The sequence below is a fragment of the Rhinolophus hipposideros genome, assembly GCF_964194185.1.
Source record: "Rhinolophus hipposideros genome assembly, chromosome: 2".
Taxonomy (NCBI): domain Eukaryota; kingdom Metazoa; phylum Chordata; class Mammalia; order Chiroptera; family Rhinolophidae; genus Rhinolophus; species Rhinolophus hipposideros.
The window spans coordinates 97,520,904-97,592,992 of NC_138048.1; the positions used below are offsets into that span (position 1 = coordinate 97,520,904).

A 72,089-nucleotide genomic window follows, 5' to 3' on the forward strand; every position below is an offset into this window, starting at 1 on the left:
ATATAATGTGTATTATGTGCTGTTCTTAATGCTCTCTACATAGTAACTCATTTAATATTTATAACAACTATGCTAGCAAGGAATACTAGTGTAACCCCCATTATGGTTGAAGAAACAAGTGGTTCAGTTAGTAGAGTTGGGATTCAAACAGTTTGGTTCTAGGGTCCATCCATTTTCTCATCAATGACTCCCTGTCAACCTGAATTGGACTAAGTACTTAAGACTAATAAATACTTAGTCCCTGAACTCGGTGCTTCAGATAGCAGGAGGCTTCTATCCTCCAGGTTCTTCCTCCAGTTTCTATTCGAGATCATCCCTGGCTGGCTCCATAGTCCCTCCCAACAGGACTGAACAGAGGCCGGAATTTTGCCATTTTGACCATCGGAGGTAATTTGAATATAAGAATATCTCCTACAAATCCTACTATAATTGGGTTGATAGATACTTTTTATAGAAATGATCACAAGTCATACTTTCAAAAGGATATAACTGTACATTGTACAATTGTACATTGTACATTGTACAATATGAAGCTTTTAAAACATACATATAAATCAGTGTAAGAAGACAATATTGAAGTCCATGGATTGAAGTTCATTTCCCTGTATTTACTTACGGAATCTTCAGGGAAACTTGCAGGTAGAGGAAAGGGTTCTTGGTCACGGGCTCCAAAGAGCTGCATGGCAACCTTTGCCGGCTTTTGGCCTGAAAAGTCAGCTTCCTCATTTTAAAAATGGGATTATTTCTATTTCATCTAACTTAGAGGGGTGGTATATCAAATGAAACCAAATCTATGAAATTCGTTTGTAAATTATTAAAGTGTTAAATGTACACACTGAGTATACTGAAGGATAGATGTTTCTGAATTGTTCCTGCTTTTTATAGTTTTATCACGTTTGCTGCCCTTTAATTTTGTACGAATCATGATGAATTTATAAATTCTTAAGATATTTTCAGTATCACACTTAAAGATGAATTTTTAATAAAATCTTACTGAATAGGTAGCACTTGTTTTCAAAAGTTGTTCCAGCTCTCGGCAATAATTCTGCATTAGATTCTGTTAGCACCCTTTTTATCATTCAATGCCCTTTTACTGCCCTTCCAGCCCCATCATGCTTCTCTAATGCCGTCATAGTGTGCACACTACCAGGCATGGCTTTCTGGTTTCTATACTTCTTTCCACTTTCTTGTTAAAGTGCATTTGAATCCCATTAGCCATGAGTATTTTTATAAGCTTATTCTCGCTAGAGTGATTGTGATTGTCCTTGAATGCAGTGTGATGTGTTTGGCCTTGGAAACTATTTTTATTTTAACAGAACTTCAGAATAAGCAAAACCTTCATTCCCCAAAATTAATCTCTAAGTGATTGCAGACACCAAATAGATAAGTGAAAAAGGCAAAACCTGATCTATCTAGATATGTTAGCTGTCGCATCCAGCACGACAGGAGCTGTGGGAATCGAGAAGGGCGGCGCAGGGATAAGAAAAGACAGTAGCCAAGAATAGAGTGCAGCGGGGCCAAGGGTCACAAGCCTCAAGGACTGAGCCCCAAATCGGACCAATGCGTAGCTTTTGTTGGTTAACTTCTAAGGAGGTAAAAGATTGTTAATCTCAAGATCTGTGTGTTAACGTAGCCTGCTGGCTATCTTTCCGAAAGTTCCCATTGTGTTCCAGCTTGTACGTTGCCTTCACACACACACACACACACAACTCCAAGGAATCCATTGCAGGGGAGGGACCGATATAATTCCATCGGTCTCAGTTTGCTGAGACTTTCCCTCAAAGGAGCTTTTCTTATATCTCTCCATCGGGCCTCAGTTGGCTGAGGCACTCCCTTGTGAAATCCTGGGAAGAGCACCGGGAACAAACGGTTTAGCAGCTGTAAGACAACAGGTAGCAAACTTTTTTTTAAATGGATTTTTGTCAATTAAAATGATAGAAGTGTCTATGATTACTTATTGTTCCTTTTTATGCTACATAATGTGGTGCTTGCAAATGGTTTTATGCTTGACTTCTCATTACTAAGGATAAAGAATCAAACTATGTTAGAGCTTGTTTTTGGAAACCCCAGAGGCACGTGTCAGTAATTAGAGATATGCCGTCAGTGTCCTTCCCTTGTTTATCCTAAAGGATGTAAAAATATTTCCAACAGTATTTTTTCTGGGAATCCTTTTAGCCAGGAGACAGTTTTCTAGTGTTCTAATCAATTTAAATGGATGGTTTTAGAACTTTAATCTTAATGATTAATTCTAAAGCCTTTCACTTAGATAAAATTCACAAATTATTAGTATAAAAAGATACTTTGTTTTACTAAATGGGATTCAACACAGCCTCATTCCTATAGCTGCATGGCATAGGTGTAGATGTCTTTAAGTGGATGTGCCTTTATTTTGGCAGCTTTAAGTGGATCTACCTCTTTCAATTCATGTAATCTATTATTTATGATGCAGCTTTTTTACTATTCATTATAAAATGCATATTAAAATAGGAAGAGTTTATATTATTGGAGTAATTACATATAATTTCTCGTATTCTCTGAATGTTTTTGCAGAGCTTAGACCCATGAAATTGTTTTTAAAGATTTAAACTTCCTTTTTCCCCCTCTCTGGCAAGTGTTCCATGTTTCAAAAGAACCATTTCCTGGAATTTTATCAGAGTACTTTTACTAGCTTATCTACATCTCTGTTTTCTTATTTGTGTTCTAGTTATATCTGAGAGGAGATGGCAGTTCTGAAGTCAATTATAATACTCTTCATCATTTCATAATAAGATCCTTTTTTTTTTTGCTGGTACTACTCTCAACAGTATTATACTGCTATTCACTAGTATTCGTTTGTCAGCTTCTGGGACATATGTACAGGTTGCATTTTTTCATAACAACCCTTTTATTCCCACATAACCTGGGGTGCATGATTTCAGTGTTCTCAGTGCATGTGTTTAAACAAAATGAAATAGGGGGCCTGTCAAAGCCTGAGATGAAGAAGAGCTTTCAGTTAAGGCTGCATCTGGCTTCATGTAACAGAAACTCAACTCTAGCAGCTTAACGGAATAGGTTTTTCTTTCTCTAGTATAAAGAAGAGTGAACCCCCACAATCAGGGCTGGTCAGCTGCTCAAGGAAGCCATCAAGGACCTGAGTTTCTTTCTAGCTTCCTGGGCTGCTCTCCTTAGCCTTCGCTTTGCATCCTCGTGGTTGAAAGAAAAGAGCTCCGCCTCCAGTCATGTGAGGCAAGGAGGGCAGAGGGCAAAAGTGCTTAGCAGCTGATTTGGTCTTTTGTTATCAGGAAAGTAAGAGCTTTCCTGGAAGTTCCATCGAGTGCATATTTGCTTACAGCTGGTTCACCAGCACTAGGTCACATGGCTAAGGGAGTCTGTGGAGGTGATTTAAAGCACATTCAATCAGACTTACGTGAAAAAGGAAGAAAGGGGAATAGATATTGGGTAGGCAACTAGCAGCGTCTGCCAGAAAGGGATTTAGGGAAAGGGAAATAAAGTGTTCCTGATCTGAAGGTCAGTCCTGAAGCCACTAATGATGAATACAAAGAGTGTTTCTGTGAGGTAGGTACCACCTGGAACAAGTCACCTTCGGCTTTACCTTGTCAAACTCACTGTGATTCTGAACTTGCAGATGCAGAAGCTGAACTGCCCACGCCTCAGGGATGACCCATTTTTCGGATGTACACTCACCCAAAGCTGCAGAGGCAGGAAAACGTGGCAAGATAATTTATCAGCTTACAGTGAGAACATTGCCGGCAAGTGTGCCAAATGTTTGTGTTCATTAACCAAACAATCTCTCCCCGGAGGCACAGGCACACACAAAGCTAAAATTCACAATGGGATAAGAATGGGGTGACTCTGATGGCTAATCTAGTGGGACCAAGCCACGGTAGCCTGCAGCTCCCGTCCTTCACACATTCTGCAGGTAACAGTACCGGGAATAAAATACCATGTCCTTGCCCAATGCATGCTCACCCCTAGGCAGTGCACGGGATGTGTTGCCTGTGTTTGCACCTCTGGGTCTATTTTTCTAGGCTTTAGATTTTGATGAATTCCTCTTTTTGACAGTCCCATTCCTTCCTTATATGTGTTAATATATTAATTCTGGTTACCCCCCAAGTCTTGACCTGGTTAAGTTAGGGAACTGACAGGAAACACATGGGACACTTACAAGGGTGAGGGCAGCTAACCTGTCAAGGGACAGTGGCACAACCTGGGGCTGACCGAGGTGGGGGAATGTCACCATCCCTAGTATGATGTTGCTTTGGCTATAGTGCTGGTGAAGGTTGCCAGACAGGAGCTGGCTCTTTGGTAGAGGAATACAGCCATGGCCAACCAATGACCTGTCAGAGGCAACTGTGCTCCTGCTGACACCTCCCATTATTCAAATACAACCAGAAGAGAGGGATCAGGGGAACCCCTAGAGGCCTTGCTGAGAGGCCTGCCTCCTGAGGCACAGAGCAGGTTAGGGGAGGCTGGCAAGGGAATCCGGAGGGGTCAGTGTTAAAAATGCAGCACCCCAAAGGACGGTTCTGTCTCTTCATGGTAGTACTCGGATCTCTCCTCTGATACATTAGGTCTTATTTTATAGTTTTTAAATCTCAGAGGTCAGTCATTCTAGTCCATTTCCAAAGTACTTCCTACATTTGGCAGCCTAGTCCGGGGAGTGGGGTGTTGTGCTGGGGGTCACAGCCTGTACCCTTTTTCTCTTCTCTAGGATTTCAGTCCTTCTTTCTCTCATTGTGGTCACTCCAGTACTACCCCCCAGTTAGCTTATTATTGACTTGTCAGGGTTCCCTTTTGACCTGGCTGCTAGGAAGCTACAGATAATTCTGTAGCTCCTCTTAGTGAAGGATGTATGTTTTATGAGATGTGGTTTTAGCTTCCTCCCTGGTTTCATTATATTTTATTTCCATTTATTTCTGGTTTTTCCTTTATTCCTTCTTTTACTTTATATACACATTTCTCATATTGGAACATGAGTACCTTTAGGTCTGAGTTTCTCAACCTAGGCATTGACCCTTTGGGTCAGATAATTTTTTGTTGTGAATGGAGAAGAAGGTGTCTTTATTCACAAAGTATTTTATCTATGAGGGCATTTTGTGCATTGTAGGATGTTGAGCACCATCTCTGGCCTCTACCTATTAGATACCCATAAACCCCACCCCCCATATCCACAATAATATCTCCTGGGAGGGCAAAATCAACCTCTGTTGAGAACTATCATTTCAGATGAAATGGGGGAAGGGAGAGGGAGAGAGAGAGAGAGAGAACTTTTATTAAAACAAATATGTTATGGAGTAGACTTTAATACTTGCATGAAATTTAAAGACAATAGAACAAGAGCTGCAGGCTATAATCCTTGATGTAAACATCAACAGATACATGTAACAGAGTTATCAGGGGCTGGAGTTTTCTGTAATTTGCATACATGTGACTGTGGCTGAAGGCTCTGTATGTACTGTTTCTATTCAGCACCAAGCACAACCATCACTGGCTCGACAGGAAGGCACTTGCACAAAACATTCCGTAACTTTACTGTGGCCTTGAAGGATTGCTTACATCAAGCGTTGAGCAGCTTTCCGTCATATTTCTGGCTCCAACTGTACACCCTTCTCTCTCACCTCCTCAATTGGGTGCAGAGTAGTCAGGCTACCCCCAGAACCTCATTTTGAGATATATATTTATATATAGATATATCTATTTATAGATATATCTATAGATATATATCTATATCTATATATAGATATGTATATATACCGGGGGTGACAAAAAAATGTATACACATGACATGTATTCTCTTGTTATCGGTATATATTCAGTATTACAGTTTTAATACAATTTTTTTTCTTAAAATGTGTATACATTTTTTGACACTTTCTGTATATATAGATGATAGATATGTATATCTCTATAAAGTATAATTTCCAGCATTAGCTTCTGAGAGAACAATTTCTCTACTTCATTATACAAATATATACAGCAGAGTGGGGGAAATTTGGGGTATAATTATTCCGTAATTGAAGAAAGTCTTAAGTGTTATCTCAGATCAAGGAGCTTGACACACGTTTAAAATTAGTCTCTTCTACATATTTTCTGAATTTCCCTCTAAGCCCTAATCATTGGAGTTGTGGTTCTTCTTACAAGTTAAAATACATTTCCATCCTTTGTTCCATTATCAGATATTTTCTTTACCTAGGAGGCTCTTTTGGCTGGGGCAGGAGTCATGTATAAACTTGACTAGACTGGAACATCTAAGATGGCTCACTCCCATGACACATTTGATGCTGACTGTTGGTTGGTTGTTCTGCCAGGGCTGTGGACCAGATCAGTACACAGGTTCGGGTGCTGGGCTTTTCACAGCATGGTGCCCTTTTCTGAGAGGGAGTGTCCCAGGAGAGATTGTTATAAGAAAGAGGGAGTGAAAGATGCCAACCTTCTTAAAAATTAGATGCAGGGTAGGTAGCACAGCGTCACTTCTTCAGTGTTCTCTTAGCTATGCAGTTACTGGGCCAGCCACGATTCAAGGGGATGGAAAATAAACTCCCCTTCTTGATGGGGAGAGTGACAAAATTTTGAGGCCATCTTTAGTCCACTAAAGCTATCAATTGGTTTTTGGAGGCACATGAATATTTCCCTACTTGGGCCCTAAATTGAGCCATGTTTGTTGTCGTTAAATCTGGTGTCTGAGCAGCACCTCTTTCACATTTGGCCCCTGTCCCATTGAAATCTTCGGCTTCAATATTGAATTCTTCTTTTTCCTTTGTCTCCTTCCCTTCCCTTCCCTTCCGCTTCCCCTTCCTTCCTTCCTCCCTCCCTCCCTCCCTCCCTCCCTCCCTCCCTCCCTCCCTCCCTTCCTTCCATCTTAGACTTTGTGGGCATCATTCCCTTCACCTTACCTTATATTTCTGATATCAGGTAAACATGAGGGCATGTTGGCCCATCTGCTACAAGAAGTCCTCTTTGTGTTCTAATACGTTCATTTTCCATAAAAAACTTGCAATCTGGGATAGGGTTGATATGGTTTCAAACCATAATCACTTTTTAAGGGAAGAAGTGTCAATTGGAACTATTTTAAGTTGGTGAGACCTATGCTTATTTTATCTTGGTAATGCCCCAGGGCTTCAAGTCCTTTTTTTTTTTTTTTTTTTTACCCTCCCCACACAATTTTTTAAAAATTGATTTAGGGAATGAATATTTAAAGACAGAAGGATCTAAGGCAATGGAATTGGAGTGAAGTTCTTTAGAATTAGCTTCTAAAACCAATCACATGACTTAAAAAGACCTCCAATGGGGTAAAGTCCAAACTAGGCAAAGCACAAGAGGCCCTTCCCATTCTGACTTGGTCTGATTTCATTCTCTAGTTTCATTTTTCACCCTGGCCCTACCACATACCCTAAGTTATAACGCAGTACTTAAGTGTGTTTTGAAGACAGTCTGTATTACTATTAAAAATGCAGATCCTTGGGTCCCACTCAGATCTATGAAATCAGATCTTTTGGGGTAGCGCCCACGAATCTGCATTTTAACAAGCACCCCAGTCTTATGCAGAATAGTTTGAGTCACTCCTAACTGCCCTCATGTGCTCAACCCCTTGGTATACCTTTCTAAGCCTTTTCAAATAATGAAACATACCAGAGAATATGCCACAATTTTCAGGCTAGAAAATATTACCACTATCATCTAGAGTAAAGAAGGATGAGTTCCTTCCAAACAGAAGGGTCTGTTCTTCTAGAAGAAACAGCAAAGGTGTGGGAGGAAGGGAGGATATAATTTCATTGGCCCAGGGTGGAAGGATAGGGAAGCCTCAAAAACTCTCATGTGTACAAGAACCCCAGTTCTTTCATGGTCTATGCCAAACTGTCCTTTCCTCCTTTCTCACTAAATGTCTGTACCCCTGGTGAACTCAGGCGACAAGGAATGCCATCTGCCTTTTACCTCTTGCCTTTTGTATATGCTCTCCCTCCCTGGACTGCTGGACCCCAGTCTTTCCATTTAAGACCTAATGCAAAGATTACCCCCTGCCCTGATTCTAGGTCATAGTGAGTCACCACTCCTTGCACTCCCATACAATTTCACTTACGTCACTTTCTCACTTATTTTTATTCAAATGGCCCTAAGTCCCATACCCTGTGAGTACAAATGCAATCACCTTTGTGATAATACCTGACTGATTGTATCATCTTGGTAGCCTTTTCTTTCTTTTTTTTTTTGCCCTGGGAGCTCCAGGGCTATCTTCCTGTGTTCAAGAATGGGTCTACACACCCTGGTGCTACTGCTGTTCAGCCACCAATATCTCCTGGTTTCAGGTCTCTCTCCCCCAGAACTCAAAAGCCAAAGGCAAAAATTCCTTTATACAAATCATCCTGACTCCAGTCGGATTGTCTGGCATGGTGGTCCCAGTGTGTCCGCATCTCCATTCAGATGGATAAGCACAGGCTTTGCCACGACGTGCTCAGTGCTCATCTCTCTTCGCAGAGGCAGTGCTTTGAACTCCAGAGGTGCTAAATGGCTTGGGAACATAATTTTAAAACTGACAACTGGATAAATACCAGGATAAGCACCAAAGGACGAAAGCCCGACTAGGCTTGAGTTGACCCGAGCCGGCTGACAACCACCCCGCGCTGAACCTGGCTCCGAGATTCCTGGCAGCCACAGTATAAAGGGAACACCTGTTAGCCGATGCGTTGTTTTCTTTTGTCAGGCGGAAGTAGCGCTGCCAGATGCTTTCTGCAAAATCCTGGACGCACTTGATACATTCCTATCAGCAAGCTCAAATACCTTGCAAACCTGGGCTCCCGGCCACCCCCAAGGATAGGCAGGGGAGGAGCTCTGCCCAGGGGGCTTCCAGAAGCAACCCCGAAGAGGGTCTGGGGAGAGACGTGGGACCGGCCCTCGTCCTCCCTCTGCTTGTCCGCTGGCACTCGGGGTTCTCGGTGACTTGCTCGATTCCGCGTGTCCTGGCACCACTTGCGGGGAGGAAGCAGTCAGCCAGCCTTTTCCTTTACGCCCTCAGTAGGGAAGGAGGTGGTCCTCGGGTGGCTTGAACGTTCCGGCAGCGGGCTGCGCTCCCGAAGGGGCGCCGTGCGCGGACCCGGTCGCGGCCTCCCGGAGGCCTGCCGCGCCTACCCTTGCCCGCGCGCTGCCTCCCGGTGACCCACCGCGTGGGCTTCAGATCGCGCGTCTACAGCCCGCACGACTCTCGCGGAAACCCGTGCGCCGCCGACTGGGTCTTCGCGGGCTCCGGGGCGGGGCCTCTAGTGAGGGCGGGGTTTAGGCTCTCCGGGGAGGGCGGGGCGGGGCCTCCAGAGGCGGGCTTACGGGGCGGGGCCTCTCGTGGGGGCGGGGCTTCGGGAGGCGGGTGGGGTTTCGGCGCCCGGAGGCGGCGGCGGAGGCTGAGGGGAGGGGAGAGGGCAGCCGGCCGCTGGGAAGCAGTGAGTCACCTGATCGTCGCTCGCGCCGCCCGCCGGGTTCGCTGGCTGCCGGCAGTCGGGTCGCGCCGCGCCTCGACTCTGGTGAGTGGCTCGGCCGTCCTTCCTCGGGAGGGTCCGGGCGGCGGCGCGCGGTCGGGGCTGCGGGCCTGAGAGGGGCGGCCCGTGGGCAGGTCTGGGGTAGGCGGTGAGGGGGGCCCGGGGGGCAGCCTTCTAGGCGGGGGCGGCTTAGCGGGCCGCGGGGGGCGGCTGCGGCCGCCGTTCCTGGAAGTGGCCGCGTCCGCCGGAAGGGGCGACCCGTCGGCGCCCCGTGGCCCGGAGCGCCCGGCCAGCGCCGTTGTTTACCCGCCCGCGCTGTACTTTACCTCCGGGCGGGGCGGGGGGCGGGAGGTGCCGGGGGGCGCGCGGTCCCGGCCGCCGGCCCCTCCAGCCTCCACCTCTGGGTCCCCCGCGTCCGAGCCCCGGCTCCGCAGCCCGCGGCCCGCCGGGCGGTGACACATCAGCGCCGCCCGCGCGTCCGGGCCCGGGCTCCGTATTGTCCGCCTGCGCCCTCCCACCACCCTCTGCAGCCGCGGCGTCCGGCGAGCTGTTTGCCTCCGGGTCTCCTAGCCTGGATGTGTGTCGCGCGTGGAATCGCGTAAGAACCACCGAGTTGGTGGCTGGAGCAGAAATACCACCTTGTGGGGGCTGCGTTTAGCCAAGAATGGTTTGGAGGACCAGAGATCCCAGGGCTCCCTTTGTGGGAGTTTTGCCCACGCGTTGTAATTAAGACTCCCACAATATGGTGAAAGACACCAGCTTTGTGCTGTTGCACGAGTGCCGTGGCTTTCTCATTCGTGGACCGCAGTTTCATGTCATTGAGTAGAATTGGGGAGAAGCCTTTTGTGCCCTGAGCCCTCTGCGTTAAACTCGGGCTGATTCAAGGTATAGTGTAATAGTAATTGTGAAAGAACGTGTGTGGGCAAAACAGGCTACGGTGCCATGCTTGAAGTAACAAAGGCTGTTCTGTAGGGATGCTTATCTTTTTGGAGAATTGTGTCAGTGTTGGGACTGCTACCCACGGAGGATGCCATCCCTAGGTGCTTGTTCGTGTATTTTAACACTCCTTAGTACATCCCAGAGGGTTTGCATTGAAGGCAGTTCAGAAAGATAAAGGGTGGAAACGGCAGATGAGTTGGAGAGGGAGCACTTGAGCGCTTCACTTGGTCAAGGAGAGAAATGGGAAGAGGTCGGCTTCTTCCTGGTCTTGGGTGGTGGTGCAAGGGCTGGGTTGGGCTTGAAGGCACTTGCCACTTCTGCCTTTAGATTAAAGGGGGGGGTGCGCGTGTGTGTATACACACACACACACACGGTGAGTCAGCTTGGAGTAGGATGGTCTTGGTTTAGTGATTGCATTGCGTTGTGTGTTGTTTAGCCTATTGCTGTGTCAAGTGGTTTACCATTGTTCAATGTGTTGGTTGGATAAGAAGGTGGGATGACTCCTTGAAAAAGTTGGGTTGCTGAGTCATTTGTCCCAGCCTGAGAGGTAATTAGGAACAGCTGGTATGGATACTCTCATCACATGCCTCCACTATAAGAAGCCAAGGAGCATTGAAGAGGGCTTGCTGCAGAGGGCTGAAGGGGACCCAGCTAAGATTGTCTGTTTCGGTACAGGTAATCAGTGGGTGAAGTGCAAGATCATTCACTCTTAGGAAGTGGCCAAGTAGTGCTCAGGTGGTATTTAAACACAGAACAGCCTCCGGACGGACTGCCTGAGAGTAAATTTGCGCTGGAGGGAGCTGAAACTGAGGAAGAAATTCACAGCTAACAGTAACCTAGTATTTTAACAAAAATATTTTCTCCTCTTATATATTTAGTTTTTTGTTTCCCTTTTGTGGTTTTGTTGTTGTGTGGTTTATACATTTCACAAAGTGAACTTAATTTGTTCTTCATAAAGATTTCTCTATGAGAACACAGAAGGAGACTTCCTCTTGGTTTTCATGGCCCTCGGCTTTTCATGCACACCCTAGTAGTTTCTGCTGGCAGAGACAATGGTTTGGATAGTATGGGTGGAATTAACAGGTCTAGTTGGGTCAGGTATAGAAAGAGCTGTGTAATGAAAAGTAAACTTTTGTCTGTCTCATTGTCTTAGTTATGGTGTTAGTGCCTTTACAGCTTGGATTACTTCTTGCTTTAAAAATGACCCACACTTACCAGCCCCCCGTGCTAACAAAGTTTAGGAATGGGAAATGGAGTGGGGATCTGGCCCGCACCTTTGGTCAAAAGAATGACTAATTCTTATTGAGGGTAGTTTATTTAAAACATTTATATTTGAAAAAATGGTTAATTTGGCGCTCTAAGTTTTGGACTAGAGGATATTAGAAATCATGATTTTTTTTTTTTTTTTTTTTTGAGGTATTAGGGTCTCAAAAAGGCGGGATGCAAAATAATTCATTTGGAAGAAAATGCGAAAACTGATTTTTAAAATTTTACTCTTATGTAAAAGAAGACGTTAACTTCAAGATACAAATTAATAGTCATGTATTCATGTTATATAATATAGATACATTCCCCCCATTTTCTGTTGGGGTACATAAAAAGTTTCTTAACCACTGGCAAAAACATTCTTTCAACAACTGGAATACTTAAAAAAAAAAAAAAAGAAACCCTCCTGATTTCCTCTTAAGACCTATCATTCTTTCAAAATGTTCTTAAGTCATTTTTATTTCATATTTAGTTCTATTTTTATACTGTACTTTAAAGTTTAGAAGTATAAATTTCGAAGTATAAATTTCTTATACTGTTGCTGTTGGGAAAGGAAATAAAAAAATATAGAGTTGCCCATTACATTTGATTCCATGAATTTTGAATTTGGAGACAAGCCAGGTCGGTGGTTGGTTTGTTTAAATAAATGATCTGAATTGTAGTAATATGTGAAAGGGTCCAGTGGGAACACCTGATGATAATGTATACACTGGGGCATGATTTTAGTGTAATAGATTCTTTTAAAATTATTCTGTACTGTTGTTACTCCTTGAAGTCTTTGTTTTTTGGGGACCAAGTATATACCCTCTTTAACAAGGATTAATAAAACTACATATTCTTTCAGTCTGACTTATTTCACTTAGCATTGTATCTCCTTGGTCCATCCATGTTGTTGCAAATGGTAAGATTTCATTCTTTTTTTATGACAGAGTACTAATCCATTGTATATATGTGCCACAATTTCTTTATCCAGTCATCTGTTGATGTGTGTTTCAGTTGTTTCCATATCTTGGCTATTGTGAATAGTGCTGTAGTAAACATAGGGGTGCATAGATTTTTTCGATTTAGTGTTTTGGATTTCTTTAGATAAATACCCAGGAGTGGAATTGCTGGGTCATAAGGTAGTTCTATTTTTAATTTTTTGAGGAACCTCCATACTGTTTTCCACAGTGGCTGCGGGTTGTGTGTGTGTGTGTGGGGGGGGGCAGGAGGGGGGTTGTCGGTTGGGGGATGGGTGAGAAAGGTGAAAGGATAAGGCAGTGTAAATGGGTAGTCACAAAATAGTCACGGGATATAAAACACAGTATGGGGAATATAATCAATAATGTTGTAAAAACTATGTATGCCATCAGCCGGGCACCAGACTGATAGAGAGGTCATTTCATAAATTATGTAAATGCCTAACCACTGTGCTGTGAAACTAATATTAAATAATATTGAATGCCAACTATAACAAATATCTATATAGATATGAGACATAGATTTATATATATAGTACATATATATACACACATATATATATATATATATATATATATATATATATATATATATGGCCATGGGATGTAAAATACAGCACAGGGAGTGTAGTCAGTGGTACTGTAATACCTACGTATGGTGTCAGATGAGTGGTAGACTTGTTGGGGTTATCACTTTGTGAGATGTGTAAATGTCTAATCATTATCTTGTTTTATACACCTGAAACTAATAATAAAAAAGACTACATATTCAGCAAATCACTTGAGAAGTGGTGCATTCTCCTTGCCCCTGCCCCCAGGAAAATGTGCTTTATTCAGAAAATCAACTTCGTCGATATGCTAGGGGATTTACCATTGAGTTCAGTCTCCTAGGCCATGTAAGAAATGATGCTCACAATAAAGATCGTGAAGCCTTTTAAAAGGATCTCTTGAGAGATTCTCTTCGCAAGGCTGATGCTGATCTTGCCAACAAGAGTTGTGTTTTAGGAATTACCTCCTCCTCCCAATTTTCTGACTAATGTTCTGTTGTTAATGGGAGAATTGCTTTAACCCTAAAACTTGCCTTTATTTCCTGAGGGTTCTACTAAATTAAGGGTGTATTTTATGTGGTGGGACGGATGATTTATGAAACTATTTTGTCTTACAAACATATGCCAAATAAGGAGCCCAAGACACGGGTAATTTGAGCACTGTTTGCCAAAATCCAGGACCCTTGGAGAGAGTAATTATTTTAGGACTGCAGATAAAATATACTCGACTTACACCACCATGAAACCTGGGCTTCTGGCTTGCTCAGTGCATAGCACTAACAGAACTGAAGTTGTGGATTTGACTGCACAGCTGACAGAGATGCAGTAAGCGAAGCGGTTAAAAATGGGAGATGAGGAGCCAGACTCCCAAGGTCAAGTTCTGGCTCTGTTACTTACCTGCTTTGAAGCCTTGGACATACTTCACTTGGTTGTGCCTCCATTTCTCATCTGTAAAATGGGGGTGACACTAGACTGCATCATGGAGACTGTCTGCAAATTAAATGTGTTAATAAGTGTTAAGTGGTTAGAACATCGACACATGCTAGATGTTGTCTGTTGTTTAAAATCAGAGAAGTGCTTGGTTGCACAGCCACATTTTGCAGCCTCCTTGAGCTGAATTGCAGTCATTGATCGGAAGGAGCATGTGGGTGTGAGCAGGTGGCTGCTATTGGAAAGACAATTCAGGTGAACATTCTGAAAGTAAGTTAGTAGCGGCATATCCGACACCCAATTTCTGAGGGCTGGGAGGAATTAACAGCCGTGCAGAATGCTCTAGAAGCAGACATTACTAGTTAATTGGAATTGGCTTTTGAAGAAATAAAAACACTTGCCATCTGCATCCAGTCTATTCTCCGTGTAATAATTGAGGACATTGTGGTCTGGTAGTTTTAGTAACCTGTAACATCAGGACATAACTCATTTCTTGATTCTCATTCCTGGGTAGCTTGTTGGCAACATTTGGAATGTAAATTTACTTTCCACTTACTTCTGAGTACTGTATTTCTTTTTAGTGACATGCCTGTGCTAATATAGAAAAATCATCCATAGCAAACAGTGGATATGTTTGTCATATGGCTTCTTGCACCTGTCAGTAATTCAGAAAGGTTGCATCAGTTTGACTATTCTTTCGATTAGTATAAATTTCTTTTTGTTTTTTTTTTTTTTTTAGATTTTTTTTTATTGGGGAAGGGGAAAGGACTTTATAGGGGAACAGTGTGTACTTCCAGGACTTTTTTTCCAAGTCAAGTTGTTGTCCTTTCAGTGTGAGTTGTGGAGGGCACAGCTCAGCTCCAGGTCTAGTTGCTGTTGCTAGTTGCAGGGGGCGCTGCCCACCATCCCTTGTGGGATTCAAGGAATCAAACTGGCAACCTTGTGGTTGAGATCCCAGCTCAAGGTACCCTGTTCAATCTTAGTTGCAGGGGGCGGAGCCTACCATCCCTTGTGGGACTGGAGGAATTGAACTGGCAACCTTGTGGTTGAGAGCCCACTGGCCCATGTAGGAATCGAACCTGCAGCCTTTGGAGTTAGGAGCATGGAGCTCTAACCGCCTGAGCCACCGGGCTGGCCCTCAACTAGTATAAGTTTCTTGATGATGAAGATATATGTCTTCTGTTTATCTCCCCTGGAACATTTAATGTGCCTTGGCTGTGTTTGTTCAGTAAAATTGTTTGTTGCTGCATTGGTGGTATAATATGGAATCATTTTAGTTTGGTGGTTTTGAAACTTGGGAATTTTTAAAAGTGAAGGAAAGAACATTATGTGTTGTATCTATTAAGCTGCATTAAATGTACTGAGTTGAGACTCTTCATCATTTAGAATTCTGTTTTCTGTTTTCATCATTGGTGTCAGTATTGAGGAAACAGCTGGATTTAAATCGTTCTTTTAGTTCATCTCCTGAAATAGAAAGATAATTTAACTTGTGGCTTTTATTTTATTTATTTATTTATTTTTTACTTGTAACTGACTTAGAATTGAATTGAGGAAAAAATAATTTGGGTTGTCTAGGTGTTAAGCCTCGTACGCATCTAATGCTTTTCCTTTAATATCATCACTTTAGAACAGATCCTTTGTTTTGTATCGGTTCAGGGACAGTTTAGAGAATATTAATAGGATAATAAAAATTGCCCGTTAGCAAACATGAGGAACAAAGAAATAGTGGTTGCCAGTATCTTTGTTGTATGGTGACTGTTGGGCATGCAGTGAAGTTGGCAGGCTGCTGGTTTCTTTCTCAGAACCGGCACAGTTTAGAAAATGTTACCTCGATGCAGCTGAAGCTGTGTGCAAATAATGTTCTTTTAAAAATAAATTTAAATCGTTTTCTTAATACCTTAGGAAACTCATTATTAAAAAAATATTTTTGTAATAAAATATTTATTCCCAGCTTCTATCTGGTAAAGTTATTTTTACTTTTCTAATTGGTCATTTCTTACATTGGATCAGAGTTGTAGTGGACAGTTGCCCTCCATTTCCCCGTTCCCTATTAAAGTGGAATTTCACTCAAAAGTGTTTTATGTAGTCGGGTCATTTTTTTCAAATTCCCTTTTAGCTTGGACATTGGTGGTATACCACCTCCAAGGTTGTAGACTAAATAGAATAATAAGAGAAATGTCTTTCTCCCCGCCACTGCTTTTTTCCCACTGATTTCTTCTTTTTACTGACTTGTCTGTCTGTAGGATTCCCAGCAGAGGTGATTTTAGCTTATGTTTCTGTTGAAGAAATGGAGAGACCCATCCACTCAACTCCGTTTTCTAGTATCTTCGTATTCTTAATGCCGTATTCTCTAACGTGTATCAGCATCTTGTAGAAGTCAGAAAACAGTGAAGAGAGTTACTCATCCATCAGAGAATTTATTATAAAATATGTGGCTATAAAAGATTTATTAGTCTTTTAATACATTTATTAGGTTGTAATTATTAGGTTGTCATTTTATAATAAGTGGTTTTGGTAAGATCAGTGATTTCATTAGTGTTCATTTTGCACTTAAATATTATATTTTAAAATGTAAAGTGGTTATTAAATCTTGGCCCAAGACTCTTCATTTTCAAGGTATCTGACGTCTCTTTATTTACTCTGTTTTTCTGCGTATTCCCAACACGGCTCAGGGTTCTCCTCTAGATAGAATTTATCACTTAAATTAGAAGGATAAATAAGAAAAAAAAAGCCCTTGGCCCTCTTAATCATTTTTTCCACTCATTAATAAAAGACTTTTGAAATAGAAAATTGCCCAGCTGAATAGGGTTACTTGCCTTCATTCCTATCTGTCACCCAGAGAAATCAAAGGAAATGCCAGTTAGGGATGAGTCTGTAGTTGCTATGACTGGCCTACTTAATGGGCTCTTTGTGGTAAAGGACTGTCACAAGTACTTTTAAAGCTCTTAGATGTATTTCTTTGCATTTTAAAAAGCCTTTTGCCTCTGAGGGCATGCCTGTTGTGGTTGGCCTAGTTTGTTGTTTGTCCCAGACCCCAGGAGGCCTGGGACACCTTTTCCTTTTGATGAGCAGGTTGGCAGTCTTGCTCACTGTCTTAGAGGAGCTCAGACACTTGCAAGCTTCTCTGCCCTTGCTTCTCAGCAGTGTGGAAACGTCCTCCAGTCTTTCTGTTGCGTTGACTTGAAGCAGCTCTCTAATCCCGAGAAAGTTAGGAATAATTGTGATTTTAAGTTTCAAGGCACTTTCTTCTCTTCCCTTCCTGTGCCTGCTCCCTCTCTCCCCACACTTACCATACATAGTCATCTTTTGCGTGCGTAGATGGTAAGGTTGCTAACTTCATTTCAACATTCGTGGTATGCTTACATGTTTGATACTAGGTTTACATTTGATTTATGAACAAATATTTATGCCTTTATATGCCAGGCGCTTTTGTAGATGTTGGCAGTACCGAAGTTTTCAGGAGTTACAGAACTTTTCAGGAGTTACATTCAAGTAGGCAAGCAAACCATTACGAGAGCTCCTGTTAATCGCTGTAATAGCAACATGTAAAGTGTGCCCTGGAACCACAGCATATGAAAAGCGTAACTTAGTGGGACAGTGGGAAAGCATTAGGAATGTCAGTGATGAATGATTTAGTGGAGGAAACAGCTTGTTTTGACAACTCTTTTGAGAAGCTAAGTAATGGAGTAGAGAAGAGAGATAGACTTTAGTAAGGGGAGGTTGGGTCAGGAAGGTTGTGTGTCTATGCATGTATATATTTAAAAACAAGGTCAGTGGGGAAAAGGTTGAAGACGCAAGATATGTCTTTCTTTTGTCTTATGGTTGCAAGATGGACTGCCACAGTTCAAGTGTCATAAGTAAATATGACTAAGTTTCTTGGAAGAAGACTGTTTTTTTTCCTGGGATGACTATCAGTGAGAAAAACCTTTCCCCAAAGCCTCATAGGTAGATGCCATCCCAGCCATCTCCTCTGTTCATGGGCCAACATTGCACATGAGTCTGTGCCTAAAGCAACCAATATCAGGGAAATAGGACCACTGTAAGTGGCTTCAATGGATCGTGATTCATCTTGATTGGGAGTGGAGTCCGCTTCCCCAGAAACACGTGGCCTGAGGTAGAGAGATTTGTGAGTCCAGTCAAGGTTTGGTCAGCGACTGAGGGGATGAATGGTGCTGGGGGGTCACCAGTATCATCCTGCTTGCCCCCTATCGCTAGCGCTGCACACAGACACTGACTTCTGAGGAGGGAAAGGAAGTGTGGTTGTCTTTGGATTTGGAATTTCAGGTGACTTTTTTTCCTTTTATCTCATTATATTTCCTACTATGATCAAGTATTTTATAATCAGATTGATTAAATTAATGTTTTATTTAAAAATTAAAAATGAAATTGAAAAAAATTAAAAATGAAAAAATTGAAAATGCCCGTCCCCCTCCCCCCCAAAATACATATAGAGGAATGTAATTCTTTCAGTGTGCTAAACAGTTCTCAAGTTCTTTGTCATTCTCATAATACGTTCAGGGAGAGGAGAATACATAACTATATTGTATGTGTCCCAAGAGAACCACTCTGTCTCTTTTAATCTGCCGTGCATGCCCACCTGTGATTCCTGTGCTCACTGACTGATGAGGCTCGCTAGCCTGGCTTGAAGAGAGGGGTTGATTCATTGACTGGATGGGCCAGGATTCTTTCGACCCAAACTCTTAAGTCGGGCATCCAAACAGGAACATTGATCGCTCTGTCTCTACAGACACGTTTCCCTCCTAGGAGAGAAGGCTGTCTTGTGGTCAGCTTATTTGCCATTCTTTTTACACTTCAGGAATAATGCCACTTTAACGTTATACAGTGCTCTTCTAGCCCTCCTAAACTTTTCAGAGCACTTTGATATGTCCAGAGGACTTTCATGTGTCATTCTTGTCCTTCTCAATCCCGGGCTTTGGTGCTTTGTATGCTACATGAAAAGCAAACAAGTAATGCAAATCCATCAGACTTAGTGTTGTAAATTTACAAAATAGGCATTAATTGCTAATAGTTTGCTTTTTCTGTTCGGTAATAACTATAAAAACTGTGACATGATTAGAGTGGGCTTCTGAAATGGTTTTACTTTCTTGGATAGAATTTAGAAAGACATAATATTGCCAAAATAATTTTTGTCTAAAATAAAAAAACAATAGTATTTACTTATTCAGTTGTTCTTCAGTATTTGAACTGAGAAATATTTCACCTTTTTCTTTTTACAGGCCTCAAATTATTATTTGACTAAATCTTCTGGTTATTACATTTTGGAGTAGCTACTGAGGGCTTAGGTGGCAAGTTACAGCTTGGGAATCTCCGTTTTAGAGGTGGATATTTGACTCCCAAATTAACATAAATAACAAGAAATAGATTTAAAACTTTAGTTTTAGCTGTGTATATTGAGGGACTGGAGCACTATGGTGGCTGTCAGGGATTAGTGGATTAGGTTATTTTTAAATCATTTTAATTTAATATCGTTACTTAAATTAAAAAGTTTCAAATCTGTGATTCATGCAGTGTTGTAATTGCTCTACTGTAATTGCTGCCTTATTTAATTAAAATTGTTGCTTAACATTTTTTCACTCTTCTTTTTTTTTGTGACTCAACTTTATTATGAGTTGGAGCGAGATGGTGTTTAAGGCATTCCTGGGAATTTGAAGGGCACTGTTTTGGTTGCTATTTTGTCTTTCTTTCCTTCAGTTATTTGCATACTGGATGTGTCAACTCTTACCCGTACAGAGGGTCGTTCTGACCTTGATCTTATTTTAGGGCTTTCATTTCTTCTAGGTAATCAGAAATAAATAATTTCGATTATGGTTATAATTTTTACAGTCTGAAAACAAAATGACATGAAGAATCTTTAATATTTCAATTTGAGTGTAGGACATGGACACTTAATATTCTGTATTGAAAATAATTAGAGAACCATCTCCTAGCATTCTGTCCTTGAATTTTACATATGTAGTTGGGTATAACTGTCGACTAAGTTCAGTGTAGTTTAGTATTAGATTCCTTTTGGTGATATATGAGATTTTTTTATGTAATCTAAGAAGTGTTAACAAGAAATTAATTAACCAAATATTGATAATAAGGGAAAATTTTCTATTCCTTAAATACTCTTAATCTGTTTAACATCATTTTTCTCATCACACACAGAGGATACTTGAGGCATTTTCTGCTATTCCTTGTTTTTCCATTTCTCTTCACTTTTACTTCTCCTCCCCCCAACCCCGCCCCCCCACATCACTTATGTCATGTAATATGAATTGAAATGTAATATTTGGACCTGGGGGAGGAAGAACCTTTTGACGCTTTAAGTTACCCTCTCAAAGGCTTCAGTTTCTTCATCCGTAACAGAAGTGGGGAAAGCGGGTCATACTGGAAGCTTATGCTCTTTTAATTAGAAAATATTTAGCCCTGTGAATTTAGCAGTTGTCTTGAGCAGATTTGTGCAGTTTTAATACTTTTTTTACCTTTTTGAGATCGTTTTTATTTTTTATTAGCTTCACGTGTACAAAGCAACGTAATAGTTAAACACTTATACCCCTCACAAAGTGATAACCCCCACCCCCAAATATGGCATCGTACATAGCTATTATAATACCATTGACTACATTCCCTGTGCTGTACTCCACATCCCGTGACTATATACATGTATACACAGATACTGAATTATAGTTGACATTCAGTATTATTCTACCTCAGCTTCAGGTGTATAGCGCCGTGGTCCAGCATCTACACCTTGAAGTGATTACCTTGGTAAGTCGAGTGTCTATCTGGCACCCTACATAATCTTTACAACATTATTGATTATATTCCCCATACTGTATTTTATATCCCTGTGACTATGTTGTGACTACTACTTTGTTATTTCTAATCCCTTCACCTTCTTCCCCATCCCCAACCCTCCCATCTAGCAACCATCAGTTTTTTGCTCTTTATCTGAGTCTATTTCTGTTTTGTTTGCTCGTTTATGCTGTTATTTCCACATATAAGTGAGATCATATGGTATTTGTCTTTCTCAGTCTGACGTATTTCACTTAGCATATAGTCTCTAGGTCCATCTATGTTTTTGCGAATGGTGAGATTTCATTTTTTTTTTTTTTTTTTGTGGTTGAGTAATACATCCCTGTTTAAATGCACCAGAGTTTCTTTATCCAATCATCTATCGATGGTCATTTGAGTTGTTTCCATGTCTTGGCTATTGTGAATAGTGCTGCAGTAAATATAGGAGTGCGTGTATTTTTTCGAATTAGTGTTTTGGATTTCTTTGGATGGATACCCAGGAGTGGAATTGCTGCGTCATAGGTAGTTCCATTTTCAGTTTTCTGAGGAGCCTCCATACTGTTTTTCCATAGTGTCTGCACCAATCTGCAATCCCACCAACAGTGAACAAGGGTTCCCTTTTCTCCACATCCGCTCCAGCACTTGTTGTTTGTTGATTTATTGATGATGGCCATTCTGACAGGTGTGAGGTGACATCTCAATGTGGTTTTTATTTGCATTTCTCTAATGATCAGTGATGTTGAGCATCTTTTTATATGTCTTTTGACCATCTGTATGTCCTCTTTAGAGAAGTGTCTCTTCATATCTACTGCCCATTTTTTAATTGTGTTTTTTTTATTTTTGGTGTTGAGTTGTATAAGTTTTTTATGAATTTTGGATATTAACCCCCTTATCAGATGTATCATTGGCAAATATCTTCTCCCATTCAGTAGGATGTCTTTTTTGTTTTATTAATGGTTTCCTTTGCTGTGAAAAAACATTTTAGTTTAGTGTAATCCCATGTGTTTGCTTTTTTCTTTTGCTTCCCTTGCCCGAGAGTATATATCACTAAAAATATTACTAAGGGTAACATCTGCGAATTTACTCCCCATGTTTTCTTCTAGGAGTTTTATGGTTTCAGGTCTTACATTTAAGTCTTTAATCCATTTTGAATTTATTCTTGTATATGGTGTAAGAAGGTGGTCCAGTTTCACTTCTTTGTATTCATCTGTCCAGTTTTCTCAGCACCATTTATTAAATAGACTGCCATTGCTCCAATGTACATGTTGCTTCCATTGTTGTAGATTAATTGACCATATAAGTATAGATTTATTTCGGGGCTCTCTATTCTGTTCCACTGATGTGTGTGTCTAATTTTTTGCCAGTATCATGCCGTTTTGATTACTACAGCCTTGTATGATTTGATGTCTGGTAGTGTGATACCTCCCACTTTGTTCTTATTTCTTAAGATTGATGTGGCTATTTGGGGTCTTTTATGGTTCCATATACATTTTAGGGTTATTCTAGTTCTGTGAAAAATGTCATTGGTAATTTGGTAGGGATTGTGTTGGATCTATATATTGCCTTAGATAGTAAGGACATTTCAACCATATTCTTCGTATCCATGAGCATGGTTTATGTTTCCATTTTTGTGTATCTTCTTTGTTTTGTCTCTTCAGTGTCTTACAATTTTCTGAGTACTGGTCTTTTATTTTGGTTAAATTTATTCCTAAGCATTTTACTGTTTTTGAATCAATTGTGAATGGGATTGTTTTCTTAATTTCTCCTTCTGATAGTTTGTTATTGGTGTATACAAATGCAACTGATTTCTCAATATTAATTTTGTATACTGCTACTTTACTAAATTCGTTTATCAGTTCTAATAGTTTTTTTGGTGGAATCTTGGGGGTTCTCTTTATATAGTATCATGTCATCTGCAAATAATGACAGTTTTACTTTCTCCTTTCCAATATGGATGCTTTTTATTTATTTTTCTTGTCTGATTGCTGTGGTTAGAACTGCTAGAACTATGTTAAATAAAAGCGGTGAAAGTGGACATCATTGTTCTTGTTCCTGATTTTTAAGGGGAATGCTTTTAGCTTTTCCCCATTGAGTATGATGTTAGCTGTGGGTTTATCATATATGGTCTTTATTATGTTGAAATACGATCCCTCTATTCCCACTTTGCTAAGAGTTTTTATCATAAATGTGTGCTGGATTTTGTCAAATGCTTTTTCTGCATCTATTAATATGACCATATAATTTTTATTTTTCATTTTGTTAATGTGGTTTGTCACATTAATTGATTTGCAGATGTTGAACCAACCTTGCATATCAGGAATGAATCCCACTTGACCGTGGTGTATGATCTTTTTAATGTATTGCTGAATTCAGTTTGCATATATTTTGTTGAGGACTTGTTGAGATCTTTATTAGCCTTACTGAATTTTTACTTTTAAATGTTCAAGAATCTCTGCATTTTGTAACTTAATTCTTGGGTTTGTAGGACCTTTGAAATGCAGTTTTCTTTTGGTCACTTGCATAGTAATGACAAGAATAATGATAAAATATTAGTGATTTTGTGCCAAGCAAGTCCTGTGCTAGTAAATGTGCTAGACCATTCAATCCTTAGAGTAAGTGTTGATGTTGTGTTTCCTATGGGGAACCTGAAGCATAGGTATCTTACAGAAGATCACGCAGTTGGTAATATCAGCAAAGATTTCGTTATATCTGCGTATTCCTGTACGTTCTAGTATTATCCTGTTGGTAGTATTAAAACAACCTAAAATTGATTTTCTTTTGCATTTCATAATTCTGTGATTTGATTAGCACTTTATCCTTTACAAAGGGCTTTGTGAGACAAGGAGGATGGGACCTACCTACTTAAGTCTCGTGGATGCACATTGCCCTTGTTCAGAGAGTTAGGCCTGACTTCCCCCCCCCTTTTTTCATTTAACAGGGTTCCCTTTTCACATCAAATCGTTTCATTTTCGATTTCTATAACTTTTAATTTTATTTCTTTTGTACTGACAGTGAAGATATCAGTGGAGGCTACTGTGTTTTAGAGTTGCCCATGAATTTTCTACATAGTAACAGACCAATAGCCACTGATGCCTGGAGGAAATATCCATTATAAAAGGGTAAAGAGTAACTGACATTTTGGGGGAAGAATCAAGACAATCAAAATGAATATGAACTGCATTGTTAATGAAGGCACATTAGTTTACACTTATTGCCTCTCTTAACGTTTTTCTGCTTATAAAGTAGTGTGTGTTTATAGTTAAGAATTGATAAACAAAAATTACCTAAATTTAATCATTGCTAATACTTTGGTGTATATCTTAACTAGAGGTGGAGGAACCAAGGTTTCTGGACATGTTAAATGTGAGCTACAAGTAGTAATTTGACTATGCATTTGGATACATGAGTATAAAGTTCAAGAGAGTAGTTATGGTGAGACCAAATATGAGCGTGTACAGCAAGTCCACGAGTGTTCAGTCTTCACTGTGGGTCTAGATGAGTTCACCTGGGAAGTGTATGCAGAGAAGAGGAGGAATAAATCAAAGGAGCCCTGGGCTCTCGAGCATTTAGAGGTTTGGAAGAGGAGGAGGATCCACCAAAGAAAATTGATACGTGGCTGCCAGTAAGATGGGAAATCAGAGAACTGAGTATCCTGGAAGCCAAATGAAGAAAGTGTTTCAGGAAGGAATGATTCACTGTTGAATGTTGCTGAGAGGCTGTGTAAGAAGACTGAAAATTTACCACTCGGCAATGTGGAGGTGATTGATCCTCACAACACACTGTCCAGGGTGTGTGTGTGAGGGGAAGCCTGATGTTATGGGCTCAAATGAAATTGGGAAGAGAGGGAAGTGGGGATGGCTTTTTTGTGTGAGTTCAGTAAAGGGGAACAGAGTTTTACTGTAGATAGGAAGGTATGGGGAGAGTCAAGAAATTTTGTTTTAAGAGAACTATTACAGTGTGTTTTGTATGGTAATAAGAATGCTGTGTCTTCATTTCCCCCCATTTTTTCTTGGTGAGACAGTGCAGAAGTTTGTCCATTTTATTGGTCTTCTGAAAGAATCAGCTCGTGGTTTAATTCATCACTTGTACCAAAAAAAAAAAAAAATGCAAAATTTGATTATGAGGAGTTTTCTTGGTGGAAGCAACAGATTTCCTATAAGGCAGAGAACCAGTCCTCTAGTGGTTTGGCAGTTCAACAGCTCATTTCTTCAGAAAATACTCTTAAATTTTTAAAGACTCTATTTGAATTGGTATTGCAGTCAAAATGAATTATTAAACAGCATGTATTTTATTGTTCCCAAGCAAGAAGAAATCTTACTATATTTTTCCTGCCCTTTCCATGTCCTGGTTTTGCCAAGGTGTACGATTTTAGTTGAAAGTTGATTTTTCTCAATCAAATTCCTTTTCTATTTGTAGAATCGTAAAGTTGCATAAAGACTCACAGTCAAGCTGTCAGCAATTTAGACTTGTTTTATTTTTTTTGTTTACTGTCTATTTAAACATCTTTTAAGTTTTTGTTTTTAGTCAAAGTCATACATGTTCTTGGTTTAAAAAAATACGGAGAGACTTATCATAAAGTAACCATATCTGTTGCATCCCGTCCCACCTCTCATTCTTAATGGTTAATATTCATCTTTATCCATTTCTGCTATTTAATTTTTGTAGTAGTTACCTCTGTCTCTAAGATTTGTTTGTTTTTACCATCTCCCAACTTAGAATCATTTTATTTCATTTCTGTTCTTGGTTACCTCTACACCTCCCAACATTATCCCCCCCCCCCAAAAAAAAAAATTGGGCCTCAGTAACCTAAGGAAGTATCTTTTGACTCTGTACATTCTAAATCAAATAGAAACACTTTCCTTTCAGTTCTGTCTGATTCCATCTCCCAGCCTGTCAGTTTTACTTTTATTTTGTCAAGGTGATAGTATTTACATTCCATCCTATAACCCTAATTAAGTCTTACATTATTTGGCTATTCTGAAAAACAGTGAACAGTGTTCATATTATTATGTCTGTGCTGCCTTGGGCACTGGGAAGTTAAGTCATGTGCTATTACTTTTCTTTTCCTACAGTTTGAGTATTGCCCTGTGTGACTCAGAAAACCTTTCTAGCATCAAATTCAAATAATACTAACAGTTACTGAGCACCCATCAATTACATGCCAAGCACTGTTCTAAGAACACTGTGTATTTTATTTTATTTGGTCCTCCCAACAAAAACTACTATTCTTGTTCCTACTTTACAAAAAAAAAAAAAAATTCCACAGAGATGGAAGATTTACAGAAAGTAACGTGCTCAACTGGCAGGGGAGTTACCAAGCTAAAAGAGACTATTCTGTACTATCCACACAGTCTCTAAGAGCACTGTGTGAAGTTGTGATCGAGTCTTTCAGTCCTTAGTTGTACTCCCTGATAATCACTCTCTTCATCTCCGATCACTGATTGTGGGATCTTAGGATTGTCTGTGGTGAATACTTAGGAGGTGGTCTAGGAATGAGGGTATTCTTGGAGAAGCTGAGTGCATTTGGGAATTTCACTCTTGAGGGGAGTCTATCTTCACTCTTTTTCACTTGTGGGAGCCCTCAGCTAACTGAGATAGTAACTACTGCACCTCCCTTTCTGCCCATCAGTTGCACATCATAGAAAACCTATAGTTTGAACACTTTTCTTATAAAAGAGTAAGGCAAGGATTCCCTCTCTCACCTTCTCACTATTCAGCCATTGCAATAAGGGAAAAAAGAAATAAGTGTAAAAGATGGGAAGGGAAAGGCATAAAACTCTGCAGATGACATGATTGTGTACAAAGAAAAGCCTAGGGAGTCTACAAAACAACTATCAGAACCAGTAAGTGAATTAAGGCTGCAGAATTCAAGGTTAATATTTTTCTAAAAATCAATTTAATGTTTACATAGTCGCAACCAGAAAACCAGAAAATGAAGTTTAACAAACAAGTCCGTTTATAATAACTACAAAAAAAAACAAACCCATAAAATACTTAGGAATAACTTTAACAAAAGACATGCAATTACACGATACCTCTTTACTAAAAACGTCAGAATAATGCTGAGAGAAATTAAAGAAGACCTAAGTAAATGGGGAGCTATGCTGTGTTCACACATCCAAAGACTCAATTTGTTAGATGTTGGTTGATATATAGATTCATATATATATATACACACATACATACACACAGACACACACACACACACACACACACACACACACACACATAGATAGATTCATTGCAATCCTAATCAAAATTCTATTGGCTCTTACAACTCAGTAATAAAAAGAAACACAGCCCAGTCAAAAACAGGTAGAAGAATTGAACAGACGTTTCAGTTAAATGGATAAACAAATGGTGGTACATGCATATAATGGAATTTTATTCAGCAATAAAAGAAATTGCTGATGTACACAATAAGATTGTCATTAAGCCCAGTGAAAGAAACCCAATACCACAATGCATAATGTGTGATTTCATGTATATAAAAGTCATGGGGGACGGAAGGAGAGACCTCACGGGGTATGTGAAATTCTGAGGAGTGATGGAAATGTCTATGCCTTGATCATAGTGGTGGTTTTATGCACATATACAAGTGTTCAATTACAAGAAGTGTACAATTAAAAGATGCATTGAATTGAGTCTTTAAACATGCAGTTTGTTCTGTGTAAATCATACCTTAAAGTTGATAAATAAAATAGTGACCAACAAACAAACACATGGCAAAAAATATATATTCAGTAAATTAGCTTTATTGGTGTGGACCAATTCTAGTTGCTAGTTCATATTATCGTAACAGTCTTATTCCCTTGAGATTTAACAGTCCTTTTAAGGATCAAGTAGCTGCCAAATATGTTAAGCAAATAAAAGACTTCATTGTTTCTTAAGTTCTTTGTAGTAAGAAAGTGTAACAGTGGAATTGGTTATTCTTTTTTTTTTTCTGGTGGAAAGAAAAGCAGGTTTATTCAAAATGCCGGCATTCTGGGAGGATGGTGGACTCCAATCCAAAATTTATCCCCAGAATCAGTTTTTTCTTGTTTTGGTTTTCTAGCTTGGATTTCCTATGTTCCTTCTTTTCTTCTTTTCCAAGCCATTTTAAACCTATTACTGAGAATTATCAAAGTTGGATTTGTTGACTTGGGAAGTTAAAAAAATCTATCTTTTGTTTCTGACCTCTTAGTAGGTGAACCTGTAAACTTCTTCAGACTTCTTTAGCTATTCAAACTGCTCTCCTCGACACATAACTTGAGCTTTATAATTCAGATATGGAATCATACCAAGTGAATATATATAACAGATCTATGGTTAAATATGTAATTTTTAACATTAGGAAAAGTAAATGAAAAAAAATCCAACTTTCCTTGTATGCAACCTCATATAATGTGGACATAATCATGAACTGTAAAAATTACAGTAAATCTCCCCGCATGTAAACAATGTTATGGCATCTTTAATTTCATCTATAGTTTTAACATACATTGATGGGTCACTTTCCTATATATTATTGTAAAAGTACTTTAAAAACAACGTCATCATTTTTTGTTTTGCTGTAAGCTTTTCTGCTACTTAAATTATTGTTTTCCATTTTCATTTAGCCTTTTTTGATACATTCACATATCGAGCACACTTACGATTTTCTTATAAGGCTGAGAGAAATGGATTTAGAAAATATGATTATTGGATATGATGTTTAAACAAGTGTGATATTTAAGATCTGCAAAAGGTTAAAGAAAATAGCAATTCTTGGTCACTGAACTACTTCCTGGCTCTTCCTGGCTGGTGAGTCAAGTCTTACAACGTTGGTAAGAACGCCAGCTTAAATTATTGTCTCTGATTGAAATTCCCACAGACTTTTTTAGGTGTTATTATCATTTTTCTTACATGAATGTAAGGAAACGTATATGAGGGAAATGTTGGATTAAAAAGCACATTTTTTTCATTTCAACCCAGTAGTTTTCTTTTTCTCTTTCCTTTTTTTTTTTTTTTTTTTTTTTAGAGAAGAGGAAAGCAGGTAGTGGGGTTCTGGTATGTTCAAAGAAATATTGTCTCATGATTGTACAATCTCACTCCTCTCTGTCAATTTCATGCACCCTGTGATGTAACTTTTTAGACCTGCTGTCTTCTGCCTAAGGTCAATGTCTAATAAGAATTAATGGCAGAACATGAAATCTAATTTCTTTTTTTTCTGTTTTGTTTGTATGTTTCTTCTGTTCTTTATGTTCCACATACAAGTGAGATCATATGGTATTTGTCTTTCTCTGACTTACTTCACTTAGCATAATTCCCTCTAGGCCCATCCACATTATTGCAAATGGGAGGATTTTATTCTTTTTGTATAGCAGAGTAATAATCCATTATATATATGTACCACAATTTCTTTATCTAGTCGTCTGTCAATGGACATTTCAGTTGTCTTCACGTCTTGGCTGTTGTGCATAGTGTTGCAGTAAACATAGGGGTGCATATATCTTTTCAAATTAATGTTTTGAATTTCTTTGGATAGATACCCAGAAGTGAAATTGCTGGGTCATAAGGTAGTTCTATTTTTAAGTTTTTGAGGAACCTCCATACTGTTTTCCATAGTGGCTGCACCAATCTGCGATCCTACCAACAGTACATAAGGGTTCCCTTTTCTCCACATCCGTGCCAGCACTTGTTGTTTGTTGCTTTATTGATGATGGCCATTCTGACAGGAGTGAGGTGCTGTCTCATTGTGGTTTTTACTTGTATTTCTCTGATGTTTAATTATGTTGAGCATCTTTTCGTATAACTGTTGGCCATCTGTATATGCTCTTTGGAGAAATATCTATTCAGGTCCTCTGCCCATTCTTTTGTAATTAGATTCTTTGTTTTTTGGTGTTGTTTGAGTTTAAATACATTTTGGATATTAACCCCTTATCAGATGTGTCATTGGCAAATATCTTCTCCCATGCAGTAGGATCTCTTTTTGTTTTGCTGATGGTTTGTTTCCTTTGCTGTGCAAAAACTTTTTAGTTTGATGTAGTCCCATTTGTTTATTTTTTTCTTTTGTTTCCCTTGTCCAAGGAGGTATATCAGTGAAAATATTACTAATAGTAATACCTGAGAGTTTACTTCCTGTATTTTCTTCTAGGAGTTTTATGGTTTTGGGTCTTACATTTAAGTCTTTAATACATTTTGAGTTTATTCTTGTGTCTGATGTAAGAAGGTGGTCATTTCATTTTCTTTCATGTATCTGTCCAGTTTTCCCAGCACCATTTTTTGTTTGTTTCTATTTATTAATATAATATATATATATACTACAGTTATAAAATACTATGCATATTATAAAGTATACATTTATAGTAGAAATTTTAAAATTGGTAAGTAAATCTGTAATAAAACATTTAAAAATTTTATTTTTGTTATTAAAGGGACATCATATTTTGTCCTTAAAAAATACACACACATATACATGGTTCTAGGAAGATACCAGCACCATTTTTTTAATAGACTGTCTTTACCCCAGTGTATATTCTTTCTTCCTTTGTCATAAATTAAATACCACGTAGGCATGGATTTATTTCTGGGCTCTCTATTCTGTTCTATTGATCTATGTGTCTGTTTTTATGCCAGTACCATGCTGTTTTGATTACTGTGGCCTTGTAGTATAATTTGATGTCAGGTAGTATGACAACTCCAGCTCTGTTCTTCTTTCTCAGGATTCTCGTCCCACAGACTTTTTGATGTTACGATTTTTAAAATTGGGAATGGTAGAAAGAAAAGCCATGTCTTTAAAGAAATTCTTTCCTGTGGGCAGCTCCACCTTAAATTAAAAAAAGTGGGGGGTGGAAGGGGGAAAAATTAAGTAAATTATCCTTAAAGTCATTAAAATGTGATAAAGCCACAGCCTCCTGTTTTATTTTCTTTATGACTTTGAAAGCAAAAACATCAAATGTTAACTGTGTTAAAACTTAAATTGTGTATATTGACCAGAGAGCAGTAGTTATTTCCTAATAGAGGTGCAGGAAGCTTTAAAATGCTTGTTCATCCTTTATCAGTATTACAAAATGAATCAGCAATTTGCTAAGGTCAGCAAACCTTTATTTTGAATTTTAACAATAATATGTATTTTTAAGAATATAGAAGAATTTAGGTGTAACATAGGAATCTAAATTTGGTATTAAGTCATTAACAGAATTTGGTATTAATAATTAACAGAATTTTAGGTCTGGAAGGTTCCTTTTGGGTATTATATCTTACTTTTTAGGTTTGAGAAATGTTAGGAGGTGACCGACATAGTAGAAGGATGTGCACCATTCTTACCTGATTTAGTCATTAGTTACTTACATTAGTTGCTGAAAATGGATTACTGACCACTTAGATGGTTTTCAGAATTAGGGAAATTGATTTTCAGGGAAATTGATTTTCAGATTACCGCGCCAGTGAGGCCAAGGTGGAGGTGGCCTCATGTAAGTCAGTTGTAATGGCTGTGCTTAGAGTTGTCAAGCCTTGCTCTCCTTTGGTCATTTGTCTTGCCGGTATATTTCTAGCTCCCAGAAGGATGTGCTAGGGCTCCCTTTCACTCTTCATGGCTCTGTAAAAGCTATCCAAGGACTTCTCCCTGAGTGCTTGTCTCAGTGCCATTGTTCCCATATATATTAGAATAGCTGACTGTGCTGTCTTTGGAAGATAATGTCCATGATCTAGGTTTTCAGTTTATACTGAAAATGGCCAGGTGATTGATTCAGAAGCAAATACCTGCGTTGGACCAGCTGCTCTGTTATATGCTTGAGGGCAGAAAACAAGTCAAAGTTGTGACATTTAAGCTGAGAACTGAAAGGTGAGGAGTTAGCCAGCTGAAGAGCAGAGGTCCAGGGAGCAGTCACAGCATATGTAAAGGCCTTGAGGTGGGAAGGAGTTTGGTGCCTGTGGGGCAGGAAGGAATGATGGTGAGGCTGGAGAAGAGCGAGAAAGGGAGACAAAGGCTTGAGAGAGGCTGGGTTAACAGAAAACCTGACACCCAGGTCTGGAGGACATGCTAAGGATTTAGAATTGGCCATAAGAAATTTGGGAGGCATCATAGGATTTTTAGCCAGGGAGGAATCACTGTGATGTGGGAGAATAAATTAGAGGGACCCAGAGGGCTTGAAGGACTCCTTCCGCCTTTGGCTGCTGCAATGACAGGAGCTGTCGCCATGTCCCTGCATCTGCAGTGGATGGTTGTACTTAACCACTCCAGCTTCCGGATCAAAAGGAACAAGCAGACCTACCGCACCAAACCCGGTAACGTGAAGGCCCTCGACTCCTTCCCCTACAACGGGGCTGCCTCGTCACGAGATACTGGACGTGGAGCCAGCGGCCGCTGGCAGAGGTGTGCTGGTTGGTGATGGTTGTCAGGAAGCGGCAATGCGGCCAGTGACAGCCGGCCACCTCCTACGTGCGGACCACCATCAACAAGAACGCCCGCCCCCCCCCCCCCCCCCGCCCCCGGCAGCACCCCGCGCCTGCTCCGCTGCGCCCCGACCTGCTGCGCCCCGACCTGCGCGTGGCCGCCCTCCGCAGAGCCAGGGCCCTCCTGTGCAGCCGAAGCCCCGCACCCCGCCCGCCCGACCCAAGCTATGAAGCATCAGCCGACTTTCCTAAACCAAAAACAAAAAGGGCTTGTAGGGAATGAAGCTTTTGTTATTATTTTCAATAATTGCAGCTAATATTTATTACTTGTTTGCTATGAGCTTGACAGTATGCTAAACCTTCACCCTTATTATCTCATGTGAGCCTCACAAGAGCCAAGTGGGCTGCTGCTGTTATCCCTGTTTTACAGGTGAGGAAGCGAGTGAGAATAGCAGCTTGGCCAAGGTCATTTACGTAGTTAGTAAGTGGCAGAGCTGGGATTTGAACCCAGACAGTGTATGATTCTAGACACGGTGCTGTTAGCTACTTGGCTTGTGCTTTCAGTGCTTTGGTGATGGGCTATTAGTTGTTCTTGAAATTGAGTGGATCACAACTGGAATTTTGTCTTTTTAATAGAACAGAGAAGAAATTAGAGTACTTGGCAGTAGTAAGAATAAAATATTAATATGTGGAATTTTGTTTCACTTTTTATTTTGTATAACTATATTTGTACGTGGGTAAGCTTGTAGGCTATTGCAAAAAAAGCCACTGGTGGCTTGGATTGTGACAGTACAGATGGAGAGAAGTGGATCTCAGTGTGGAGAGGCAGGCGCACGAGGTATCCATAAGATTGGATACAGGGGCTGAATGTAGGGAGCTGTCGGGGGTTTCTGGTGGGAGCAAGGTCAGTCCTGGTTTGCGTGTGCTCAGTCCTCTTTAAAGGCGTCTGACCCTTCTTAGAGGGGACCTCCCGGGAGCTGTTTCTTTTACTACCTGACTCTCTAGCTTCTCTCAACTGCAGCGGATAGGACTTGGGGTTGGCATATCATCCAAATCTGTGTTTTACAGCAGATCAGGAAGCTGGCTGCGAACGTGTGAGGTGATCTGTCACCCCAAAATACCTAAACGGGGGTTGAGCCAAGAGTAAATTCTCTCTGGAATCGGAGGTGAGTAGTGAGCAGGCCACACAGGCACACAGGTGGGCTAGCAGTAGCCCTCGAGTGAAGGTATGGGGGTTGTTTTTGCTGTAGTCTCTGTGGGACTCAAAGAACATGTAGGTTCTAGTGTTGAAGAGTCAAGAGTCCTCCTTCTGAAGTTCAGGTCCAGTTCATTTGTTCCTGGCTTTCTGTGAGGCCCATTTTCTTATTTTCATGCATGACCTTTTAGTAAAACCTGGCTGGCTCCTCACATTACTGCCAGGGGTCTCCATACTGTGCATTCAGCAAATGCTAACTAGAAACAAAGCATGGAGTAGTTAAGTGCCTGGTACAAATCCCCCTTCTCCATCTGAATGGTTTTTTTGACCTTGGTCAAGACACTTCTCACTGAGCCTCAGTTTCCTCCTCTAGTTGGGTGATATGAGAGCATGGTGTCTAGGTTGTCTGAGAAGTCAGTGAGATAAGCTGTAGTATCCAGCACTCAGTTCAGTGCCCTAGTGCAGAATTAGAGCTTACTAATTGCTGATAATAGTTGGTATTTTTAGGATGATTCTGGAGAGACTTAAACATGTTTATGAACAAAACTTATAGGAAGGAGCCAGGAGAGAGAGGGAGAGGGAGAGAGGGAGAGAGGAAGAGAGGAAGAGAGAGACTGGACATAGAGAGGGTGTTAAGAAAAGGTGTTAGATTCCAGAGAAGCAAGGATGGTATGAGATCAAGAGCAGACATTAGCTCTAGACAATTAGTGGATTGTTTTCAACAGGAGGAAACCTGTGGAGGTGGTAAAAGGGGCATATTTTCTGAGATTGGATCCCAGTTATGGTAGTTTACTGGGAGAGATGCTTACTGAGGAAAAAGGTGGTGACTCGGAAGGCTGTTGTGAGTAGCAGACAGGGACACACAAAATAATTGATGAACAGTGCTGAGACCCTGAGATTTCACACTGTTAATGTATAGTGACACCAGTCTGCATGTCTTTATAGTTTTTCCTGGCTGTGCTATGTTCAGCAGAATAACAAGATGCAAAAGTAAGACTAGTATAGTTTTAAGAGTTTGCATGACAGATGTAGGAAAGATTAAGGAGGCTGGGTACTTGGGTGCAGGGATATACCATGTTTCCCTGAAAATAAGACCCAACCAGGAAATAAGCCCTCTCATGATTTTAATGCATCTTTTTGGAGCAAAAATTAATATAAGACCCGGTCTTCTTTTCAGGGAAACACAGTAGTAAGGCATGTGGTCAGCTGTTGAGTCCTGCTTGGCTGGGGATGGTGACAGTCTTAGAGAAAATGGAGGGCAGTGGTCTGTGTGTTACCACTCGCACAAGGTACATAATTTCTTTGAATGATGGTTCTTCCATACTGTTCTTAACACTTAATTCCTTTTGTTGATAACTGAAATATTAATACCAATTACGGCTTTCTTATGGTCACACCCCAAACACTGAGTTAGTTCTAGTACATAATTTTGAAGTTGTTTTGATTTCACGGGGTATACTGAATCAGTAAATAATAGGTTGTGATCTAAGTCGGGTATAGTTTAAGCACTTAATGAGAGATTTTATTTTCATTGACTACTTCTGAGGAACTTAACATTTCAGCTGTATTGAACACTTTAAAAATAAACACACAAGTAGAATAGAGTTTTTAGATGCATTTCATGTGTTTGTGACTCCAACAGCCTGTCTTTGAGGTGGAATTCAGCCATGATCTGGGCCTGCTCTGTCTGAACTTTGGGAGTCCTTATTTCTCCTTTCATTTGTACTTGGAGTATAGTGAATTGGAAAATAGTCAGTTTTTTTCAGTCACTGAACATTTGAGGACCTTTGTGTTTCAGGTAGTAAGGCGTCAGAACAAAAGTGAACGGCACAGAAATGACACCTGGGAGGAGCCCGTCTGCTTCCCTCAGCGTGATCAGCACGCCATAGTGGGGTACACCACACAACTTGGGGTGCCCACTAGCCATTGGGGTCTAGAAGAAAATATTAGAGCTTCTCACCTCTTACTTTCAGCCTCCGCATGCTTTAAAACATATGTAACATGTAAGAATAGTGCATTTCTAAAATGTATAGACAAACTTACATATATGTATTGCTTGTACATACAAGCTCCTTTTTTTGCAGGTAGTGTGTATGTAATCAAAAAGTGTTGGGAGGCTGCTATATGTTTATATTTAAAAATATTCATTTTTGATAACTTTCTCTTATGATTTCACATTTTGAGAAAACCAAGAGTTTCTATGCATATTGTGTTTCCCCCAAAATAAGACCGAGTCTTATATTAATTTTACAAAAGACGCACTGGGACTTATGTTCATGGGATGTCATCCTGAAAAATCATGCTAGGGCTTCTTTGCCTGTTAGGTCTTATTTGGGGGGAAACACGGTAGGAATCCATGTTCTGAATGGTGAGGTACTTGTACTTGTTGCCCACATTTTGTAGTATAAGGTGAGACTTGTTACATACAAAGACTCATTAATAAAATTTGGCATGGCAAATTCAGCCTTTTTCTCGAGGAAGTCGTTTGCTTCTTTGTGTTGGAGGAAATTGGCCTTTTGTAGAATGTGTCCCTTGTCAGGAAGCACCAAGTCCCCCTACCAGCTGTCGGACGTTGGGGAATGGGGCATGGAGAATGGTGGAATACCGCATGCCTGCTGCACTCTTCAGTCCCATTCCAAACCGCAACCATCCAGGACCCGCACACACCCCATTAACATCTTAAAGCAACAGGAATGGGGCGCTACCCAGAAATTTCCCTGCCCCATTTACTTGCTCATTATAGGTGTTTTCTCAGTGTGAAATGTCTTTCAGAGAGCCATGTAATCTTTGGTTCAAAAACTTCTTTCCTCCCCCACCCTGAGAACCTTTTCCCTAAAATTAGTTAGAAAAACTATCAAGACCCCCTTTAAAATGAGGTAAATTGAATAAATGCTCCGAGATTCTCTAGAGGCTTTTGTTTTCATTTTTGTTTTGGTATTTCATTTTTGGTATTTCATTTTTGTTTTGGTATGAGTATTTTAATTTATATTTGATACTGTCATTTTTGAAAACAGTTTTAACAAGATTTTATTGAAACGAAATCTTGCCTGTGTGTCTTTGCAGGGTGAAGACAATTAGAAGCATGCTTTCACTGAGTTGCCCAGTACCATTTGTCACGCAGAATGTCTCTGAGTGAGAACCCGGTGTTTGCCTATGAGTCTTCGCTGCACAGCGCCAACGTGCTGCTCAGCCTCAACGACCAGCGGAAGAAGGACGTGCTGTGTGACGTCACCGTACTCGTGCAGGGCCAGCCGTTCCGTGCGCACAGGTCTGTGCTGGCAGCATGCAGCAGCTACTTCCACTCGAGAATCGTAGGCCAGGCCGACGCAGAGCTGCACGTTACTCTACCAGAAGAGGTGAGAGGCCTGTACCTTCCAGAATCACCCTGATTTTAATTTAATGTAACTTAGTTAAATCTCTTACGGTTTATTAAGTTAAAAGTAAAACAGTCTCCTTGTCATGCGGCTCAGGAGCGGTTTGCAGGTTCTGGAATGACACATTTCTTTAGCTTTTTAAAAATAAAGTTATGACCTTTTACATGTAAAATTATTAATTTTGAATGTTAGTTCAAAGTGTTTATCGAGCAGTTAAATTACTTGACCCACTGTTAGGACATTTGGAGAGGTCATGCTCGGAGAGGCAACCTGTGTGCCATTCTCTCCCTTTGGACCTTTTCCTGTGATGGAAAACTGTGACTGGGTTTAGAGTTATGTAAGTTACACCCTAAGACATGGCCTCATGGAAAGTAGGTGCTCCATAACTGTGCTCTTTCTCTCCTCTTTCTTCTTTCTTGAAGATGTGTCTGTGCATTGGTAGAAAAAAGATGGTTCTATGCTATATTTATAGAGTGCTGTTTTTACACATCTGTTTCCACCACCCTGGTGTGGAGCTCAAACACCTAAACATTTGGGTCCTTATGAACGTCCTATTAAGAGACCTCTCTCTGGGCTGGGGAATGCTGGTTACACTGACCCGTATTAGAACAGCTTGCTTTGGTTGGTTAGTTAGTAACTGCCACTGGAACAGCGTTGAGCCTTGTGGCATTGGGGCACAAATTAGAATCTGTTAAGAGGAATTTGGAGAAAGTATATAGGCTTCTTTGTGTACAGCAGACCTGTGTGGGCTGCCCTGTGATGGATACGAAGGCCACATTGGCCATGCATACTTCCATGAAATCGTATTTGCACGTAGGGGAATCAACAGATTGTCAGTTCTGTGGTAGAGGTCGGAGCGAGTAATACAATAGCAAGAAAGTGACAAGGAAGGCCAATGATAGGTTAGTCATTGTTCCTAAAATGTAGCTGTGCGTATCGTAATGGACATATACTTCGTGTGGTCTGTATTTTCAAATTACTTAATAAGACTTTCTAAGTAGATCAAAGTTTCATTCATGAGTATGGGAGAAAAGGTGTATATATGCATTCATTCATTCTAATTGGAGTGTAAATCCTATAAGTTTTCAAATATTTAAAGTGTCTCATTATAGTGGCAGATTGAAAATATCTTTATATAACTAACTCACTATCTTAAAAGCCTTTTTTTGGTTATTTTAACTTATTTTTTAAAAAATTAATTGAAATTCAGAAAATGCAGAGATCTCTTGTACACTTTGCATAATTTCTTCCAGTGGTAACATTTTGCAAAATGATAGTATATCACCACCAGGATATTGACATTAATACAGTCTGCCCATCTTATTCAGTTTTCCCTGGTTTTACTTGTATTAAGTGTGTGTGTGTGAAGTTCTGTACAGTTTTGTCCCCTGTGTAGGTCCATGAATCCACCACCTCTTCAAAATACTGAACAGTTCCAACACCCAAAGATCCCTTGTGTTGCCCTTTTGTAATCACACCCACTTCCTTCCCACCTTCCAACCCTTACCCCGGCAACCACTGATCTGTTCTCCTTTTCTAAAGTCGATAATGTTATGTAATTGCAATCATACAGTATGTGACGATCTGAGATTGGCTTTTTTCCATTTGCACTTATCCTTATTTCTTTTGAGATTCATCCAAGTTGTGTGTATCAATAGTTTGATCCTTTTTATTGTCAAGTAGTATTTCATGGAATGGATGTACCAATTTCTATTTAAGTATTCATCTATTGAAGGAAATCAGGCTAATTCCAATTTTGGACTATTATAAAGTTGCTATGAACATTTTATGTGTGCATAGGTTTTTGTATGAACATAAGTTTTCATTTCTCTGGGATTAAAGAGCAGGAGTGTAATTGTTGGGACATATGGCAATTGCATGTTTAGTTTTATAAGAAACTACCGGACTCTTTCTCAAAGTGGCTGCACATTTTACATTCCCATCAGCAGTGTATGAGTGATCTAGTTTCTTCGCATTCTCACCGGTATTTGGTGGTGTCACTGTTTTTTATTTTAATCCATTTAAAAATTAGTTAAGTATGCACAGCTTAGAATATTTTTAAGAAGATCACAAAAATTGTAATATCTCGATCACTCTTATAGGTATTCTGTTTTAAAATTGATTTTGTATTTTTAACCCAGGACGAGGCTTTCTCTGCACTTTGGTATGTTCCATTGCCCCTCACTTTGCAGAGGCAAGTTCCATGTAAAAGTACAAGTTTCCATTAAAAGGGTTTGTTACCTAGAGTCCATGAATCTTTGCTGAAACAGTGCTAGGCATGATTTTTAAAATTTCACTGTGGTCACTTTTTAGATCTGAGTCTTTAAAAATTTTATTAGAAATTTTTGGCGTTTTACCGTTTACTGTGCATTTGCCGTGGACCGAGACTACTTTAAATGCTTTAGATACATTGGTTTTTATCCTTAAAAATTTCCCTTTTGTAGTTTATAGCAGTTAGAGTTTGGAACATAGTGGTCTCGTGCAGCTGGGCTGGCAACAGGCACCTGGCACTTGACTTTGTATGTGTTACAAATTGTGTCCATCTTGCTTTGTTTCATAGATTATTTATTTCAGCTGATGTGGGGAAACTGTGATAATGTTTATGTCCTAATTTATCTCATGTGAGAAAGCCATAATTCATGTGTCAGTAAGAAGATACAGTTCCCGTGAACAGGGTGTGATAAACATGCTTTTCCAGCCTACCTTAGCTTTACTTACCAAATTAAAGTACCTATTGTGTAATTATACAAATAAGTTATCCCATTCCCCTTTTGTATTTATCTATTAGACAGCTTTCAAGTGATGCATTTGATTTTTTTTTTTCTTTTTATATATTAACAGGTGACAGTTAAAGGATTTGAGCCTTTAATTCAGTTTGCCTACACTGCTAAACTCTTTTTAAGTAAGGACAATGTGGATGAAGTGTGCAAGTGTGTGGAGTTTTTAGGTGTACATGATATTGAGGAATCCTGCTTTCAGTTTCTCAAATTTAAGTTTTTGGACTCCACTGCAGACCAGCAAGAATGCCCAAGAAAAAAGTGCTTCCCATCACACTGTCAGAAAACAGACCTTAAATTTTCCCTTTTGGACCGGAGGGATTTAGAAATTGATGAAGTGGAGGAATTTTTGGAAAATAAAAATGTTCAGACTCCTCAGTGTAAACTCCGCAGGTATCAAGGAAATGCAAAAACATCACCTCCTCTACAGGACAGTGCCAGCCAAACATGTGAGTCCATGTGCTTAGAAAAGGATGCTGCTCTGGCTCTGCCATCTTTATGCCCCAAATACAGAAAATTCCAGAAGGCGTTTGGAACTGACAGAGTCCGTACTGTGGAAACGGGTGTCAAAGACGTTCACACTTCTTCTGGTCATCCGAATGAGACATCTGAACATGAATGTCTGGGAGGAATCCAGGACTGTGCAGATTTGCAGGTGATTTTAAAATGTGAAGAAAGTAAGTTAACATTGGACCATGAAGAAGCCAAGAAAGATCCTGCTTCTCAGTGTCCATCTGAAAAAACGGAGGTGACTCCTTTCACCCACAGTTCTTCCACAGACCCTCATGGACTCTACTCTCTGTCTCTTCTACACACATACGACCAATATGGTGACTTGAATTTTACTGGTATGCAAAATACAGCAGTGCTAACAGAAAAGCCTTTGTCAGGTCCAGATGTTGGAGAAGAGAAAACATTTGGTGAAAGTCAAGATTTACATTTGAAATCCGACTCTGGCCCCAGGGAAGACAGTAGTCTTGCCTCTAGTGATCGGAGTAGTGTGGAACGGGAAGTGGCAGAACACCTCGCAAAAGGCTTCTGGAGTGACATTTGCAGCACTGACTCTCCTTGCCAAATGCAGTTATCACCTGCCGTGGCTAAAGATGGTTCAGAACCAATCTACTCCCAGAAACGGTCTGAGTGTCCCTGGTTAGGTATCAGGATTAGCGAGAGCCCAGAACCGGGCCAGAGGACTTTTGCAACGTTAAGCTCTGTCAACTGCCCTTTTATAAGTACTCTGAGTACTGAAGCCTGTTCAAGCAACTTGGAGACTGGAAGTGATGATTATGTTTCAGAACCACAGCAGGAACCTTGTCCATATGCTTGTGTGATTAGCTTGGGTGACGACTCGGAGACAGATACTGAAGGCGACAGTGAACCGTGTTCAGCCAGAGAACAAGAATGTGAGGTGAGGGGAACATGAGTGTGTTGTAGAGTCATTGTTTTACCACCATTGGTTCGGCTTCACTGTGTCAGCGCTTTTGCACCACTCGGGAAATGGGCAGGCTCAGGCAGGGAGGAGGAAGCCCATTCCAGTTAGTTATCGAACCATGTGATCAGTGCTGAAAGAGTGGGATGCAGTTAAGAACTTCTGTGCTCATATATTTCAAGCACGTGTGTCCATGGCAAGGAGTCACACACTGGCTGTTTAACTGGCTGTTTATGTCAAATGCTGTGCCCCAAGGGGGAAAAGAGGAAGGATTCTGTGATCATGACATGGTAACTCCTGGAAAAATGTAGCATATATTCCATCTCTTATTGCCACATGGATCTCTAGACCTAGGACTAGTCACTTGGCAGTGACCTAGAAGGGACTAGTTGTAGGAATGTGGCTTCTAATGCAGAATTTCTTTACATTAGGTCTTCATAGCTATGATTTTTTTTCTTATTTTCCCTTAATCGTGTAAGCTATTAATGAATATCTCAATTTAGCATGTGTTACATGTAGTTGTATGGTATTAATCATACCCAGCTTGATCTGTGTACTTCGGGCACACATGTTTGTATTTGATAGCCTTTTTTTTTTCTTTTTTTTTTGGTAAATTGTTAACCATAATTTCAGTAATAATAAGGGCTTGTGAGTTCTTTATCATTTTAATTAGTTTTATACCTGTTGGAAGACATAGGCTTGAAAAGGGATTTTTCTCCTTGGCTTTGGAGGAAGGGGATTGGTGATTTAATTTAAGAAGTAATATATGCATGAGTTAGCTCTATAGATTTGTTTATGACATTTATAAATCTAGTATTTGCAACTATGAAAAGAATGTTAAAAATAAAACATTTAAGGAATTTTAAAATTCTCTTTAATTTTTATAACAAACTAAGTAGGCTGCCAGAGAAACTGACCAGTGTTTTATTTGCATTTTTGATCATTATAATAAAACTGCCCCACAGTTTTGTCATTAAAAATGTATCTTTTTTCCAAATTTATGTATGTCGCAAGTGAATTTAAAATATTCATAAGGTTTTTCTAATCATTTCTACATTGGCAAGTGAATTCTACATTGGCGTAGCTTTTAAAATGTTATGTGAAACTACCATTTCCTGACAGAAAAATAAATTTTTTGAAATGCTTTAGAAGTAGTAGCATAATTATACCAGTATTAAGTCAGAGTTACACAGTCATATAAAATCAAATAATAAAATAGATTTTTTTTTTTTTTTTTTGGGTTTGGGTAAAATCACTTTAGAAAGAGGCATAAAGATGCCCTGGGGTATTAACATGCCCTAGTAAAATAAATTGTTTTTTCATTTTAAATATACTTGTATTTGTGTTAATGTGTTTGATTTGCTGATAAAATACCTGCTTTTCAATTTATTTGTCTTCTGAACGAACCCTCCCTAAAACAGACTAGAAACCTCGATTAGGACTTGTATAGAAATTGAGAATAGAAGTCTTTTTTTTTTTAAAGTCTAAATGAAATTCTCTGGAAAACAAAGATGTGTATCTTCCTCCTCTTATTTTTAGATATCACTGCAAAATACAAAGATAATTACTAATGTTTATTTCATATTCTAGGTAAAACTGCCATTTAATGCACAACGAATTATTTCACTCTCTCGAAATGATTTTCAATCCTTGTTGAAAATGCACAAGCTAACTCCAGAACAACTGGATTGTATCCATGATATTCGAAGAAGAAGTAAAAACAGAATTGCTGCACAGCGCTGTCGCAAGAGAAAGCTTGACTGTATACAGAATCTTGAATCAGAAATTGAGAAGCTGGTAAGTATATAAGAGTTTCTTTTTTAATAAATTCCATCACACATTCATTCTTTTTTTTTTTTTTAGAGGAAATAGCTATTTCAATTTCTAAGTCAGATTATAATGCTTGATTATACATTAATTTAAAAATGTACCAGTTACCATTTTAAGAAATTAAATTGTATGACATTTCCAGAAAACTTAGGACATAGAAAAAAATGGGGGTGTTCATAGACTATTTTACTTACGTGAGTATGCTATATATTTAGCATTATAGGCTATATATAGTATGTAAGAAGAATTATTTCTGGGTGTTTTTTTTTTTAATGATTTACAAATTAAGGATAATTTTACTATCTACCTAATTCTTAGTGGTTGAGTAAAGATTAAAGAAATTATAAAGCACTTGAATCTCTTTGTGTTGTGTTTGGTGTCTATAAAAGTTAATGGTCCAGTTGTTAGTTTAAATAAACTGTAGACTTGAATAACTTGTTTTGGTTGGTACCAAAACAAACAGACCAATTTGGATCTTTCATCAAAGGGAAAAAGTTCACATGCCGATATGAATGGAAAATTTTAAGATCTAATGAGACCCTAAGTGTGAAGAATGCTTATTACTTAATTGACTCTTACAAAAACACAATTAACTGGAAAATGGATTAATTTGCACCCATGTTTCTGTGTTCCCCTAGTGGTGTTTGGTGGAAGGAAACATTGTATGAAAAAAGACAACCGTGAGAGTGCAGACCTGCTAATGCTAAAAATATGGTTAGAGACAGTAGGGAAACAGTACCTGGAAGTAGTAGAGACATTCCTTGAATGTTCAGTTTTGGGTCTTTGTTAATTATTGGTGAAAGTTTAAAATTGTGATTGTAGCCAGCCTTCAAGCATGAACAATCTAGCTATGAATAGCAGTTAAACAGAAACAATTTAGAAAAAGAAAACCAGGCCTTGATGTACTTTCAAAACAGTGGAAAAAATTTAAAAAATATATTTATGTACTTTGTATATAATTTAATTATACAAAAAAGATGAAGACATATAACTATATAAAAAGATGAAGCCTAGCTGTATACAAAGATGAAAGAGAAACCATATGTTTTACAAGTGGAGAAAGGAGACATATAAAAAACCTATGCGATATTGCTGCATGATTAAAGTGGCTAGGATCAAAGAAGAAAAGTTACAAATTCAGTAATATTTACCCAGCATTTTGGGGGTGTGTATGCCTGTCCATACCTGTAAGCACTTGTATTCTCTCTTATTATCCAACTTTGAATTAAACCCTTGCCATTAGAGTATATCATTTTACCTTTAGTTATTCCATACTTTACTACAGAGATGCTTTTTAGACTTTTGGGTCACGTAGGGTTATTTGAAATCTACATGAAATTATGCTATTACAGTTCTTGGGTATGCTCCTTATATGGTACTTTCTCCCTCAGCTGGTGATAATTTATAGCTGTAGGTGGAATTTATCCAGTTTTCTTCCTCTCCTAAAAACAGAAATGAAAACAAAATCAAACCTTCAGGTTGATCAAGTTTGTTTCATCAGTAACTTTATTTTATACATGGATACAAAGCAAATATGTTGGGAGTAGCTATTACCCTTTAGACCTATTCTGTTTCCTGGCTCATAGGTCTTATTTATATTTTTTTGATTGAAGTCAGATATTGCATTGCTAGACAGTTGATGTTTTTACTGACTTTCAGATATCTAGGATGAAGAGGTCTTGCTACTTTCTTCGGACTTTCTGCCCTCTCTGCCTTTGCTTCAACAGAAAGAGGGGTGCTAGATACAGTGGTTAAAAGTAGGGGATTCTGAATCAGACACATCTGTGGCACTTTGTAACTTTGGGCAGGCTATTTGATTTCTTAGTCCCTCAAGTTTCTCATCTGTAAAATGGGATCATACTAGTTCTTATTCTGTAGAGTGGGTGTTCATTTATGAAGAGTAAATGGTATTCATTTATGAAGATTAAATATATTTAAAGGACTTAGGAAACTGCCTGGTACATAGTAAGTACTCAACAAGTATTATCTTTTTCTTCTTATTATTATTGCCATACTATTATTTATCAGTTTTCAGTTTCGTCTTCCTTAATTGCGTCTTTCTTAACACGTATCTCTTGTCTAAACTGTAAAATTTGGGTTTGGACCTCACCCTTAAATTGCCTCTCTCATTATAATAAGGTTCCTTTCATACGGTCGATGGAATAACTGTTGGTCAGTTTCCAGTACAAAGGAATATTTGGTTTCCCAGCAGTTTTTATGAAATAAAAAAATGAGAGTGGTTAGTATCCTGTTTACCTATTGTATTAATTTGGACTCTTCAGCTACAAGTAACAGAAGCCATGTGAATGAATGAATGAATGAATGAATGAATGAATGAATGAATGAATTGGTTGTAAGGATATAGGTGTGTCTAATTTAGAAGCCAAAGAATGGAGCCAGGCCTCATAAATAGCATCAACCACGGAAGTGGGAAACTGCCAGGTACCCAGAGAATCCTGTCAGCTCATCTCTGTGCACCTTCTCATCGTCCACACCACAGGATGGCTTTATGTGTTTACCTGTGTGTGTGGCCAGAGTGATGGCAGCACAGATCCTTAGTAGCTTCCCTCTCTTCCAGGGACTAGTCCAGAGGGAAACTACAGTTTTAGTCAGTTCAATACATTAGTCCATGTATGTATGGACTAACACTTATAAATTCAGTTCCAAATTCCCAAGGAGGAGAGCATCTGGCTGGCTTGTTTTGGCTCGGGTGTCCTCTTCTGTGACTAGATAGCAGGGACAGACAGCAGAAAAATGGCTTCCAAGAGCCCCCCTTTCTGGGCAGGCAGTGCAGATAGCCCAGCAGGATCTCTTCACCCAGATGTGCCCCAGTCTGAGCTCAGCTCCGTCTCTCCTCTTCCAGATATCCTTGAAGAAGACATATGGGAATTCTTTTGTCAGAGTGACTTGTATTTCAGCTTATTTGAACTCTATGCCCAGTCCTTCACACTGCTGTCTGCCCTAGTGGTTTGCACAGGTGAACTACGGTTGCAGAGTATAAGGGGCGTATTATAAATTGCAGTCCTGCTACAGATGTCTCTCTCAGATGAAACTAAGCTTATAAGGATGTAAGGATATCCTTAATGGCTTATAAAGATAAGAAAGCTGGACCTTTTCCTAGAAGTAAAAGAATTTGATGCTTAAGATATTTATTACATTAGAAAGTTTACTTAGAACGTAGACCCTGGTGATTGATTGATGCTATGGATCTTGTCTTTTGTAAAGAGAAGGACCAACAGCAGTTATAGCCATGCTTCTATCACAGGTTTGTATTGAGGAGTGTGGAGAGTGGAGAATGTGGAGGAGTGTGATGGATATTCTATTTGTTTTCTTGTTTTTTTGTAATTGAGATGTCACTTTATGGAGACAAGCAGTATTTCCCGGTCTTTATAGTCTGGGTGGGATTTCAGCAAACCTATTTAAGGGAAATGACTTGTTTCATAAACATTTTTATTATATATAGCCAATGATTGATTAGGTTAACATACAAATAAATTCACGGTATATATTGTCATAGTCTGGTAATATTCAGGCGAAGGGCCCCATATTTTAGTAAACTGGTCTTTGGCTGTTGGCTGTAAACTTTTTGCAGTTGACTTTAAGAGTAAATAGCATAATAGGCTGTAGATGGATCAGCACATGAAAAAACATGTTTTGATTACAGTAAGTATAATGATTCTAAAATGTCTTCAAGGTGGGTCAAGAGGATAATTATCATATATAAAGGACACTTTTATAGTCTTAATGTGCTGGGAAAGGAAAGGGAGACCTTAGTTCAAATTCAATAAATTAATGAGTTATATTTTTCAACAAAAGTTCTGTCAGAGTCTAAATAGAACCTTTGAAGAAAAGGAAAGGTGTCTATTTATTTGGTGGATAAATTAATGGTAGTGATTTTTAACATTTATTTTGAATTTGCTAGTATGTTAGAGGTTAGACATTAATTCAGCATTGTTTTTACTAAAGATTGAAAATATAAGGCCTTGAACAAAGTTAACGAATCATTCAACTTCTGTTTCGTGTTTGGCTTACAAAGCTCTTGTCTTTGTAGGATTCTTTACAAGCTCCATGTTTATTCTTTTCTGAAAGGATAACTCAAAGTTAGAAAATACATATGTCTCTAATACCATTTAATCCTCAAACAAAGAAAACCTGAAATGAAGGGAACCTTGCTTTTTAAAGAGAAAAAATTAAATTACAAAATACATTTCTCTTAGAAGGTGTCACATATTGATTGAATCAACATATAAGGGATCAGAACTCAGAATATTCGCAAAGCACTTGAACTCAGTGTTCAGACACCATTTTGTTTCATTGCCTTTGCCCATAGTGATGATATAAGAGTAGAACGATCTCATTTGTCCTCAGTGTTTTGCATTTTGTGGTGAAGATGGTATTATTTTATTAAAAACAAACCTGTTTTAGTCGCATCCTGCTGGCTGCTCTACCGACATGCACACTGCCATCTCTAAGCACGCCCACGGGCCCTTCTGGAACGTGGCCTCTGCCACTCTGTGACGCCCTTGAGCAGCACATCTTGAAATGTGGTACGTGTACTGTTGGCATCAAAGTTATCTGGAGATGCTCCATTAAAATATACATTCCTTAGTCCCATCCCAGACCTTTGGGAGGGACCCAGAAATATGCATTTTATAAAAGTTTCCAGCTACATTTTTATTATGCATATTAAGTTTTGGGAATCTTCTGCACTAGAACACAGAGGTCATATGGAGGCTTGGGAATCAAACACCTGGAAATTTTGCTTGGCCGGCCACCTGGGAGATTTGTGGCCTGGGGAAATACCTCCAGTACCCACAATCCCTTATTGATAATATGGGGATAGAACAGTGTCTCCCTCAGGCTGGGTGTAAAGATCAGATGCCATCAGGGATGGAAAGCTTGTTGTACTGCTCAGAGTGCATTCAGGGTTCAATAAATATTAGTAGTAGTTGTATTTTCAATAAAAGTGGTTCTCTCTTTTTTCTATAAACATCTGCTGGTCACTACATATTAAATGTTGTACTATCAGGAAATCAAAGATAAATGAAACATAGTTCTTGCCAGTAAAATGCGTATAGTTTCATAGGGAGCCAGGTTTCTGTGTTTTCATTTTTTCTTGAGATTCATCTTTTCCCCCCACATTCTAGAAATCTTCAAGCTTTCAGAAAAGTTAAATGAATAATACAATAAACAACCTGATGTATATTCCAACAATTAGTAACATTTTGCCATATATGCGTTTTCTTTCTTTCTGTGGATCTTTGTCTGTCTCATTCTGCCTGTTGTGTCTCCCTGCTCTGGTCGGTTGGTCGGTTGGTCGGTCCTTGTTTCTGTCCCTGTCAGTCAGCCTTGGTCTCTTTCTAACTACAGTCGGTTGAGCTCAGTCTCACTTTCTTTCCTTTCCGTCTCTACTGCTCTCCTTTTCTTTTCTGAATCCTTTGAAAGCCACCCCATTATGACATTTCACCCTTAAACGCTTAAACATGCATCTCCTAAAAAAAAGACATTCTTGCAGTCTTTATCCCATATCTTTCCCCATATCTTACCATACCTGAAAAATTTAATAAACCCTCAATATTATGTATAGTCCCTACTCAGATTACCTTCGTTGTTCCCCAAATATATTTCACATGTATGCTTTTTTTGCATATGTGTGCAAACTAGGGTCCAATCATCACATAACTCATTTGGTTATGTTTTTTAGTTGCTCAGTCTGGAACAAGTCCTCTAGTCCTCTGTCTCTTTTTTTTAATGACAGTAACTTTTTGAAAAGTGTGCCCTTCATATTGCGTCATTGGTGGGGGGGCACACCGTGTCAGGGTATCCACCTGGAAATTGCCAGATTATTTTCAAAACTATATTTTTGCCTTTGTAATTGTTCAGTAATCTGTGGAGTGTGACTTAGATACTTTGCAAATATCCTGTTCCCCAATACTCCTATATCCTTTGGTTTTTAGCATATGTTGATGACCTATACACTGGGGATTGCAAAATAATGATTTTTAAAAATTCTGTCATTCCATTTATATTTAATTGGTATTTAAAAAGAACTTTCTTCTCTTACTCTCTCCTTAGTGTCACTCTGGACTCATTGATTAATTTTTTCTAAGTAAGTTTCTTAGAGTCCATAATAGTCCTTAATCTTTTTTATGTTGACATTTTTTCAAACTTGGATGGGGAGAGCCCCCTCACGCTCTTGTGTCCTCTGACATGGCCCCAGTAGTGCTTTTGGCCATCTAGAACAGTAAGTCACAGGCTCACCTGTATCTCTCTTGTCCCAAGATTTGGAATCACCCCTTTCTCCAAAATTCCCTGGTTTCTTTTAGCAGATATTAGACTTCAGAAAGCATGCTTGCTGCTGGAGTGTTGCTCCTTCTGGGCCCTTTCAGTAGACAGAGCTGGGACCAGAAAGGGTGTGTGTGTGTGTGTGTGAAGTCATAAGTGCATTCAATATATATATCATGCTTCAATAAATAAAAGTGAAAAGTATATTAGAAATCACGAATTCATGTAGATATTTCCAATCAAAATGGAGCAATGTAAGCTTTTTGTCTTTGCTGCTTTTTTATGTTTGTATTTTATCTTTCCATTACAGGGATAATCTTGGCTTCCAATTACATTAATATATTTACTCTTTGCTTTATACTAATATGTATATATATATAATAGTCACAAAATTACAATGCAAATGTTATTACTAACAATAAACAGATAAAGTAAAATTTAAGATTTCTTTGCCATTTTTTTGTCCTTAAATATATACCATGAACTGAAGTTTAAAGTTTAAAAGTTATTTGAAGTAATTCTTTGTTTATGTTAACAATTTGATATAAATTAAATTAATTTCTATTTATATTTATTACTAGGATTTACTGTTCACATTTTTATTTGTTTAATTTTTGAATATTTTATTTGTTTAACTTTTGAATGTATGGTTCAAGAGTTAAAACTGTGTTTTAAAAAAGCTGTACTGCAAAGTCTTGATCCCATCCTCTCCCTATATTCTGTTCATTGCTATTTCCAATAGATAATCAGTTTTATCAGTCTGGATATTTTCCCTTGTGTTTCTTTTCTAAAAACAGGTTACTGTTTTATGTGTATTCTTATGACCATTCTTGCTACATAACAAGAATGTTGCTATATGTATACTGTTTTGTATTTTACCCTTTTCACTTAAGAAGTGATTGCCAGGAAATTTTTTTCTGTATTCAAAGAGGTTACCATTCAAAGAGGCTCCATGATACTAATTGTGGCTGTAGCACAACTTATCCAGACCAGTTTCTTACTGGTGGACATTTAGGATACAGCACTGAATAACTGTGTACATGGGTTTTTGATGTTTATGGAGCTGTGTCTTTAGGATAGATTCCAAGGAGTAGGATTGTTGCATTAAGGGTAAATACACATGTAATTTTGTTAGATCTTAATAAATTCCGCTTGGTAGGGGTTTTAGCATTTTATCTTTCCTCCACAGTATTTGTGTGTCTCTCTGCACACAAGTTCAGCAAAGAGTGTTGTCAGCTTTTGGGTTTTTTCCATTGTGATAGTGAGAATTGATCTCTTGTGGTAGTTTTTATTTTTATCTTTTATGAGTGAAATTGAGCCATTTCATAGTTTAAGGGCCATTTGTATATTTCTCTGAGTTGTCTTTCAGAGGTTTTACATTGTAGGGAACTATTAGTCACCTTTTTCTAGTAGTGAGTACTCTTTAACCTAGAATAAATCGTCACTGTCTTTTGGCTCTTTTGGTACCAAATTCTTCCACTCCATATCTTTATTGGGTGAGTCACATTTAAAATGATTTTTTAAAAAAATTCTTATATTTGAATGAAAATGTAGATTTGTTGTAATGTGGATGTAAATTTGTTGTCATAAAATGCAGTATGGTAACAGAACACCAACTTTATTAATTTTTAAAGCCACAGCACTTCAAACTTCTGGTTTACACAGTTGCATTATAAGAAAATTAAAATATAGAAATAACAGGACACTGATTGATATTTGGGAGGTGTCTTTAATAATGATATCATGAAATGATGAAATTGAATTACTTTTATTTAACCATCAGTTACTAAACTGAGTGCTATTGAAGTAAATCTGTGTTTTAAAATTAGAGTGAAATGGAAAAATCAGCTAACTTCCTGGAAACTTATTTGTGTAGGAGTTAGCTTAAAGTGCAGAGGAAAAGATGGTAGCTTTTGATGTATAGAAGTAATTATGGTAGAGTTTCAGGGTTGTATTGGTTTTAGTTGTAAAGAAGCAAGTCATTTTGTATAGGACAGACTTAAAGAGGATAGTAATGTCATCCTTTGTTTAGCGGGGTAGCAGTAGTGAGAATATTTAAGATCATATTGATGTTTATCTAAAGCTATAGAATGTAAAAACGATTTGTAATCGTCATAGTATCTGTAGGACAGGTAGTAAGTAGTAGGCACTGTTCTCACCCTCAGGCACCTGCAAACTCATTTTATGAGAAGACTGCAACTGACACACCCTCTGAAAGAAAAGATGGATTTATTGAACATTGGTCTTGGTTTTATTTGTATGTATGTATACTATATACAGAGGGTGTTCGAGAATGTATACACATTCTAAGAAAGGATAACTGTATTAAAATTTTAATACTCAACATATACCTATAACAAAAGATGAATACAAGTCACGTTTGACTTCTGCAATTACAAGAGGTGCTCAAGATGGTTACCATCAGCATCCAGACACTTCTGATTATGGTGAACTCCTGCTTGAGCAACGTTGACCAAAGTGTCCATTTGTGTACATTTTTCTGGTACCCCCAGTATATTGACCTACACCTATTTTTACAAAACAGAACAGTTGTGTAAAAATCTGAACAAGTTGGAGAATACTTTACAATATAAAAAATTTAGTACTTAAATATTAGATGGCCTTGAAATACTTAAGAACTAGTATACTAGGATTTACACACAGTTTTTTAGAAAAAACTTTTATATAAAACAGTAATAGTACTTTTGTATAAAGCAAATGTATTTTTACCCTTTTAGCTATTTTTGTTCCTGAAAAGAATCTGTTTAAAAGATGGCCATTGTAGACGATCAGTATGAAATAACCCACCTAAATGTTAACTGGCCACTTCAGCTGTTCAGAACCTTCAGCAAACCAAGAAAACTGTCAGAAGTTTCACATGAGAAACCTTTGACCTTCTGTCAACATTTATTTGCTCTTAATCGTATAAGTAGCTTGATTATTTGGTTTCCTAGCTCACTAGTGTAGTGGTACAAAAGGAAGGATGAGGTGGGATAATATCAGTAGTAACAAGTGATGGTGGGCAGAAATGCAGGCTCCAGGAAAACTTTAGAAAAAATTCTGGGGTAGACTTTCCTGTAGAGGTTAAAAATGTTAAATAATAATATAGCAGTAAAAATAAACCCCAAATACCCCACCCTACCAAATTCTTCACATTTTAGTATCGCATGCACCAGCTTTCTGACTCTGGGCATGTTAAACTCTGAGTCCCATCCATGAAATGGGTTTAATATTGCTTAAGTCAAGAGTCATTGTGTGAATTACATAGCTGAGATTGTGTATTCGAAAATATTTAGCACAATATCTGGCACAAAGCAAATGCTCAACAGCCGTTTGTCATTATTAGAATCTTGCAATAGTCTGATCAGTTGTACTTCTTTTGGTTGTATTCTGTCCAAAATGTCATGTCCACACTTGTTTATCTGCAGTCCACAAATGCAAAAAAGCTCTGACAGCCACATAATTTTGTCACTTACTGTTTTGGCCAAACAAAAAACTGATGCAAACTGACATTAGGCTATGTTGAGTCTTTATTTACCCTACTTTGATATTTCTTAATGCATTACTTGATATTTCAGTGTGTTTCATGTAGAAATGTAAAGGTGTGTGAGAGTGGGGGTTGCCCTAGACCGTGTAGAGGAATTATGTGTACATCCATATTATCTCTCTAGTGTCTGAAAACTTCTGAATCCTAAGATACATCTAGCCTAAGAGTTTTGGATGAGGAATTACGAACCTGAGGTGTTTAATATAGTTTTGTATTGAACTGAAAGGAAGGGATTCCGTGTGGTCTTATTGAATGAGAAGACACTGTAGATGCGAATGTGTAATCGCCTTAGGAATGTTGACTGAGCTAATAAACACAAGTTGTATTCTCTTCCTCGCCTTCACAGCAAAATGAAAAGGAGAGCTTGCTGAAGGAAAGAGATCACATTTTGTCAACTCTGGGTGAGACAAAGCAGAACCTCACTGGACTTTGTCAGCAAGTCTGTAAAGAAGCAGCTCTAAGTCAAGAGCAAATACAGATACTCGCCAAGTACTCAGCATCAGATTGCCCACTTTCATTTTTAATTTCTGAAAAAGAAAAAAGCACTTCCGATGGTGCCCCTGTGTTGCCATCGATTCTGAGTTTACCTGAGGGGCTTCCGGCTGTGAGGCCTGCCAGTGAGCAAAGCCCATGTTATCCCAGTGTGAAGAGCAATGAGTCTGGCTGTTTGCGGGGTCAGGGGTCAAGGCCAACTTCCACTGCAGCCTCTGAACCAGCAGGGCTTGTGGAGCAGTGTCGGCAGAGCACAGGCATCTCAGATTTCTGTCAGCAGATGACAGATAAATGTACTACTGACGAGTAAACGTATTCGCTTCCTGGAAACCATCTGATTTTCTACTGAAGTTTTGACACCTGTCTTGAAAGCCAAACATAGCCATCTGTCTCTTAACAATATTGTTTTCTTCCCCTGAGTAGTTTGCCGTTAAGGGAATTCCTGTGAAGTCAACCCTGACTTTTCTTCCTGACTCCACAAGAGATGCGGAAATGATTTGGCTCCTGGATACCGGAAAAACCCACGTGACAATGTAGTAAAGCTTTAAAAACTCATGTTTTAAAGAATAATAACTATTAGTAGTAATAACTTTTCCCCTTATTCAAAGTAAGTATGAGAATGAAAACTTCAGCCTATCAAACAACAGTTGAACAGCTTAAAACATCTGCAGATATAGTTCGTACTAAAGAAATAGCCGGCAAAAGTTTAACAGTCTGACCTTTTGCAATGTACTGGGATAAAAGAAAATTTCTCCCCAAATAAGCTGATAGAGTTCAGATCTGCTCAGAAGTAGGATATCAACTACTGGGAATATTTATGTAGGACTGCGGTGTGAAAAAGAAAGGAATCGTCTTGCCTGCATCCTGGAGCTCCACTCTCCAGCTCTTACTGAAACCAGGGACTGGTTGGCCTACACTGTGACTCCTAAGCCACGCTGGGAATATTTAGGAAACAGACAGGCGGTTGGCCTAAGGTAGAGTTTTCTACTCCTTCTCATTGTTGACTTTAGAAATTCTGGCTGAATAAACAACAGCTAAGTATCATTTTCCCTCTTTTTTTTTTCTCTTCAGTCTCTACCACATCTGAGTCCATCCTGATCTTTCTGTTTCCTGACAGTCTTGTCCCTTTGGAAGAAGAACTGGGACTCGGGATACAGTGGCATGAGTGAGCACGTTGTCGGGGTGGTCCTAGTCTCCCTGGAATCCTGGAGCTTACAAAACACAAGGCAGTTTACCCTCCTATCACAGCTCACCGGTGCAAGAAAACCAGATGTCACGGGGAGACAAAACTGCCTGCATGTAGTAGGAGTGGCAGTTCTTTCTCATCCTGTTTTTGAAATCCTATGGTTTACTTGTAAAAAGCATTATGATAGATCAAAATGTATTTACAACAAATATGCAGGTTTGAATTTAGAAACCAGATTTAATCTTGTTCTCTGCCCCATATCTGATATATGAGGACACACAAATCATTTTGACCTGGGCATTTAAAAAAAATGAGTCTTTGTATTTATTCAATTCTGTTTTAAAGTATAGTTTTTATAATCTGAGCACTTACCCCATAACATTTTGTACTGGTTCTTAGCCCGTCTGGTGTTACAGACTTGTTGGAGAGTTGAGCTTCTCAACAATTACAAAAAATTGCATACACTCGCATTCATAGGAACATTTGCAGAACCTAGTTTTAATAGTTACAAAGGAGTAATCTGTGGTGTTTGGATTAGAAAGTACTTCATTTCACCAAGATCAGACTCCTGAGAAACTTTTGTAGATCGCATCCTGAATCTAGCGATGGGCCTGTGTAGCTAATATGGGAGATGACTGTCCATCGTGTAGGAACGTGTCTGAAGCAAGTAGGCCTTTGCTGTGAGAGTATAGGGGACCACACTTAATTTTTCAGAGTAAGTCGTCAATTGTTAATTACCCTTTTTGATAGGGGGTGGGTTGGGGGGAGATAGTCTTAGTATATTTTCAGTGGTTTGTATTTATCTCTGTTACTGACTTAGTTGTTATAAGAGAAAACTAGTTGGGCTTGTTTATTTTCTAAAGGCTTTTATAAATACACTCAGTAATTTATCAGGGAGAATGATATTCTATGATAATGCATCCCATACTATAAAAAAATTGTGTGTGTGTGTGTATGTGTGTGTATACACACATACAATCCCCATGTAGCTATTTCTTTGATACTTGTGATTTTAAATTTTAACTTCAAAACACAAAATAATATAAAAACTTTCCTGGTTTACAAAATGTAAAATCTTATACAGGCCAATGGAATCCTGATTTCCTACCTCAGTGCACACTCAACTGTTTGTCATACCAGTTTGTGTATGTGCAGATGTCACACGATCTTTTGCTTTAATTGCTACTGTAAATAACTACTATGAAAGCTTACTTCCTATTTTATGGTAAAACCTAGTTGTCTCCAGAGTTTAAATATGATTTTTAAGACATTTCTCTCTACATAAGAATCGTTTAGCATTAAGGTTTATTTTAATGGTATTCTCTGATTATTGGCCAAGTGTAATATTTTGTATAATAATAGCCAGCGTATAATACAAGTAACTACACTACCTCATACTTCCATGATTTTCAAGTTGTAATAAAGAGGGACAGAAAGATAAAACAGGTTTTATCTTTTGGCGATAAGGTCGGAAAATTTTCTGTATGTTGCATAGCATTACACATTTATGCTTATTTTAAAGTTCTAAAGAAGTTTTTTCTAAGAAAATTTGTTTTAAGTTGATTTCTTTTTGAGGGTGCCAGAGACAAATGACAGGATTATGTGTATACAGTGTATATCTTTTCCTTCATGCAGAATTTTGGAAAGGTCGTTTTCAGTTTGTATATTGCATATTTACATGATTATTGTTCCTTATTTTATGAATTGGCCTTCTCAGTGCCTAATGACTTTTAAAAAGCTGTTATGTCTAACTCAGTAAAATAACATTACTTAAATTGTTTTTTCATTAGTTGAGCTCTACACCTAGAGCAAATAATTTGTTGTGAAATTGTTATATTCAGAGCAAATATGGATATAAATTTTGGTTCCATTTGTACATTTTATAACATAATTTACTGTAGCTTAATGCTTAACCACTTTTAAATAAGGAATTAAATACATCTGATGCAGTAGACGATGCAGGTTGCATGTGGACACTCAGCCACGTTAACAACTTGGAAAAAAAAATCAAACCAATGGCAATGGTATAATGATTTCTCAGGTGAAATTTTTTCAGTTATAAAACATCTATTTTGAATATGTAAATATTTTAAGTGTTTTATTAAGGCATGTGATAAACTATTCTTTGAAACCTGTTGGGTAAATGAAAATTTAAAGCCATAACGGCATACTAATTGTAAATAAACATCTATTGATTTTTTTGTATCTTTCTTAATGTAATTTTCTAACAATGCAATAAAACCACTAAATTTATATATCCATATCCTATTAAGATCATGTTTCATTAAAAGTAAACTTGCATCGTATTTAATTTACATTTTCTTCTTAATGTGCTTATCCAAATGTAGCAAAACTATAAATGTTAGATGTTGATGACAAATTAATAGTTAAATAAAATTCCCTAAAATTGCTTCTAATTGAATAGAGTTGTACATTCCATTTCCATTTTCTCACCTCTCCTGTGAATTTACTAATCTTAGTCTTTTGATCAGTAATCATTATGACAATGGCATTTTTTTCCAGGGGACTCTTTCATTATGTGATTATCCTATATGCCTGAAAAATATGTATATTATCAGCACTCGGGTGTTTAAGGAAGCACAGATTTTAGCTTTCTGATTTACTAAATTTCAGTTTCTGGATGGAGATGTAGGGCTTTTTAAGGGGGTACTGTGTCTATCAGTCTCTAATTTTTAAAAATTTACCAGCTGAGTCAACTCTCCCATGTTATATTCAACTTCTAACCAGGCCCTTGTAATCAAGCTTTGAGCTCAGAGCTATTAGTAATCCATTATGGGGTCTTCTGGTCTAGTAAGAGTGATTCTCAACTGGGGACGATTTTGCATCCTAGGTGTTTGGCAATTCCCAGAGACACAAATAGTGGGGGCAGGATATAGGATACGGCGTCTAGTGCTTAGAGCCAGGGATGTTGTCAGACATCCTCCAATGCACAGGGCAACCCTCACAACGAGGAATTATCCATTCAGGGTGTCAACTTGATGAGGTGGAGAAACCTTCACTAGGCCAACAATGGAGTCATGATGACGTAAGAAAGTACTCAGTTATGTGAGACAGTGCGATACCTACAAGAGCTCAACGGAGAAGGGAGTATGAAATGTGGAGTTTCACCAGGCTTTGGAAGAGTTCTATACAAGGTTAGTATGGGGAGATGAGGCAGCGTGGCACCGGGAAGCCTGGTATGTTAGTGGAATAAAGGGGGGGGGGCGTGTCCCTGTGGGGGCGGGGCCCCAACCTAGACTATAAGCTCCATGAGGACAGGACATTGAGTGTCCTGTTACCAGTGTCCCCAGGATCTTACATAGTGCCCTGCACATACCCAAACATTGAAGGCCTGAGGTCAGACTTGAAGAACAGAAGTGTAAATAAATAGTAAAAGTGGAGGTTTCTGAGGAGGACCAGTAAATAATGCCCTCTTTCTGGCCAGTATTTTGGATCATTTGAGAAATAAAAAGGTGGTGAGTGAAGTCCACATGGCTGTTGGGGGCCAGGTTGGAGGGCAGGTAGCTATTATAGCTATTCAGTCCAGTGAACTTGCTAAAAGTGAACTCTGGAATTAGGCAGTCTTACCCCATCCCGTCCAATCGCCCCAGCTCACAACCAAAAGGGCAGAGCCCTCAGAGGAACAGGAAAATGTGTTCGCCCCTGGCAGGCAAATCCCAAAACTAGGGGGTGGCAAAGCGAAGTGGGCTTAGTTATGCTTACAATTTATTGGTGAGTATGAAAGACCCAACTCCGCAGGGCCAGTGGGAGTAAAGGGGGTGTTCAGGGAAAATCCTTCCTCTGAAAAGCAGGATTAGGGAGGGGTGGTTCCCCTGTTACATTCCTCAGCTTTAAGTTCTTTTGAAACATTGGGTTTCACCCTTGCACCACTGCTCAACCGAGGCTGTGGCTAATCTGGAGGAGAGTGGACCTGTTTTCACCTTTATGAGGCCACTCACCTTTATGAGGCCACTTCCCTAATATCAACCTCTGCTTTTTGGAGTAACTTCCTGGGCTTGTCACTAGATGGTAGATCTTTGGTCTCCCAGAAGCTCTGAAATGGATCCAGTAATATACTAGTAAAGTAACTCACTGGTGACTTGGTACCAAAGACTGAAAAATCACTATTTTCCATTCTTAATTCCCTCCTGCCTCATAGTCCAATGTAGCATATCAGAGGTTCTGCAGTGAGATTAAATTCCAACATAAAAAATTCCCATAAGAAAATGCATGAAAGGTAGTCTGATAATAAAATGCTAGCAACATAATGATAGCCCAAATATGGCTATAAATCCCCTTCCATTAGTAAACTTGAAGGGGAGAAACAGTTCATAGATTAAATCCCTTTGGAAATTAAAATCCAAAGACAAAGTCTATAGGAATTAAATAACATTATTTTGCCTTCATGCGTTTGAAGTACTCAAATTTTAGGGAAAATAAATCCAAAAAATACTGTCCCACATTTCTCATTCGGATGAACCTTAGCCAGAGTTCTTGATTACTGGGTGGAGTTGAGGTTCTTATAGTTGTAACTATAAGAAGTTGTATGTAACTTCTTATAGTTGTAACTGGGATTTTCTGTCATGAGGTAGTAGTTCCTGCTGAGCCCCAAATGGAACTAGATTCAAGGCCGAGTCTGTGGTGTGATCACTTTTTAGATTCTGAAGACTTAACAAGATGATCACAGCCTTTGGCCCCATACCTAAACTTGTTTTAAAACAAGCCGTTCCCAGGCTCTAAAGCAATTAGGTATCCCAGACAAAACTACGTTCCCAGCTCTCATTACCTGTGCTGTCAAAGACAGTAGAAACTCAGTGGTATCTGAAAAAAAGATGGAGAATTATCTTGCTTTCAGCTTCCCCAAGATGCCAGTACTCTGGAACGCACAAACTGTGATCGTAATATCAATTGGGAGAACCGCAGAAAGGGCTTCATTCTGGCCTTAACGCATTGGTCATTTTGGGGATCAGAGAGACTTGACCAGTGCATAACGCTTTCATTTACATTTTCCCCTTCCCACAGGGTGCTTCTGGCACCCAGGACCTATTGAGTGAGGGCTCCCTCTAGGGGCTTCCAGGCCACGCCTGTGTACCAGCATTTTCAGTAGTGTTGAGGCTGCCCTTTGCAAGGCAATGTTTATGCCTAAGAGAGCTGCCTCCTAGGGGACATGGATTTGCCTTTACGTGGACTTAAGCAATCCAGACGCAACTATAGACAAGTCACATAGATCCAAGGCTAGTCCCTCCCCGTTCCCTCCTTGGGCCTAAACTCAGAATGGAATTTGGAGTAGTGGGCTGTAGTGTTGGCGAAACTGGCCTGGCACTGCCACTTCAAAGCTAGTGTTCCCCCAAAATAAGACCAGGTCTTATACCATATTTCCCCCAAAATAAGACTGGGTCTTATATTAATTTTTGCTCCAAAAGACGCATTAGAGGGTATTTTCAGGAGAGGTCTTATTTTTTCATGTACAACAATCTACATTTATTCAAATACAATTATGTCATCTTCTGGAACCTTGTCATAACGTGCCAAATGGGTCTGTCTGACTGACGATCTTAAATGAGACTTGTTTTCGGGGGTAGGTCTTATTTTCGGGGGAACATGGTAGCACTCTGAAGTGCTTTGGAACCCAGCTCCTCTGAAAACAGCAGGGAAGCAGCATGTATTTTTCCCAGTACTGCCTAAAATCCCTGTGAAGTCTCCTTTTCTCCCTGGAAGCTGCAGCAGTGGAGCCCTGAGGCTGCCTTCCTGGTCTGAGGGCTGGCAGCTCCTGGGCCTTGGCTTATAAGGCTGCTGTGCTGTGGGGTTTGAAGAGGACACCCACAGGTTTGCTGCCTGCAAATTAACTCATGCCACCTTGCTCCCACCTCCTAAGGCCTCTTGTAATCCACCATGGGGGGGCATTTAGGGGATATTTCTGCCAATTGAAATTAAGTTCACAGTAGATTCGAGAAAGTAGGCATTGAATGACAGGCATCAAGGGGAAACTGATATAAGGACTCTCTCCATCTAATTTTCTTCTTTCAGGGCACACTACATACTGTGTTGGGAGAATGCAACTTTTCCTGGGATAAGTGCTGTAATGGCTGGAGATTGGCTTGGTTTTCAAAATAGGTGGCACAAATGCTGTGATACTCTTCAAGTTTTCATTATTAACTCTGAGTCACTTTAGACTCTTAGCATTGAGCCAATACAACATCCGAGTCCCTGAAGAAATGTTCCCATTCCTATGAAGCAGTCCAAACCTCTGCTGAGGTCCTGATGACTTTTGCTTAAAGATGCCCACTCAGCCTTTTCAAAGGAGGGCAGTTGAGACTTCACAGAAAGTCACATTCTGTGAGTAAAATACCATAAGCTACAAAGACCCTCCAGATTCAGTGCTCACAGGCTGGTCTAAAACCTCTCACCCGGGCCAACTGCACTGCTGTGAAAACCCACTGGGCCCAATACAAGCCTGCACACACCACCAAAGTTAAACTCCCTGGCTTCTGCTATACTCCAGGGCTCCACTGCATTCCAGATCCTATGTGTATTTCGCTCCCCAAATTCTATTCTTCTGATTTCAATTTCTCAACGTCTCTAAACACTACCCCCGCCAAATGTTGGGTTTCCAGAGAAGTATTTCATATTCCCTTACCAAGTTAGAAACAATTTAAAAAATCAAATGAAAGAATGGTGGATGGAAAAGCAAAATAAAACCTCAGTTACTCATAAAGATTAGTTGAAGACGAATAGCTTAGCTCAGGAGCCTAGTGTGAACTCCAAAATGAGGCAAGCTTACCTTACCGGTGATCCTATTGTGAGAGAGAACTGACTTGTCTCCAATCCTGGTTTCCATGGAGAGATTTTCCTCAAAGCAGCAGCTCATCACCCATCCTGCCTCTACTCTCATCAGCACGGGGCACGAAGGGGCAGAGCACAACCTGTGCTACTTGGAGGCAGGAGTATCTCAAGAGGAAGAATGACCACACTGAGTAGAGAACAACCAGTTCTTTTCAAATTTATCAATCAGCTCGATCACTCCACCTCTCCAGGGACAGAGTGAGTAAAGAGGTTAAGGGAAGATCTCCCAGAGCTCGGAGCATAGGAGGCTAAGGAGAGGAATCACGTAGAGGCAGTGAGTCTGGAGGTTTTGGAAAGTTTTTTAGAAAGAGCTAGATATCCAGAGAAGCAGCCCCCAATCGTGAAACTCACTCACCCTCCCGTCCTCCCACTCTACCCCTCACGGAAACATAGGTTCAGGTTTAAAAACAAATGTTACCTTGTGCTTAACCCCAAACATTTTATTTTCCTCTCCCTCCCCATTATTATCTACAGTTTTTTGAAGTATAAATGAAAAGATAATGGGAAAGATTTCAAAAATTGAGTACAGCACATGCCTTTTTCATTGAAATGTAGCTGACTTTTCAGCAGACACCGTTTTCTGTCTTCCCCATCTGTTTACATTTCCTCACGGTCCAGAACGCCAACTGTTTCCTAAACAGTTAATTTCCTTCTTTCAGGAGACTGAACCTAAATCATTTTCTAGATACCATCTTGATATGCAGGTTTGTGATGTGATATTAATCTCTTGCAAGGAGAGCCTATTAATAATACCCAGAGCACTATTAAATATGGAAATATCCACTATAATCTTTCTGAAGTAATACCTCTTCAGTCCACCTCAGAAATTTAGAGTCCTTTTGCTTCAGACTGTTAATCTCAAAGAATTTTCCTTTGTGCAATAACTACTTCTGTTTTGTTTGCTTTGATTTTAAATGATAACCTTACATGAACAAGAACAAAAATAAAATTTTTCTGAAGAAAAAAAAAATTTATGTGCCATGTTTTGACCTTGTCTGAGCTTCTTATCTGGTTTTTAGAAGACCTCAATTGTACACTCAGCAACTGATATTTGAGGGGTCTGTGCCTGGAAACCGTGGAAAATCTAATTTGCCAAAAATCATCCATGCTATTCCTAGGACTTTGGTGTCGGTTCCGACAGCTCTGTTTTGGCTACACAGATGAATGAGCAGCATCCGGGAGGGGTCCTAAGGTGGAATCAAGATGGGGTTTGAACCTTCCAAGAATGAGGAGTGGAGCATGTAGGAATTAAGGAGACCCCGCTGCTGAGATAAGGTAGAGGAAATTGGCTAGTGCAAGCACTTCGGGCGACTGGCCTTGTGTTCATCAGGGTCTGGGAGAGAGAGCAGACAGCTGCAAGCATGTTTTAAATAGGGTAAAGCGAAGTCTGCACTTACGGACTAAAGGAATTGCACTAATTTAGACAATGACTCAGGCCCTTTCAGGAAGGGGACTGTGGGGACGAATGGGAAGAGCATGGACCTGGAGTGCAGACAGACTTCGTTTTGAAGCCTGGTTTTGATGCTTAATCACTGCATAGCCATAGGAAATGACTTCATGTCTCCCAGACATCGTTTCCTTATCCACCCATCTTCCATACTTGGGTCTTCTGGCCCTGGAGATCAAAGTGGGATTGACTCAAACTTCCATTCACACCCTGTGAAAATCCAGATCCACTATTCGACACATATTTCTTGAATACTCTCCTTACATTGGGGAGAAGGGTGGATTTCTGGAGACTGAGTGTGGGTGTTTGTGGTAGGACTGGCTTGGAGTCTCATGGTCACCCCGTCTTAGACACCTGTTTCCATCAAATTAGTTCAGGTTATTGTCTTGTGTTGTGTTTTACACATTATTGATAAAGCCATTAAATCCAGTCACTTCCTTTAGTTATATCAAAATAAATAAATAAGTAGGTAAGTGAGTAAATAAATAAATTGCCCTGGTACTAGACTTTTATGAGTAGAGTAGGCGTTATTGACAATGTGGGAAAGGTTGTGTTTCTGTCACAGCAATACAGACAGCTGCTCAGCAATACAGACACTGTTAGATACCTCTGTCTTAGGATCTTCCCTTCCATTGGGGAATTTTCTCAGGCTGCCCAAAGTCATGTTGTGTCTCAGCCTCATGCTATCCTGGCTCCTCTCTCTTCTCTTCACCCCCTTGATTGCTTTAGGGACCACACATTCTTCTGTCTAGAACACACAGAACACCTCAGCCTCCCCTTGTCTCAGCCTTTGAGGATGGCTTTAGACCATCTTCACTTATAAACCCACACAAGGGCTCAGCAGAACAGAGGGCATTTTGTGGAGCAGGATCTGCTTTGTCTAGAAGGCAACTCATTTGTTCATTCATTCATTCATTTATTCAACAAATACATAGGAAGCCGCAGGAGTAACCACTGAAAACTCTACTGGATTCCAGGGATCCATTGGAGAAAGAAAAAGACAAACATCTCTCCCCTCACTGAGTTTATGTTTTAGTCAGAATAAATGGACAATAGACAGAATTATAAAGCATAGGGTATATTAGATGGTGAAGAGGGACATGAGAAAAATCAACATAGAGGGATGGGTGGCTGTTTTAAATAGGGTGGCAATGAAAAGTCATCTGAGAAGATGACATTTGAATAAAAACTTGAGGTGAAATGAGTTTAGTTGGTTATACATTGGATGTTATTGTTGGCTTAAGTTATAAGTGAAAGTGGAGAAAATGCCAGGCTTGTATGGTTGTAGTAAGGATCAATACGGAAAAGTTGCTATCAGGTCAGTTAGTACCTATCCAGCATGTACTAAGTTTTAGTCTTCTTATATAGAATGGTGCCATCCAATACAGTACCTACTAGCCACAAGAGGCTATTTTAACTTATATGAATTAAAATGAAATAATATGACAAATTCAACTTCTCAGCCCCACTAGTCACGTTTCAAATTCTCAATCACATGTGGCTAATGGCGGCCATTTTATACGGTGCAGACACAGAACATGTTCATTGTAGAAAGTTCTATTGGATAGTGCTAAAGAGAATGTCTAATGCCGATAAATCAAGGAAAATGTAGTTTTCGATATAATAGGAGTATAAGGGGCTTGGTTGTCTTGGAATTTCAGTTCAAGCCTCAAAGTTGAGGACGATGGGAAACCAGTGCTGCCACATGTTAAAGAGCGACGGCAGCACAGACACATCCATGCGAGACTTGCAGAAGGTGAGCAAATTAGTCTCTGGAGCAGACTGTCTCCGGTCTCCAGCCTAGATCAGAGAAAGCTCATGATTCATTCAGAGACTAAATTCTTTCAAGTGCATTGACAGAGGAGAGTGCTGTGGAGAGTGAAGGGGGAGCTTTTGTTCCTGCTTGTCAAGCGAAGGGGCTGCCAGGAGAAGCCCCCAGAGAGACGGGGTTGTCTGGCAGAAGGGGAGGCGGACACCTCACTCCCAGCTGGAGGCGTCTGAGCTGCAGAGACTTGTATGTTCCCTGTCTGCCGCCCTCAGAGGCAAGTAGGAAAGGGTTCTTGGTGCAACCATATGTGTGTGCTTAAGAATCCAGGAAGGCTCTGTGGAAGGGAGTGGTACCTGCTCCTCAACGGAGAAGTCTAATGGTGGGGAGACTGGGTATGAGAACAGGCTGAGGAGAGAGAGCAGCAGGGGAACAGCTTGTCCTGTCGCTTGTGGCCACCACAGAGGGGTCCACATTGTCACCAAGTGTGTGCCATAGCGGGTAGGTAAGCTAAAGCCGTAGAAGGACCTATCTTTATGACAAGCAACACCGTCCATGTATGATGAAGGGCCTGTGTCTGGTGGAGTGGTAGTTGTGAGTGGGAAGGGGCTCCACCTGCGTCCCTGAGGAGGATCTCTGAGGAGCCCACAAATATGCCTCCTGTAGGAGAGCTGACATTTCAATGACTGTCTTGCCAAGAGCAGCAAAGAGGAAATTATAAACAGGGACCCATGAGAAAGAGGAATGCAGAGACTGGGAGTGAAAGAAGAGGCCACTTGCTCCTTCCCTGAGGCTGGATCAAGCAGGTGAAGTTAATGCAATTCACAAAAAAGAACGAGCAGGACTGTGGGCTGGAGGGTGCTGGCCCCCCAAAGGGACAGGCCCTACTCGGCGCCTGCCGTTCGATGCGGGCAGGTCCAGTTTTACCAGATCTTGGAGTTTTCAAAAGAAGCAAGACTGACGGATTTTTGTGTAAAACTATCCGATTGGTAAAAATAGCACATATTTCAAACAGATTCTGTTCTGAGTTTTTGAATACCTGAAAATAAAACTATTCTTTTAATCAATAACAATGGTACAATTTTGATGTTTGTCCAAGCTACCAGCAGGGGGTAGGGAAGAGTCGTCAACAGAGAAGTGATAAGTGGTGGATGAAAAATCAAACCATGACTGGATCGTATCTTCTGAGGTTGGCCCATTTACTACACTAGGTACGTATACAGCTAAAAGGTTTAGTTTTTTATTTCAATCTCTAGTATATACTGTTGCACCGAGGCATTTGCTACTAAAATGTGTATTTTTTTCCTTGTCTATTTCTTACTTATGGTCTTGTAGTCTGACTTTTCTCTCCATCTCTTTCTCATGAAACTGTTTTCTAAAATGTTTACTTTGTAAAGATCTGACCTTTCAGTCTCTTCTTCCGGGTCTCCACCATTGAGCTGGGCATCTTGGGATATCCTATGTATGGCCTCATATACGTTGACACTCCTATTGAGAGGTGGGATCTACCCCGTTTCCCCAAAAATAAGGCCTAGCAGGACAATCAGCTCTAATGCGTCTTTTGGAGCAAAAATTAATATGACTCAGTCTTATTTTACTATAAGACCGGGTTTAAATAATATAATGTAATGTAATATAATACCAGATCACATATTAATTTTTGCTCCAAAAGACGCATTAGAGCTGATCGTCCTGCTAGGTCTTATTTTCGGGAAAACACAGTATGTCCCCTCTCTTTGAATCTGGGTGGGCTTGTGCCTGCTTTGACCAATAGAATACAACACTATGGAAGTGATCCTATGTGACTTCTGAGCCTAGGTCACAAAAGCCCATGCAGCTTCCACATTTCTCCCCCCTCTCCCCCGCCACCCCCGCCCCAGAATACTTGTTCTTGGACCCCTGGATCACCATGAACAAGCCAAACTCCTCTGAGGGCATCAGGCTATGAGAAAGCCCAAGTCGCATGGAAACACTCCCACTGATAGTACCAGCTGAGACCAGCCCTCACCTCATTCCAGGCTTGGTGCCAGATATGTGGGTACAGAAGTGTCCAGATGGTTCTACCCCAGTCATTCAAACCATGCCCAGCTGTTTAAGTCTCCTCAGCTGAGACCTCAGAGATCATGAAAGAGGGACAAGTCATCCTTATCCCTAACTCACAGAATGCATGAGCGTTAAAAAAAGAAAAAGAAATGTGGTTATGCCATTAAGTTTTGGGGTGCTTTGTTACATAGCAGTAGATAACTGGAACACTAGAAATGTGGACTCTACACTCCAACTGCCTTCTTGATCTCATCGTTTAGATGTTTAATAATCATCTCAAAGTCAATATAACGAAAATAAACTTTGGAGACTCTTTCCTGACCCTAATCCTGCTCCCCTTCCAGTCGTTTCCATCTCAGTAAACCACACCATTGCTCAAGGCAAAATCCTTGTTATCATTCCTCATTTCTCCCTTTACTTCTTTTCCCATGTTCACTCTATCAGCAATGCCTGTTGGTTCTATCACAAAGCAAATCTGTAATCCAATCAAGTGGTCTCCTTACCCAAAACCAACACTCATCTGAGTCATTCTCCTTGAGTCTCTCTGAGCCACTGAGATAGCTTTTAACAGGTCTCCTGATTGCCCTCCTGTCCCATTTACATTCCATTCTACACAAAGGAATGAGGGTGACTTTTGTGACATGTGAGCAATTTCCTCTTTAAACAGTTTAGTCATATGTATTATTTTCTTCTGTAAAACTGTTTTGAGGATCAACGTGTCTTACCTTGATTGCAGAATGTCAGGCTAAGGGGAACCTGGAATATTTCCAGAGACCAATTCTGTTCCCTCCTCAGATCTGTCAGAGTTAGTGTAATCCTTTTTCTTTCCCTCTCTCACTCCCACAGCCTCCATAGGCCCCCGTCCCCTCACTTCTGCTCTTTTCTTAGGATCTTCTTCTGGAGTGACTGGTCCAGGGAGATGGGTTGATGCTCATTCTGGACCCAGGAGAGAGGGAGGACCCTCCCCACTTCTTCTGCCCTTTGCTTCATAGATTCAGGCAGGAAGGGTGCTTCAGGATGATGGCAATTAAGGGGAAAAGCAAAAACTAATTTGGCCCCAAGATTTAAAGCAATCACCCAAGCAACAGTTAAAAGGCTAATACCTTTACTATGTAAACATTTGACAAAACTCAGTAAAAAGAACACCAAACTTCAAAGGATAAAGGAGCAACACACATGATCAGGCAGTGTGCAAAAGAGCCAACAGGAACTCAGCAATGCACAGCCAAGGACTTCAGAGCCAGACTGAACGGGCTACAGGTCTCGTCCCCCATGGTTACCTGTGTGTCTCTGCGCAAGTTAGTGAATCTCTCTACATCTCAATTTCCTCATTGGAAATGGGAATAATGATGATGATGACGACGATGATGATGAGGATTAAGATAGCACCTATCTCACATGGTTGTTTAGTACCAATGAGTTTATAAATGTAAAGCTCTGAGGCTATCCCTGGCACATACGCTATTTATGTGATAGATGAATATTATTATTATTTCATCTAAAATGTAAAAAATGCTAAGTCGAAAAGCAATGGTTAGAAATTTTCTATTAAATTAGGAAATATCGAAACACTGTGGGGTAGTAAACTTGGTACTCTCACAGGAGGATGGTATGATTTAAAAGAGGTTCCATGCTTTGGGAGAGCGTTTGTTATTTAAAACACTGTAAACCACCCATTAACTTTGACCCAGTAATAGTAATCCTAGGAATCCATCTCAAAGAACAGTCCTGAAAATTCCATTATGTACCAAGATGTCCATCATAGCGTTATGCAGTGTAGTAAATAGTTGGGATTAAGCCTTTAGAAATGGAAAAATGTAAATTCCTAGATATGAACTCAAAGCTAAGATGTATTAAGAGCTTATCACGCGCCAGACACCATGCCCAACTCTTTCCATGAATTTTTTCACTTGATCCTCACAATTACCTTCAAAGGTAGATACAATTATTATCCTCCTTTAGGAGTGTTATTCGACCAATAAACTTTTTATGATAAACATGGAATAACATGAAAAATGCTGGTGGGTAAATGCTAAATATAAAAACAAGACACTTATTTATCCAGAATGATTATAAGTATCCATATTAAAATCTCTCTGAACTATATATATATATATATATAGAAAAGAAGTCTATCAAAGATGAATGATTCTTATTTGTTCAAATTTGCTTTCATCAGTACACATGAGTCTTGAAACTATAACTACCACCACAATAAAACTATAGAAAATGATTGTAACAAAGAGAAACCTGAAAGAGAACATTTTCAGGGCATGTCAGCCAGAAATCTAAAAGCAAGAAGTTATATTTCACTTAGCTAAAAGCCGAAATCTCAACTCTGGCCCCTCAGGCCTTCCACGATGGGCTCTCTCTCCTGCTCCTGGGCCTCATCCTCAGCCCTCGTCTTCTCTTGGGTCCCCAGCTCCATAGGCCTCCTCTTTCTCAACACACCTGGCGCTGTCACTCCATGGGGCCTTGGCACAAGTGTTACCTCTTCCCAGAATTCTCTTCTTGCAGAGACCTCTAACCCTCTTCCAGGTGACATTTACTCAATGTTACCTTCTCAATGAGGCTCCCCTACTTAAGAATGCATCATACCTCCATGTTACGATCCTAGTTCCAACCCCATGTCCTCCTCTTTGTTTTCCTTTCCATTAACACCTGTTGCCTTCCAGCATACTATAGAATTGGCTTATTTCTTTTGTCTAGTGTTTATTATCTGTTTCACGCCACTAGAATGTAAGCATCTCAGGGACAGAGATACGTTTGGTCCACGTTTCATCACAAGTACCCAGGACGATGCCTGGAACATAGGAGGGTCTCCAGAAATGTTTGTTGAATGTTGCTGATGGTGGCATCCCAGAGTAAAGGACTGAAGAGGGGAAAAAATGTTTCCAAGGTGAGTTCGGGGAAATGCAAACAGTGCCTTACTTAGAAAGTGATTGTAGTAGATCTTATACTATTTGACTTATCAGCGTTGTTGATCTGAGGGCATCTGCCCCAGTAAAAGTAATTGGGTTAAGGCTTTGCAGCTGTGATATTATAGGACTTGCTTTATCTAGGTTTTACTTTGCCTGCAAATTAGTCAATATGTTACCATGATTTTAACATGGGAAAAGGCCCATAGTAGTATGCTTTGGAATGTATTTTGTCCTAGCTTCTCTCTTTTTTTTCCCCTGTCCCTGTCACTGTTTTCAATAGTTGTGGCTTTGTCAGAACTTGCTGTATATGCTCTTGTTTTTCTTTCCATCTATAGATGGCAGCACACCACTACCTACAATCAGAAACACAGGCAGAGTTTGTAAGTCAGAGCTGTCGATCAGGAGACAGCAGCTAATGAGTAATCAGTCTAAACTGAATGGCAAATTAATGTCTTCGTTATGTGAACTAACCAACTTCCTTTATAAACAAGGTCAGAGTATTTATAACCCAGTGCATTTCATGAAGCACACTCCATCAACACAGGTGTACCTTCGCTGTGAAATTCACGATTTACCTGCACGAAGCAGATGCCAAATCTCACTTGGAAACCATCTTGAATTAGCACTGGCACCATTCTGATCTAATCATTCAAAAAAGCCACCCTTGCAACGTAGCCTCATTTTTCTCACATGAGGCAAATGAAAAAGTGATTACCTTCAACCGAAGCTCCTCGTACATGATGGTATTGGGTGGCCTGTTCTTACTAATTTTTAGTAAGAACTGGAATTGAGTTCTTACTAATAAAAATGGAATACGGTCCCGATTGATCAAATTTGCCACTTAGGTTAGATGAGAACTTATTTAACATTTACAGTGAGTTGCACAGGTATAAGGTTTAATGTTTACCGTCTACTATGGGTCACATTTAAGGGACTTGGATGCTTAATTTTGCCATCATTGTCGCAAACGTGCAGAAACTCTTCTCACAAAGTGACCAGGTCTCAGGGGCCTGGTGAACTTCCAGTTCGAGATCAGTGCTGCGCAATAGAAATGTAAAGCAAAGCACACATGCAAGTTGCATGTGAAATCACATTTAAAATTGTCTAGAAGCCACGTTGAAAAAAAGTCAGAAGAGGTGAAATTAATCTTAATTCTGTGTTCTATTTTATTCAATTGATAGATCCAAGATTATTTTTAGCAGATAATCAATATAAAAATTATTGTGGTGCCATACCTCTTTTTTCCCCTCACACTAAGCATTAGAAATCTGATGCATATTTTGCACTCATAGCTCATCTCAGTTCAGACTAACCCCATTTCAGATGCTCAATATCCGTGTGTGGCCAGTGGTGACTGGAATATCCAGCTCAGTTCTAAGGATGTAGCACCTGTTGCAGGTTGAAATATTTCCCTCAAATTCCTGTGTTGAAGACCTAACCCCCCGTACCTCCGAATGTGACCTTCTGTGGAGGGAGGGTCTCTACAGAAATTATCAAGTGAAAATGAGGTCACCAGGAAGCACTCCAGTCCCATATGGCTGATGTCCTTATAAACGGGGGGAATTTGGAGACAGATTCACACAGGGAGGACAGCATGTGACAATGAAGCCAGAGGCGGGGTGATGTGCCTACAAGACAAAGAACACCAAAGAGGGCCAGCAGCCACCAGAAGCTCGAGGGAGAGGCCTGGAGCAGAGGTTCCTTCCGAGCTTCAGAAGGAACTGGCTCTGGTGACACCTTGGCCTCTGACTTCCAGCCTCCAGAAGAATGAGACAATCCATTTCTGTTGTTTAAGTCACCCAGTTTGTGATTCTTTGTTTGGCAGCCCAAGGAAACGAATGCAGTTTCTTTTGTGGATGGTTGTCACTTTGTTCCATAACTCTGTACCTTCCTTTTCTTGCTTTGAGTCCTTTTTCCTCTTTCTGCACTTTATCCCCTACTCTCGGTCAGCACCCTCTCATGGAATCTCCTGGTATCTCCCTCCCATGGTGCCTGTACAGAGAGGAAGATCATCCCGGCAGGAAGCTCGGCATGGGCTCACTGAGCCACCAGCAGCCTGGCGTGCTTCACGTCTCTAACAGAGTAATATTGCCCACTAGGCTGTCCCCTTGCGGTTGCTATTATGCCGGTCAAGTGCTGACTGAGAAAGCGCTTTGAAAGCCATAAATAATGGCATAGAGGAGAATGAGTATAGCTTACTTGCACATAGTAAGCATTCAAAGACAGGATGAAGTGTTCCCCAAATTACTTTGATTTTTTTTCCTTGTAATTATCTGGGCTCCCCACTTCATAGAAGGGAGTGAATGAAAGGGGGTAGGGCCCTGCCACTTTCTTGTCATCTGGCTGTAGTAGATGTCTACTGGTCACCTGGCCAACCTATAATGTACCTTTCTCCAGCCAATGCAGAAGCCCACTCTCCTTCATTCACAAACCATGTTGTTATGGGTAACATGCATCCTACCCATCTCTAAAAATGGGCCCCAATGTGTGTACATATATGTATATGTGTAGACATACACACACACATACACACGCACTATTGGTCTTTTTCTCTGGAGAACCCTAATAACACCCACTGTTCTTATTAACTTATGGCAAGGGGAACACTACTTTATAGATGTCATAAATGCTTAAAAAAAGATGTCATACAAGGGGAAGACACCTCTAGCACTTAACCCAATTTCCTATTGCAATGT

At 39.7% G+C, this 72,089-nt stretch overlaps 1 protein-coding gene across 1 annotated transcript; it reads left to right on the forward strand.

The window, feature by feature from the left end:
- The first annotated feature begins 9,368 nt into the window (after window positions 1-9,368).
- On the forward strand, window positions 9,369-56,794 carry BACH1 (BTB domain and CNC homolog 1). Its single transcript, XM_081074570.1, has 6 exons — window positions 9,369-9,509; window positions 36,518-36,810; window positions 39,670-41,013; window positions 42,625-42,831; window positions 53,043-54,162; window positions 54,260-56,794. Exons 2-5 carry the CDS (start codon window positions 36,577-36,579, stop codon window positions 53,496-53,498), a joined length of 2,241 nt encoding a protein of 746 aa, XP_080930696.1. The 5' UTR covers window positions 9,369-9,509; window positions 36,518-36,576; the 3' UTR covers window positions 53,499-54,162; window positions 54,260-56,794.
- The last annotated feature ends 15,295 nt before the right edge of the window (window positions 56,795-72,089 follow it).

Excerpts from the sequence above, each read along its gene's own strand:
- BACH1 (XM_081074570.1), top strand. The coding sequence starts at position 36,577 with ATGTCTCTGAGTGAGAACCCGGTGTTTGCCTATGAGTCTTCGCTGCAC. Across the intron at positions 41,014-42,624 it reads CCAGAGAACAAGAATGTGAG|GTAAAACTGCCATTTAATGC; the intron begins GTGAGGGGAACA and ends TTCATATTCTAG. Across the intron at positions 42,832-53,042 it reads AATCAGAAATTGAGAAGCTG|CAAAATGAAAAGGAGAGCTT; the intron begins GTAAGTATATAA and ends TCGCCTTCACAG.